This window comes from Mauremys reevesii, linkage group 26 (genome assembly GCF_016161935.1).
Source record: "Mauremys reevesii isolate NIE-2019 linkage group 26, ASM1616193v1, whole genome shotgun sequence".
In the NCBI taxonomy this organism is placed as follows: domain Eukaryota; kingdom Metazoa; phylum Chordata; order Testudines; family Geoemydidae; genus Mauremys; species Mauremys reevesii.
Genome location: NC_052648.1, coordinates 5850617 through 5919149, shown reverse-complemented (window position 1 = coordinate 5919149; position 68533 = coordinate 5850617). Strand labels below are relative to the sequence as shown.

General features: G+C 49.5%; 5 protein-coding genes and 1 long non-coding RNA gene across 12 annotated transcripts in view; 5 read left to right on the top strand and 1 right to left on the bottom strand.

The window, feature by feature from the left end:
* The window catches only part of LOC120391694 (hippocampus abundant transcript 1 protein-like), a 22152-nt gene extending 5980 nt beyond the window's left edge, over nt 1–16172 (top strand). For all 4 annotated transcript variants that reach the window (XM_039515664.1, XM_039515663.1, XM_039515662.1 and 1 more), the window contains exons 2-12: nt 3031–3126; nt 4610–4672; nt 6506–6633; nt 7192–7306; nt 7916–8134; nt 8872–8985; nt 9609–9680; nt 9952–10064; nt 10431–10528; nt 11325–11488; nt 11583–16172. In XM_039515664.1, coding sequence (XP_039371598.1) covers nt 3118–3126; nt 4610–4672; nt 6506–6633; nt 7192–7306; nt 7916–8134; nt 8872–8985; nt 9609–9680; nt 9952–10064; nt 10431–10528; nt 11325–11488; nt 11583–11792 — 1305 coding nt within the window. In that variant the 5' untranslated portion in view covers nt 3031–3117 and the 3' untranslated portion in view covers nt 11793–16172. The remainder of the gene's footprint in view (nt 1–3030; nt 3127–4609; nt 4673–6505; nt 6634–7191; nt 7307–7915; nt 8135–8871; nt 8986–9608; nt 9681–9951; nt 10065–10430; nt 10529–11324; nt 11489–11582) is intronic.
* Nucleotides 16173–20484: 4312 nt separating this feature from the next.
* Nucleotides 20485–33930, top strand: LOC120391588. Its single transcript, XR_005591391.1, has 3 exons — nt 20485–21139; nt 33092–33146; nt 33273–33930. It is a non-coding gene; the product is annotated as an uncharacterized LOC120391588 (long non-coding RNA).
* Nucleotides 33931–33932: 2 nt separating this feature from the next.
* MADCAM1 (mucosal vascular addressin cell adhesion molecule 1) lies at nt 33933–41262 on the top strand. Of its 2 annotated transcripts, XM_039515374.1 has the most exons (6): nt 33947–34124; nt 36975–37229; nt 38364–38681; nt 39452–39805; nt 39839–40243; nt 40878–41262. In XM_039515374.1, exons 1-6 carry the CDS (start codon nt 34073–34075, stop codon nt 41018–41020), a joined length of 1527 nt encoding a protein of 508 aa, XP_039371308.1. In that variant the 5' UTR covers nt 33947–34072; the 3' UTR covers nt 41021–41262. The 2 variants fall into 2 exon arrangements, with proteins under 2 accessions (XP_039371307.1, XP_039371308.1); XM_039515373.1 differs by having other exon boundaries at nt 33933–34124; nt 39452–40243.
* Nucleotides 41263–44623: 3361 nt separating this feature from the next.
* LOC120391587 (zinc finger protein 79-like) lies at nt 44624–48574 on the bottom strand. 2 transcript variants are annotated; one of them, XM_039515378.1, is made up of 2 exons: nt 48366–48574; nt 44624–47128 (listed from the first exon to the last, which is right to left on the bottom strand). In XM_039515378.1, exon 2 carries the CDS (start codon nt 47109–47111, stop codon nt 46434–46436), a length of 678 nt encoding a protein of 225 aa, XP_039371312.1. In that variant the 5' UTR covers nt 47112–47128; nt 48366–48574; the 3' UTR covers nt 44624–46433. The 2 variants fall into 2 exon arrangements, with proteins under 2 accessions (XP_039371312.1, XP_039371313.1); XM_039515379.1 differs by lacking the exon at nt 48366–48574 and adding an exon at nt 47706–47761.
* Nucleotides 48575–48834: 260 nt separating this feature from the next.
* TPGS1 (tubulin polyglutamylase complex subunit 1) lies at nt 48835–51816 on the top strand. Of its 2 annotated transcripts, none has more exons than XM_039515377.1 (2): nt 48835–49203; nt 50224–51816. In XM_039515377.1, exons 1-2 carry the CDS (start codon nt 48908–48910, stop codon nt 50753–50755), a joined length of 828 nt encoding a protein of 275 aa, XP_039371311.1. In that variant the 5' UTR covers nt 48835–48907; the 3' UTR covers nt 50756–51816. The 2 variants fall into 2 exon arrangements, with proteins under 2 accessions (XP_039371311.1, XP_039371309.1); XM_039515375.1 differs by having other exon boundaries at nt 48841–49233.
* A 1476-nt stretch (nt 51817–53292) lies between these two features.
* Nucleotides 53293–63837, top strand: CDC34 (cell division cycle 34, ubiqiutin conjugating enzyme). The gene is made up of 5 exons (XM_039515951.1): nt 53293–53659; nt 59874–59960; nt 61182–61279; nt 61790–61924; nt 62906–63837. Exons 1-5 carry the CDS (start codon nt 53483–53485, stop codon nt 63114–63116), a joined length of 708 nt encoding a protein of 235 aa, XP_039371885.1. The 5' UTR covers nt 53293–53482; the 3' UTR covers nt 63117–63837.
* The last annotated feature ends 4696 nt before the right edge of the window (nt 63838–68533 follow it).

The following is a 68533-nucleotide window of genomic DNA, read 5'->3' as shown; positions in this document are numbered from 1 at the left end:
AAGAGTTCTGAAAGAACTCAAATGTGAAATTGCGGAACTACTAACTATGGTTTGTAACCTGTCCTTTAAATCAGCTTCTGTATCCAATGACTGGAAGATGGCTAATGTAATGCCAGTATTTAAAAAGGGCTCTAGAGGTGATCATGACAATTATAGATCGGTAAGTCTAACGTCAGTACTGGGCAAATTAGTTGAAACAATAGTAAAGAATAAAATTGTCAGACACATAGAAGAACATAAATTGTTGGGCAAAAGTCAACATGGTTTCTGTAAAGGGAAATCATGTCTTACTAATCAATTAGAGTTCTTTGAAGGGGTCAACAAACATGTGGACAAGGGGATCCAGTGGACATAGTGTACTTAGATTTCCAGAAAGCCTTTGACAAGGTCCCTCACCAAAGGCTCTTACGTAAATTAAGTTGTCATGGGATAAGAGGGAAGAGCCTTTCATGGATTGAGAACTGGTTAAAAGACAGGGAACAAAGGGTAGGAATAATTGGTAAATTTTCGGAATGGAGAGGGGTAACAAGTAGTGTTCCCCAAGGGTCAGTCCTAGGACCAGTCCTATTCAACTTATTCATAAATGATCTGGAGAAAGGGGTAAAAAGTGAGGTGGCAAAGTTTGCAGATGATACTAACCTGCTCAAGATAATTAAAACCAAAGCAGACTGTGAAGATCTTCAAAAAGATCTCACAAAACTAAGTGATTGGGCAACAAAATGACAAATGAAATTTAGTGTGGATAAATGTAAAGTAATGCACATTGGAAAAAATAACCCCAACTATACACACAATATGATCGGGGGGCTAATTTAGCTACAAGTAATCAGGAAAAAGATCTTGGAATCATCGTGGATAGTTCTCTGAAGATGTCCACACAATGTGCAGAGGCAATCAAAAAAGCAAGCAGGAAGTTAGGAATCATTAAAAAAGGGATAGAGAATAAGAAGGAGAATATCTTATTGCCCTTATATAAATCCATGGAACACCCACATCTGGAATACTGCGTACAGATGTGGTCTCCTCATATCAAAAAAAGATATCCTGGCATTAGAAAAGGTTCAGAGAAGGGCAACTAAAATGATTAGGGCTTTGGAACGGGTCCCATCTGAGGAGAGATTAAAGAGGCGAAGATTTTCAGCTTGGAAAAGAGGAGACTAAGGGGGGTATGATAGAGGTATATAAAATCATGAGTGATGTGGAGAAAGTGGATAAGGAAAAGTTATTTACTTGTTCCCATAAGGACTAGGGGCCACCAAATGAAATTAAAGGGCAGCAGGTTTAAAACAAATAAAAGGAAGTTCTTCATATAGTGCACAATCAACTCATGGAACTCCTTGCCTGAGGAGGCTGTGAAGGCTAGGACTATAACAAGGTTTAAAAGAGAACTGGATAAGTTCATGGAGGTTAAGTCCATTAATGGCTGTTAGCCAGGATGGGTAAGGATGTTGTCCCTAGCCTCTGTTTGTCAGGGGGTGGTGATGGACAGCAAGAGAGAGATCACTTGATCATTACCTGTTAGGTTCATGCCCTCTGGGGCACCTGGCATTGGCCACTGTAGGTATCCAGGATACTGGGCTGGATGGACCTTTGGTCTGACCCACTACAGCCATTCTTATGTTCATACTGTATTATAAACTGGGCCCTACGAAAATTCTTGTTGCTAGTTCTGCTGTGATCCAGGCTGCTTAAATAGTTCTGTACTCTCAGAAGGGGCTTACCTGTTGCCCAGAGTTCATAACCTCTGCTGCTCTGTCGAGGCAGCATATACTCTTTCTAACATGAGTTGGGAGAATACATGTATTTTTGTTTTGTCCAAGTGACAAAAAGATCTAACTGCAGAGTTTTGGTTGAAAGGGTGTAACAGAAAGATGTGATAACTTCTTTCTGTGAGAAGTATCTCTCTTCCTACCAAGACAGTGTAATGGGATGGGGGAATTAAATATCCATGCAACTTGCACTTTTCTCCAGCATTGCTGGCATAATGCCACCATCACATTTTGTAGCAACAGAGAAAGGGTTTGTCCAGTTGTTTGTGTAGAATAAAAATAACTTCATTTAATGACCATATTTCCCTTGGGTGTTCCCTGTTTTGAAGGTGTTTTTGTCTTTGAATCAGATTTACAACCTGTTTAAAGGAAGCATCTTTAATAGAAACTGTTAATACAACCAGGGTCTCAGAATCTACTTGTCTTCTCTTGCTCTGTTAACAGTTACTCTAATCTGTAGCTCCCCTAGAATAATTCTGCTAATATTTGAGGTAACAGCAGGCTATAAATTCCAGCATACCTTTCACACTGTGCCACAAATAAACACAATGGGAAGCCCATTCATCTACTCTAAAAAAAAAAAAAAAAAAAAAAAAAAAATACAAGAGGGCTGAGGTTTTCCACAGCTGACAGAAAATTCTGACATTCAGTTTCCATTGAAATTCCTGGGAGTTGTCTTAATTCCTTAATTGGCTTTGAAAATTTTAAACAGCTTGGTTGAACAACAGATGTACTTTATAATGTATCAGCACTGGTCTTGGTGCTATCTGTGCTTTCTGGTGTGTTAAAGTCATGTCGGCCAGTTGCACTAAAATCCCCTCTTGTGAAAGGCACACTATGCTTCTGAATGTTTGATCTGTGCGATTCCCTGAGGCAGCTGAGTTCAATCCTGTTTGCTTTCTCCCTTGTGACTCCTGTTCCCCGTAAGCCTGTGACCTTGCAGGTACACCTACACAGCAAAGGAAAACCTGGGCCAGTAACTGAGATTTAGCACCTGGGGAAATGTTTTTTCTGTAGCTAACTCCTCTATCAGCATTTGCAGGGAAATTCAATTGCCTCCCTTCCGTTGTCCCCCAGGAGCTAAGGGGAAGACTTTCAAAGGCACAAAGGGCAATTAGCTGCCCCGTTCCCATTGGAAGTCAGTGGGAGTTGAGCACCTACCTGTCCTTTATTCCTTTGAAATTCTCCCCCTATATGGCTATGAATTTGTGCCCCAAGCCACTTTTCAGATTTCAGGGCATTAACATGTTTTTTCTTTCAGCGACAGGGTATTGGAGAGCCCAGTGTGTACCATGCGGTGGTGGTGATTTTCCTGGAATTTTTTGCCTGGGGGTTACTCACCACCCCTATGTTAACGGTGAGTAACTGACTCTTGCTGAGGGTAGCATGGTGGAAATGCTGAGGTTGAGGATTTCAGTGAAGATCTGGGTACAGTTTGAGTTTGAAGCACAAGAGGCAAAACCTAGGATACTGTACCTTATATCTGTAGAACTCATTCCAAAAAGTACTTTACAGATAGGAATTGCTGCAGCCATCTCTGGAGTGGAACATGGCAATTGTTTAAAAGCACATAAGAACTCTGCTTACTAATTTAGGACAGAGAATGAAGAATACGTTATTTGAAATGGAATAGGGGATTTAGTGAAGCAGGACTTAAGAACCCAAACTTGAATTTGGCCAGAATTTTTCATTTAAAGCTCGGGTACTGGTGAAAAGTGCCAGGGGAGATCTTTAATGATTGAGGAAGGCCGTGATGTTTTAGAACTCCTCCAATGACTGTATCTTTCATACAGGGGCTGGGACGTTGCTTTAGTACTGATATAGAGGTAAGGTTGTCTCTGTCTGAATTACCAGCAGCACTCCCTGCACTGTCAAGTCCTGTCCAATTACTGACCACACCCAAGAGCTCAGCTGGGGGTGACAGACTGTCATGAAAAATTGTTTGCAGCGTTGTTGTAGCCATGTTGGTCCCAGGCTATTAAAGAGATAAGGTGGATGAGGTAATAAAATGTTTTATTGGACCAACATCTGTTAGTGAAAGAGACAAGCTTTTGAGCTTACATAGAGTTGTTCTTCATATCTGCGCTAGATGACCTGTGATGACCAATATAGGCCACAAAGGAAATGCCACAATAAAACCAAGAACAAAAGATTAGTTTTATCAAAAGAACTAGAATTCCCAACTCAGATATTTGTCTTGAGTTAAGTGACTGGAAACTTCCAAGTTGGCAGCTTCAGGAGGGATTCTCAGCTTTCAGAACTTGTTTTCGGCAGCTGGTATGACAAGTCACATTAGCGTTTAATGTACCATGAAGATCTGTGAGCTGATTTCTGGGATCTAGGTAATTTCCATACAAAGAAGGACTTGTTCAGAAAGGCCCTTAGAAGTACATATACTAGTATAAAATATAAGGCAAGGAGATAGGGGGTACAAAAACAAGAAGAGTGATCAGGAAACACTGAGTTAAATGAAGCAGAAATAGGGATTAGGCAGATGGGGCAGAGATGGAGAAATGTTTGTCTGTCTGAAATGGCTTCATAGTGTTAGAGAAACTTGGACACGAGCTCACCCCTATCCAGCTCCAATACAGTAACACGTCTCCCTGTGACATACCTGGGAGAAGTGGCTGCCTATGGCACTGATGAGGAAACAAAAGGGCTCCATATATTTTGTTAGCAGAGCATGTGTATGGTGATTATGGCATGGGAATATGAGTGTCAGTGCTGTGGGCAAACATGGACTGCAGGCTTATTTAGTCTCTCGTTTGATGTGATCCTCCTGGCCTTTAACAGCAGAACTTAGTGGAGGATCTGTAAAATTGTTGACTTGGTCTCCACAGGTGTTACACCGGACTTTTCCTCAGCACACATTCTTGATGAATGGCCTGATCCATGGGGTCAAGGTAAGGAATTCTTTCCTTCCTTATTAAAGAACCAATGCTGTAGAAACACAATGGGCCAGACCACCTTACCATCTGGGCTTTGTTCCAATCTGAGAACCGGGTCAGTAGCAATGGAAAGTCATTATAATCAGAGTGCTGTTTGGTGTGATTAGTCTAGTCTATAGTGGGTAAGTGGCCACTTTATTGGCAAGCACAGCAGAAGGACAGTTCCGTTTTCATGCACGGTTGATTCTGTGTGCGCTAACCCATTTAGGTATTTTCTTTCAGAATAGCACTGACAACTTGCTGGATAGCCCAAGAAGTCTGAACCCCATGCCATAGGCGCCGACTCCGTGGGTGCTCCCAGCAGCGGCTCCAGGCACCAGCGCACCAAGCACATGCCTGGGGTGGCAAGCGGGTTGCCTTCAGTGGCGTGCTTGCGGGAGGTCCACCAGTCCTGCGGATTTTGTGTCGGGTTCGCCGAATCCACAGGACCAGCAGACCTCCCGCAGGCATGCTGCCGAATCTGCGGGGCCAGCGGACTTCCCGCAGGCGCGCCGCCGAAGGCAGCCTGCCTGCTGTGCTTGGGGCAGTAAAAAAGCTAGAGCCGCCCCTGGGTGCTCCAGTCAAGGAGCACCTGTGGAAAAATTAGTGGATGCTTAGCACCCTCCAGTAGCCAGCTCACCACCTCCTTGCTCCCCCGCTGCCCCAGTGCCTCCCATCCGCTGGCAGCCCTACTGATCAACTCCTCCCCCTCCTTCCCAGTGCCTCCCACCTGCTGCGTTCCGCGGCATGCAGGAGGCACTAGGGGGAAGGAGCTGGGAACTGGGCGGGAAGAGGCGAGGTGGGGGTGGAGTGAGGGTGGAAAGAGGTGGATGGGGGTTTTGGGAGAAGGGGATGGGGCCTCGGGGAGAGCATGGGGTTGAGCACTCCCAGGGCCCAGAGGATGCTAGCGCCTGTGCCTCATGCTGTGCTGACAGCTAAGAACACTCCAAAACAGCATGAGAACAGCCTAGCGACCAGATTCTACATAATAAGATAACAAAAAAGTTGGTACTGTTATAGCTCTCGAGTAAATGAAATTAAAAACAATGTAACCGTGATCTAGAAACTCTGCCATCCCACAGTAGATTGGTGATTACAAAGCCACGTAGCAACTGGTGAAATGGTTTTAGAATAGTCCAACACCTGTGGAGGAATTACAGAAGATGGCAAGAACTAAAACAAAATAATTTTCTAATTTGCTTGGTAACATGGCAAAATTGGTCATGGGGATGGGCATCAGTATTAGCAGGAGCACCCCAGTTAAAGGAGCATGACTATCATTGAAGGATGATTTTTCTCAGGTGTGGGGCCGCTCAGAGAATCTCATATATATCTTAAGGCACTCATTCCCCCATTTTGTCACGGGTGTGAAAGATTTGTAGATATGGAGAACTTTTACAGAGGCTGAATGGATTTGCCTCTCTTCACATCCAACAGGTCTCAGTCTAGAGCCAGAGCTTTCCCTGAACTGCAATAAATATTGACATTTTGGAGCTTTGCCAACATCTTCAGGCAGTGGCAACTCCCTGCTGCACAAATAGGCATGGGAAGACCACAGCTGCAGACTCTGAGTACTTAGAGAGAAGGAAAATAATTTCTGAGCATTTAGCAGTTTTTCCAGTATAGCGATTTCAGCTATCTAATGAGTGGTCATGTTTTGGTAACCTTGCCACCTCCTAGAAATCCGGCACAGTAGATTGCCAGCTCCTGTTTGTATTGGTGACATTACAGCTCTTACTCTCCTATTGCTAGCCAGAGAAAGGGGCTGTGGGATTTGTACCTGGTGTGAACCCCTTTCTCTTTACTTAGGGCCTGCTGTCCTTTCTAAGTGCCCCACTGATTGGTGCTCTCTCTGATGTCTGGGGCAGGAAATCCTTCCTTCTCCTCACTGTGTTCTTCACATGTGCACCAATACCTCTCATGAAGATCAGCCCATGGTGAGTCTATGCTTGGAATGGAGATGATGTGAGGGTGCGGTGATATGGGAGGGATCCATCCAGAAGATGAGTTAGAGTGTCAAAGAGGAATTTGGAGGTGTAGTCACTTGAGATGGTGGAGTTAGGAGGATCTGGAGGTGCAGTGACTGTGGAGGAGATTGGAAGTGCTTGTATGATGAAGAGAAGGAGCCTGAAGAGGCAGCCTTTCCTTGACCCAGAGCTTATTCCTTCACACACCATTGGATTCCAACTCCAGTCCGAAAGAAATGCCTTCTCCTAGTGTTTGCTTTCCACTACTAAAAGCTGCATCGGTATTGCATCGCATTAATGTTCCCTTCCTGTGTGGGATGCTACCAGACATGGGTCTGGACTGGGTTTTTAAGCCATGAAATGTTAACCGGAATGGAAGCCCAATGGCATTTCTGAGCACTTCAGGATGAAGAGAAATGAATTGAAGCAGGGGTGTGGCGAAGAGACTGTAGTTCAGCAGCATTAGGCTCTTGTGGTTTTTTTTAATGTGGTTTCCTCTAACTCTGCCCCGGGGAACATCTCTTTCAGGTGGTATTTTGCTGTCATTTCCATGTCTGGAGTCTTTGCTGTCACCTTCTCTGTGATTTTTGCCTATGTTGCTGATATCACACAGGAACATGAACGCAGTACAGCTTATGGCTTGGTAAGGATCATTAGTTGATTCCCCGAAGACATACTCCAGTGCTCCAGAATTCAGAGAGTTGGAAAGGTGGGGTGCGGGACCATCTTAAGAGTGGCCTCCCCATGGGTATTGCACACAGGACTTCTGCATTCCTCTCAATCCACTGTGTCCATTGCTGGTTCCATTCCTGACTCCAAATGGAGCAACGTGTTTAGAAACTAACCGCAGAGCTTGGTGCTGTGAAATCTGGAATCCAGCTGTATTGTCACTTACAGTCCTTTCTCCAGCCTGTGGCACTACACCATGCTGGCTTCCATGCAAACACAAATAGAACAGTGGCTGTGCACCTGTGGCTTCTGCTGAACTATTCTTGCATGGTATTATAAAAGGATTTCTGAAAACACCCTAAGTATTGGTTGAGAGGCCTCTGGTTATCACCCATTGTCATGACCTAGCCTCAACTCCACCGGGGGGAAATACCATATTTCTGTATTCCACAATTCTGGAAAACCTGCCCCTATAGTTTGGCTACTCCTATAGGTGATGGAGCTGATGGCCTTGGATGACTCTGGGAAAGAGGGTAGGCTCTGGCCAAAAGATACTACTGCTAACATTTGTATTATGCTGCAGGTGTCAGCCACTTTTGCAGCCAGCCTGGTCACAAGTCCGGCAATTGGCGCGTACCTGTCCCAAGCATATGGTGATACACTGGTGGTGGTGCTGGCTTCAGGAGTTGCTCTACTGGATATTGGCTTCATTCTGCTGGCTGTGCCAGAATCTCTGCCGGAGGAGATGCGCCCTGTGTCCTGGGGAGCTCCCATCTCTTGGGAACAGGCAGATCCATTTGCTGTAAGTAGTTTGCTACTAGCAATTTTTCACTGCAATTTAACTTCTAGATCTATTTCCCCAAGTTCCGTGTTGGTTCTTCTAACAGGAGAGTGAAGATAAAAAGGGAATCATTTTGCGAGAGGCAAAGGATGTGAATTTAGACGTGATTGTATCAGGTGCAAGGATGATGATGTCTGGCTGTATCTTTATTCAGTGCTGGGTAATGGGTTCCGAGTGTATATGGCTACGTAGTGTCTAAAAACAGCTTCCAGTGTCCCTGAAGAAATTTCATCATCTTTTGGTGGCAATAACTGATGGTGTGAGTGCAACTCCTATTGCTTTGCATTTGCACTCTGTGTAGCCATGCGAAAGACCTAGCATGTTGCTGCTTCTGTTAGCCTGGGGGAGTGCTGGTTGGATCCCTGAAAAAGGTTACCTTGCTCATTTGCTTCTCACCTTCGTCTCACTTAGGAGTCACTGCCCATATTAATGTTCCAAGGAGAGCCAGAGTTACAGAAATCTAGCTGGATTCTCCGCAGTGCTCTGCATTAGCGGGGTGAAGTTTCCCACAGCTGGGAAGCTCTTCAAGGCAGAAACAATTTGGTGCCAGGCTGACGGATCTGTCATACAGATATGTCCCACTGATGTGCAGAAATTCTGTTGCAGAACAAGCCCTTCCAGGGTGCCCAGTGTACTAAGTAACCCTTTGTATTGGGTTCATATCAGAGGGAGCCTAATGGTCCTGTTTGTTTCTCCAGTCTCTCCGCAAAGTGGGCCAGGATTCTACTGTGCTTCTCATCTGCATTACTGTCTTTCTCTCCTACCTTCCTGAAGCCGGCCAGTACTCCAGCTTCTTTTTGTACCTACGACAGGTCAGTCATTGGAGTTAGATTAAGATACAGGTTTGGAAATCAAAGGTTTGTAGTGTGTGTTGTAGTCTCATGAATTTGTTTTATTTCCTTCCTGACTATGCAGTATGGGGCAGCAGCTTCTGTCCAGTGATCATGGGCTGGGGGAATTTGCAGCTTGGCTGCACACCACCAGCCTTGGTTTGCCGCTGCTGACCAAAAGCTCTTTGGTAATGAGAGTGAAACAGTACCAGTAACCTGCTTCCTCTCTGTTAGAAAATGTAGGATCCCCATGAATGCTGGTTAACTGTGCAGCCCTTATGTGCCTTGCAAATGCAGTCCCCAGACCAATCACTAGCCACCTGCCCTGGACTCTGTGCTTACCCCACCGTGTCACCTTCTTCAGGCACTTGGGACAGCGTATCCATTCGCTTAGTTACTACTTTAGCCCATGGAAACCTCTTCCATCTGGGGAGGCTTTAATGTTCACATTCCCATGAGGTGGTGGAGGGTGAAGTTGTGTAATGCTCAAGCTACCGATATGTAGTATCAGTAAGCACTAGAGATGGCTCTCATGGCGTGGCTTTTCTCAGGTACAACACAAAGCCCTTTGCCTGAAATAGTGTCCCCGTCTCGTGTCTTTGCAGGTCATTGGATTTTCCTCAGAGACTGTGGCAGCCTTTATTGGTGTGGTTGGAATCCTCTCCATATTGGCTCAGGTGAGAACCCATTCTCTGGGTACTACTTTCAGACCCCTTGGTTATGAGATTACACAAAAATTATGACCTTGAGGATTGGATTGGCAGCTGTCAGAATCCTTTTGTGAAGCCGTATCAATGTGTGTTACTAGCTGCAGGACAGCCTCGGGGCCTGACAAATCCGGCAGTGAGGAGTGTTGCCTCCTCTTTCTTCATCACTTTCTTGTCCAGTGTAGTTGCCTCCTTTCTCCCCACTGTAGTTTGATAACATTATCTCATTTTCTCTTTCCAGACAGTAGTGTTGGGGATTCTCATGCGTTCAATAGGAAACAAAAATACCATCCTCTTGGGCTTAGGCTTCCAGATTCTACAGCTTGCCTGGTACGGCTTTGGATCACAGCCTTGGTAAGAGTGAGTCAGCATTATTAAATAAACAATTGGCACATTTCTCATCCCTCCCCTCTTTAGGCAGCTGTTTGTGCCCAGTGCAGTTGTGCAATGTTCTCCATTTGGCCACCAGAGGGAGAGATTTGTCTGCTCTTCCAGCCTTAGTTTGCAGTACTCTTTCTGTATGGAAAGCTCTCCTCCTCCTCCTTTCTGCTTAATGCAGTGGTTTCAACCTGTGGTCCCCAGACCCCTGGGGGTCTGCAAACTAGCCTAAAATTTCCAAAAGGTTTTGCACCTCCATTCGAAATTTTTTTTTAGAGATCTGCAAATGAAAAAAGGTTGAAAACCGCTAGTTTAATGGGCTGGTTTCTCTTTCTCTTGTAGGATGATGTGGGCAGCAGGAGCTGTGGCTGCCATGTCCAGTATCACTTTCCCAGCCATCAGTGCCATGGTGTCCAGGAACGCAGATCCCGACCAGCAGGGTACATCACACTTGATGAGTTTCTCTAATGTTTGGATTAAAATTCATCCAGCAGTTATCCTGACAAGTTTTCTACTTCTTTTACATCGGTGGGGAGAGAGCCCTACCAATACTGTAGGGAGGATAGGTATCTCTTTAACCCTTTGAAATCCAGTGAACATCTGGACATACCCTGTGCAGCATCTCTGTATGGCTTCAAAGCTGTATGCCAGCCACCCTCCATGTTAATTCTCTGGTGTGTACAGCATGAGTACTCTTAATGGGCACCTATACTCTCACAAGAATATAGGATTAAGAATATAGTTTATTAGGTGTACTAGTTTCTAGGAACTAGTTCACACCATCAGCCTATCAAGACTGGTATCTGCCTTTAACAATACTTGACGCTTGAGGAAGGGTCTCATAAAACACCCCATAATGTTTATGTGCAACGTTGAACAGCTACTTGTTTGAGGCAGGGAGGACGTTCCTACTTGACCATCCACCTACCTTGAGTTTGTGCCCTGAATCCTGAGGTCAGATTGCCTCTAATTCAACCTCCTATGTTCATCTCTGAGTTGCAGCATGACTTGCCTGTGTCCATGCTCTGGGAAATGGCACGCTCACTGTTAGTGAGTTTGTAGGGAGGTACAGCTACATAGGAACTGAGATCTGTCTTCAGGACAATCACCGGTTTACGTGTGTTCTGGATGTGGACTTAATCCTGTTCTTATGCAACACAGATGTCTTGCCTATAAAGAGATGCCCTTTAGAAGGCTGGAGGCTTATGTCTTCCCTGTCTTCACTTTTTCTCTCAGGTGTGGTTCAGGGGATGATCACTGGAATTCGGGGGCTCTGTAATGGGCTGGGGCCAGCTCTCTATGGCTTTGTCTTCTACTTGTTCCATGTGGAATTGAATGAAATGGCTGAAGTGGAAACCCTGGGTAAGGCCACGAAGGTCATGGTCAACCCTACTGATGAGGTATCCTATCCAGTTTCATCACTTGCTTTGTCTGTCTGTCTTCCCACTTCACTGCGACTTACAGCATTAATCGTTCCTGTACTTTGCTTTACAGAGTAGCATTATCCCGGGGCCACCTTTCCTCTTCGGAGCATGCTCGGTCCTACTGTCGCTCCTAGTGGCCTTGTTCATTCCGGAACACAATCTTGCATTGAGATCGGGCAGCCATAAGAAACACAGCAATGGAGCCCAGACCCATACCCACAGCCCACAGGCTGGAGGATCAGATGGCAAGGAGCCCCTGCTGGAGGACAGTAGTGTATGAGGGGAGAACTTGAATCTCTTGCTTTTCAACTCCAAGCCAAGGATGGACTGTACCAACTGGAGTTGGGGTGAGAGTGGGGGGAGGTAATGGACTGTACCACTAACAGCTAATGAGGGAGGGAAAAACTGTCCTTCAAAGCCAAATACACCCAGCTGGTGCAAAAAATGAGATTGTACCATCTGGTGCTGAAGGAAGAGGTTCGACTGCACCATGTGAAGGGATAGTTCTTAAGGAAAACCTGCTTTTGTATGTGAATGGTGACCTTCACAGTGTCGCCTGCCATATATTCACCTTGCCAATGAAAAAGCCAGAATTCTATCCCTGCTCTTTAATATAAACTAAATGATCTGACAGCAAGAGAAAACCAAGGCATCAGTTACTTGTCCTTTCCCCCAATATAATCAGTACTAGCCTCTGGCCCATCTCTGTTTGATGGGCTAACCTACTTCAGGCTGAGGACTGCGGGAGCATAGAAGTCACAGTCCAAGCCTGTATACTCCGCTCATGCTGAAAGTACAAGATGGTCTGATACACTAAATACAGAACAATGTATGTGTAGAATAGACCAGTCAGTCTCCAGCTGAGTAGATCCTTACTACTTGAGGATCTGATGAATTTGCCTATTCCAGCCCATGTGATAAATTCAGACCAAAACCAATTATATTTCAATAATTGTTCTGGAAGAGGTGACGAAAGGTAGGAAGTAAAGGTTCAGCTGTCACTGCCCTTAGCTCACATGGGAGTGAGTGACTGGGTGATAAAAAGGCAGTTGTGAATTACGAATTCCTTGTTTTGGAACAACTACACTCTTACTTAAATGTAGTGTTTGTCTGCACTTCCCTCTTCTAGAAGCCATTTGAGAGGCTCAAAAAATCTTTCATGGAACTGGAACATTAGAAAACATGCTTCTCAGAGAGAGTTCGAAGAAATGGCTTGATCCATGTTATGCACTTTTATAGGGCGTATTTCTTCCCCAAAACTGCTGCTATCTGATATAGGAAGCTCTCTGGGAGTTACAGCTCAGATGGTGCTGCAGCCATTCTGCTCAGTCCACAAGCCTGAAAGGCTGCAGCACAAAATTTGCATTATAACTGAATATATAGATTTGAATTCCACGTGGCATTTCTGAACCTCCTGCAGGGCATAGCCATCTTGCTGAAAAATGTCTTGGTGACCTCAGCTGTTGGGTTGAGCTCAGCTTAGAATTAGAGCAGGAGAGTCAAGCAAAGGCTCAAAACCGGATGTGGGAAAAGTTAAGAGAAATGTGCATGTTTGGTGTGTCAGGGATGCTTAGCTATTTACAGATACATAAAGGGGCATTCAGAGAGGAAAGAAATCAATTATTCTTATCTGTCTGTGAAATCAGAATCAGAAGTAATGGGCTTGAGCAGTTATATTTTCCCTGTAAGTCAAATATTAGGAGAAACTGTAAGCCAGTTGACACACACACAGTAGAACTAGTTAAGGGAGCTGTGGATTCATCCACTGGAAATAGTCAAGGCTTTGACTAGAGCAGATGTGATGCAGTAGGTCTCTTGTTCTTGGGAAAGTCTTCTGTCTTGTGGTTTGGGTCAGTTTCCTGCTGGCACAGATTTGTGGTAGGTATCTTAACCTCTCAATTCATTGGGAACAGGAAATCACAGCTAACCTGACTAAGCACAGCTGCAGAGATCAGCTCCTACAATGTTGGTGTCACAAATGCCCACTTGCAGCAAGGCTCAGAAATGCCATTGACTTCTAAATGAATTTTAGAGCTGGCGAGAGATGCCAAATGGAGAGCCCTGGCGACTGAAGTCCCCCATACCACACAACGGGTACGGTACAGGGACCAGCACTGCAAGCTTCCCCATTCTGCCCTGCTAGTATACCTCAACCTGTCCTGAGTGGCTGCTTCGGGGGTTGTGGGGAGTTCCAGCTCCAGGGCTCATTCAGTTTATGGCCTCTTGTGAGGCTACCCGTGTGGGACCAGTTAATGTCTATGGTGTCAGCAGTTTCTGTGCTGTGGACAGCCGTCCAGTAGGAAGTGGACTGAGAGATACAAAATGAATTTCATGTAGGCTGTTGAATAGCTGTTGGGTATTAACAGTTCACTGTTCCCCTAGACAGGGGTTGAGCTTCTGGCCTAGTACCCATTCACCCAGTCCCCTGAGTCAGCCAGTTATAAGAAACGGTAATATTAATTCAAACAAATATAATTCACAATTTAGAAACAATCTTCATCACCAAAGGCGCCAGTCCTGTAGTTGGATCCATCCTTTTATGCTTCTGCAAAGGCCAGAGAGCTTCAGGGGAACAGTATGTGAGTGCAAGAATTTGCCTTCATGGATCCAATTGCAGGGTTAGGGAATAAGCTAGCAGAAAGCTTCACTGAACACAATAGCTCCAGTTTTCTCAAGGCTTGTCCTTGAGCATTATCAGGAACATCTGGTATTGTCCATGCACAACAAAACCAGATCCTAAAGGAAATCACCACGTTTAAATTCCTTTTCCCCCGTCCAAAAATCCTTGCTCTGTAGAATAGTACAGCTATAGGGTTGTTTTTGGTTTATTTGTTTTTAAAAAGCCATTTTGTGAATAGAACAAAGTAAAACTGCCAATTCATACTCTTACATTTTGTATTAAAATTGGCTGATGTGCTTTTCTCCCTCCCCCCCCCCCAAATTAAATGAAAGTAATAAATACAATTATCCTGGTCACACTGAGGCAATCAGAACTGCAAGGTAAAATATAACTGATAAATCACCACAAAATAGACTGTAAACTTAATATATAATATATTATAAATTATATATATTTTTAAAAAAAATCCTTCCCTTTATTTAATAGCTTATTAAAACTGACATGTTCTGAATCTGATTTCCTTTTCACCGTTGATGCTGCCTGTGGCTTTTTTTTTGGTCCTTCACTCTGCTTGGATAGGGAAACTAGTCTGGTTAGTTTCACTTGGTCCTTAGTAGCACATTGTTGTGATGTTTTGAGTTTCCAGCAGTGCAGCAAAGCACTTAATTTCCTCCAAAAACTCTTTTGACAAACTCAATACAACAATTTTTCTAATAGATTGTGTAACATCACATAATCCTAAACCTTGGGTCCAAATGACATGTTACTCTAAGTAAAATAACTAAACTATATTTCTTGTCTGTTTACAAGCAAATCCTTGAAGAAACTAGTTTCTAAGGCTTGATCTACACTTGAAAGCCTTACCAGTGTAATTGTTGCCATGAAGGGCGTGACACTTTTTAGGTATGCAGTTGTACCAGTAAAAGCCCTAGTGTGGATGCAGCTATACTAGTATTAAAGTGCTGTACCTGTATAATTATTTCCCTTTTTGTACAGGAAAGACAACTTTAATGTAGTTAAATCAAGTCTTGTCTATATTAGAAAATTGTACTAAGTGGCAATACTGCTGAATTATTCACTCTGGAAGCTTGAATGCAACTTAATGGCAGGGATGTTTGCATTCCATGGGAGAGTCCACTAATTATCTATAGTGAAACAGACAGAGGAATTTGTTTGCAAATCCTTGAAATTACACCTACCTTCTCAGGAAACTGGGGAGGGTCTTCTAGCCCCACCCACAGACTTGTTCCCCCTGTACATGAAGGGGTATGATCCACAATTCTGCCTTTTGACTCAGAAGTATTTGGCCAGGCTGTAAAGGAGCTAGAATTACAGGACCTGAATGAAGAATGTTGTTGTTCTGAAGGGCCGATAATTCTGTAGCACTCCCCGTAGAAACTGGAAAAATCTGTACAGAACATTCAACTAGTGTTGATTTTTGTTACTTTGTATGAAAAGCTGCATATTTTTTAAAGTACCTTTTTTAAAAACCCCTGCAGCATGATGCCAGACACTGGCTGGCCAACATCAATATTATTTCCCAAGTTTGTTGTCATAAAACACAGATGAGTAACAGCGATGAAACTCAATTGTGGCTGAAAGCCTTTCACTTCAGTGCTCCCTGCTGGTTGAGGTAAAGTTGGCCTTTCCTCTCTAGCTCCAGCACTGATGCAGGAGTTCAAGTTTAAAAACTGATCTTGTTGGATTAAAAATGCATTAAAACCAGTACTTTCTCACTCTGCGTTAGTTTTGCAAATTAGAAACAATTCCGTGAAAAATTCCTGTTTCGTTCGGTCTTTCTCTGCACCTGGGTGGCTGCAAGTGATCATTGAGCAGTGCAGGCATGTGGAAAGGCTGCAAGTTTTAATGAAGAATGGCAGCATTTCCCCTCTTTTTTTAAATTAATGGGAGTTTGCTCTTTGTGATGTTGATTTGTGTTCTTCGCTTATGATGAAATGTATTTCATTTATTTCAATTGTGTTTAGAACTGACTAATCTCTCCCACTGATGGGTTATTTATTAAACTGCTACTTCCTTGTTGCAGTACAATCTTCTTTGCGATCTCACTCTTCTCCTAAACCATGTGAAACGAGAGGGCCTTTAAAAATCTGTGCCTGTGATGCTTGAAGTGACTCTTTGCAAGAGTCCTAAACTACTCTCGATCCTTGGGTGAGGTGTGCTCTAAGGATTGAGTCTCCTTACATCTGGTCTTCAGATGTCTTTTCTCCCAGCTCTTACTGAAGGCTGATTTACACACAAACTTTCACCCATTGAACTCTGAGCTTCCTAAAACTGATTTTAGTTATTTCACAGCAAGTTTGTGTAGATACTTATTTTAGATGTGTGGCTGGTCAGCTTTGATCCTGAAATAAGTGTCCAGGTAGACTTGAGTCATTAACTAAAACTGTATTCATACCTTTTGCATAAATCAGCCCTGAGCTGCTGTCCTCTTGAGTGAATGGTGCTCCCTGCCTTTCTTCTACCCACTTCCTACCTCACCAGGACTGTTGTGAGGCTTAAATAAAAATTGAAAAGTGCTTGTGCTATCCTTGGATGGAAGGTTCCACCTTAGTGCAGAAGTACTGTTAATCACTAGGATTCACACTACAAGAAACCACTCTGGGTGTGATACAGCAACAGTAGCCCAGCTGCTGTGTGTAGCGTGACCCAGTGAATGCGGTGCTGTGATGGTCAAATGCCCTACCCTGACTAGCATGACTTGTGGATTGTCTTGGATTTGTGTTCAATAAGGAGTCTCACATGCTTACCAGGACTCATTGGCAGTCAGATATGATCTGTATACAAGCATCTATCATTCCTGCTTTTGCACACACTAGATCCACTTCCCACGAGCTTGTTTCTGTGACCAGGTGGTCAACACACATGCCGTAACCAGCTTTTCAAACTCCCATATTCTGTTTGTTTCCAGCCAGGTGTAATTTAGATCCTCTCCCTTCAAAGAATTATTTTTCCAGAATAGTTGATGCTGGTGCTAAAGCAAACAATACAATCCATGAGAAATAGAAACAGATGCTCTTATGTGGAATCTGTGAGTTATGACTGGTGCCCTCTACTGGGCTGGAGAGGCAGGTCACATTTTACTGGATGCACAGCTATTTGTACCAATCGTCTGGAATTACTTTGCAGTACCCACAGAGTGAGAACCAGACGCTCCATGTGAATCTGATTGGACTGGGGAAACCCCACTTCACACAAATGGCAGTCCAGAGAGTTTGGACTGGGATTTTCAAAAGACCATGAGGTATTTGGGTACCTAAATCCCTTCAACTTCATGGGAGTTTGGCACCTAACTTCCTTATTTTCCTATGAAAAACCTGACCTTAACTGAAAGGCTGCCACCCTTTTACCCTTTTTACTGAATATGGCATGTCGCCTTCCCTCTACCCATAATCGGTTTTCATATGGGTGGCTCAGTGGTGGGCTGATATGCTGCCAGATGGCTCCCTTTTGTGAGTAGATCCTTGCTCATTTCTGGACAGGAATGGCTTGTCTTTGCTAGAAAACTGCTTTGCGTTAGAGCCCTTCCGTAAGGAGTTGTGTTAACATGACTTGGTGCTCACTGCAAAATCCCAGTCAATAAGATGGGTTAATATAACCCCTCAAGGGAGAGTTCTAACTCCGTAGTGAAGACGAGACCCAAGGGCTGATAGCTTGGCAGAGGCAATGTGCTGAGAGACACAGGGCCTTCTTTTGTCTAGCCTCTTATTTGGCTGACATAAGAGCTACAAGGATGGATGCTGGAGGGGCGGGTTGGTTGTTCTGCTCCAGAGCTTAAGGGAGGGAATGGTTACAGAAGTTAAAAGGGAATGGGAATGTAACCACTTGTGAATGTTGGGGAGGTGAACTTTGTTTCCTCAGGAGGAAACACCTTTCCACCCCCAAATCAAACCTTACTAAGAAAAGCTGGGAGTGGTTTCACATCCAGCAGCCTCATTGTTCTGAATCAGGGTTGTTAATGTTCCAAACTCGCTTACTACAACTTCAGCCCTTGTCCTTCCTTCCAGAGGGGATTTACCTAGACCCTATCTCATGTTTCAGAGCAAGTCTTTTCATAGCTGTGCTATTCCTCAGCGACGTAGAATTAAAGGAGAAACCAAACCCTTAAATGACCACCGTTACAAGGGCAGTTCTGTGCTGCTTTTGAGAAAGCAGATTCGGTAACATACTAGCTCCTCTGAAAACCCTTATCTGGCAGAATGTGAGGTGCAGCTGAGGGAGCAGTACCAGGCTCTTATGGCAGGAACAGACACATTCTATCCTGGCAGGAAAGCAGGGGGGGCCCAGCTCTACACTGAGAACACAAGACCAGCATTGAAGTTGTTTTGCTGCTACCAATAAGTGTGTGTGAAATCCCAGGCTGTCTGGGAGATTTAAACTGAAAACAGCCGTTCGCCTCCCCCCCTACAGCTGTGCGAATAGTTCCCCAAGCAATTGGAAACACAGGTTTGGATGCTCAGCCCAAGTTGATCTGTTGGGATAAGCTGGACCAGTAGGTGGCTTCCACTGAAACAGATACCATGTGGCCACTTCCACTGTCGTCTTTCCAAGTCTTAGGTTGCTGGGGGAAACAAAAAGCAAAATGGTGGTGGGCACGTTGGGGGCAATAAACACAGTATGACTTGAATCCAAAGAAAGGGATGTGAGAACCTCAACAAAACTGCATCCACTGGCATATGAGCAACCTCAGCCCCGTTTTGGTTTCCAGTCAAAGGATCTTGAGATGCTGCTCCCCACAACTTGTACCCAGTCCGGCTCTGGGCTGCGTGGGAATCCTGAACACCCCTTTCTATTCTGCTGCTAAGCCCTTTTCCATGCAAACCTTCACAAAGAGACTGACGGCCGCTGAGGCAGTAACAGTCCTGCCAGCGTTCCAGACCCCAGTGGCTTCTGAGCATTCCAGGCTGCAATCCAACCTTCTCTTTGCTGTGTGGATTTGCCTGTTTTCCTGTCTGAATTGTCTTGAGTTTTCTTTCCAGCAAGAGCCCTTCTGCTCTGGACTGCTGGGAAGAAAAGTGTTGTCGGTTTCGAAGAAAACAAGCTTTGAATAGAACTTTTTTTTTTTAATCGCCCACTTCCTTGGTTCTAACCCAAAGAGTCTCTTGCTCCTTGGAGGTTGTATCGGTAGCGCCTGACCCTCTTTCCTGACCCAGTCACCCTCCTTGTAAGCTCCCTCTTTCTCCTCTCTGCCCTCTTCTGCCCCCCTGATACCCACACTCTGTCCTCTGTGGCATGGAGATATCTAATCCAGGGGAGAGTGGCAATTAATTTGCAAGAGCACAAGCAACTCTGCTTGCTTCTGTGTGACTCTCCGCATGTAGCTCAACAGCTGACTCTCTCCATAATTGCATAATCTCTCTGCAGGGGGGAGCTTTGGGAAGGAGCATCCAAAGGGTGACCCAGGGCTCCTGCGCTGGAAGAGATGTGACAAAATTGAGGCTCGTGTGCAGCAGACCCGGGGTGGGAGGGTGTAAGTTTAAGACTTCGTCATCTGGACAAGCAGCATAGAGGCAACGGTTCAACAGCAGCGCTAAGATACCAGAGTGGAGAAAGGGACCGATACAAGCAGCGGGGTTAAATGACCTCACCCCCCACCCTCCATGGTGAGCATGGAAGGGGGACAGGGAGGTCGGGCTACAGCGCACAAATCCGTGTCAAGTGGGGGCCTCTTAATGGCTCTGCCACTGACTCGCTCTGTGAGCTTGGACAAGTCACTTAATCTCTTTGCAGCTTCTCCTGCCTTGTTCTAGAGGCAGGGATTCCAGCCCATAATCCTGGAGTTGGCAATTCCCTAGTTCCTTCTGGTAATTCCAGCTCCATCTAACTTCCCCTCCCTGCCCTTGAAGGGAATCTAGAACAGAGTTTCACATACCAGGTTTCCTGGCGTCAGTTATCTTTCATTTCTACTACAATGTAAATCCCAGATCAGAGAGAAGATACCATTAAACATCTGAGCTTCTGCTTGTCATTAATCTTCCCTGAAGTGATGATTAGAAGTTAAAAATATCATCTCTGTGTTAGGGGTTTTTTTTCATCTTGCTTTACTTTGATTTGCGCTCAAGCTGATGTTTCAGCTAATTGGAGTTTCAGGTTTAGTTGGCTGGGTTTCTCTGGAGTTTTGCGACTCCGCATACAGAGCACAGGCCAGCTGGGGCACTGAGCTGCACTCTGACAGACCGTTGTTTCTCCTGCTCTTGTGGCTGGTAATCAAGAATGCCCTGGAGTGAGTTGCCGCTTGAGCATCCTCTGTTGTGAATTCCATCTGTGCATGAAACCTGAAGCCATAGATGAGAAGAATGAAAATGCCCAGTGTGCTTCTTGCTGTTAAATTTGCTCTCTCTAACCAAGACTCGCAGCTGTTCAAACAAGGTACTTACTTAGAGTTTAGTAGCACCAAGAGTGCTCAGTGAGGTTCAGGGCCACACTGTGCTACAAACACAGAGGAAGAGGTAGCCCATCCCCTGAACCATGTGCAGTTAAGATGACACGCGTAGGAAGGGTTGTAGAAAGGAGAGATTGAAATGTATGTGCCCATGCTATGTACGCTGATTGAGATCCCCAGTTATCCATCTGCCTGGCCGTAATTGGCTGATTTCTTACAGGTGTCCAGTAGCAGTGAGACTTTGGGAGTGGTTTGAAGATGGCAGTTCAGGAAGAGTTTCTCTCACCCAAGGGGCAGCATGGATGACGTGAAGAAAGCTGATAAACTAGTGAACTATGCTGGTGTCACCTAAGCACAAGGGATGGCGGAGGGGGTGACCTGATGACTGGAGGAGCAGAGGTATGAAGGGCCTTGGAGATGAGGGCAAGCGGCTTGGATATGAAGAAGAGCCGGTGGAAGCATTCAAAGGGGGCCAGCGAGACTGCCACAGCACTCTATGGACGGTGATCTTAGCATATGTTTTGCATAGACTGGAGAAGGGTGAAGTGGATGTCAGGCTAACGAAGAGGTGCTTACGGTAACAGGCAAGAGACAATATGGGGCTTGGGTGAGTTTTTTGGCCATCTAGACTGAAAATTAAAACCGGGTCTCGGGAATGTGACGGAAGGAAAGGCAGCGACAAAGTTGAGATGTGCTGAGCAAGAGAGAGAGCAGTCGGAAATGACCTTGAGATTACAGGCATGAGTTTCCTCTTAAAGAGAGATTCTCATCCATGACCAGAGCTGTGGAGGAAATGCCCTAGGTGGCCGCGATAGGCATTCCAAAGCGCCGGGTATTTTCCGGTGTGAGAGAGGCTAGGAGGAGGCTGTGGACAGACTTGGACACTTTGTGGTTAACAAAACAAATAGGAATCTCCCAGAAGTAACAGTGGGGAGTCAGGAAATGGATTTGCTAACACAGGATGGAAGGGAACCAGAAAAAACCCAAAAGCCATAAATCATTCAGACTTTGGCTGTTCTCACACAATCCAGTTCCAGGATGTTTACGTAGGACTTCCTTTGCCATCAGGAGAAAGTAAACTGTCAAAGATCCATTAATTATCCAGTCATTCGGGGAAAAGAATACGCCATGTACCAGCAGCCCCCTGCATCAAGTGCTCTGCTGGGAAGTCACTGGCTCTATACAGACCTCTCCAGTCTCTGTAAGAACATCCAGGGGCCAAGAGTTTTCCTCCTCTGTAGAGCGTTGTGATGGGAAACTGGAGAGGCCTCCATGGAGAGCCAAACGAGCTGGTGCCTGTTGCTTCCTGGAGCTGCTCCACTTCCCAGGTAGCCCAGCTCCCACAGTGGGTGAAGCAGACCCACCTGAGTTGGATGTAGGCAGCAATGATCCCCGCCCCCCGGGGTCTCACTGGGGAGGCAGATCGTTGAGGTAGAAGCAGTCACAAGACCACCAGCATAGGCTAGGAACCATCTCTGTGGCACGTGGGAGAGAGAGGATGTCAGGAGAAATTCTTCAGAACGTTACTGACACCATTGCAAGAGACACCCACCTCTTCACCCCTCGCACATTACCGCCCTTCACAGAAAGTGCCATCTGCTAACCCCTCCTTTGTCCATGAGCAGCTACTGTCCTGTGTATCAACACTGTTTCCTTACCCAAGGGGATCTGGCATCCTGTTACGGGTCGCCTTCCCTTCCTGCCTTAACGATGTATCTTTGCAGCCTCAGCACTTCTGGAGAGTTGCATCCTCGCCTGACAAGACCAGTTCTTCCTGTAAGGCCCATGGCCGCCACTTAGCCTCTGCAATGGGGAGGTCACCTCCAGGTTCCTTAACTCCTGCTCCTTTTGTTGCTCCTTTCTATAGCCAGACTCTTGGAGGTACAGGAACTGAGCGTTCAGGGGAGAAACTCTCATTGGTTTGCTTGTGAGATGCATTGACAGTTGTTTCAGCTGGTACCTCTCACTTTCATTCAGTCCTGGGCTTTCCCTTTATTGCTCCACCAAAGCCCCCTCCTTGCCCTCGCCAGGGTGGGATGCAACCGTCATATTCGGCAGGGGCCAGGAGACTGTCTCGATGTTGGGGGTATGTCTTTCCTCTCGCAGCTCACCAGGAAAGTCAGGCCCTAGATCAGTGGTTCCCAACCTATTTACCATTGTGGGCTGCCTATGCGTCTCTCTGTGTTTTGTGGGCCACATCCACACGTGTATGCAGTGCCTGTATGGCCCTGAAGATGTCACATGGGCCACAGCTGTGTGCTGACGGGGCCATAAGTGGGCGGCACGTTGAGAACCACTGCCCTAAATGGAACCACTTCCTGGGCTGGAATGGAGTCTTGTTACTTTGGGGTATGCTCATGTATTAGGGTTACCCTTCCGGGGGGGGGGGGAGGAGGAGGGTCTGTACTTCTATCAATGTACTGCTGGTGTCACTTGTGTTCTCATATGGAGCTCTACTTCTCCCTGCTGCAAGTTCATAGAATCATAGAATCTCAGGGTTGGAAGGGACCTCAGGAGGCCATCTGGTCCAACCCCCTGCTCAAAGCAGGACCAAACCCAACTAAATCATCCCAGCCAGGGCTTTGTCAAGCCTGACCTTAAAAACTTCTAAGGAAGGAGATTCCACCACCTCCCTAGGTAACCCATTCCAGTGCTTCACCACCCTCCTTGTGGAAAAGTTTTTCCTAATATCCAATCTCGACCTCCGCCACTGCAACTTGAGACCATTGCTCCTTGTTCTGTCATCTGCTACCACTGAGAACAGTCTAGATCCATCCTATTTGGAACCCCCCTTCAAGTAGTTGAAAGCAGCTATCAAATCCCCCCTCGTTCTTCTCTTCCGCAGACTAAACAATCCCAATTCCCTCAACTTCTCCTCATAAGTCTTGTGCTCCAGCCCAAATAGTTCCCTCCCAGTAGAGCTTTCCATGTTCCCCAGGGCTGGGTTCTTCCAGATGCAGAATCAGCTGAACACACATACACGTTAACCAAGTGCGTCTGAGAGGAGCAGGTTACTCAGCACTTCCAGGCTGCCACCCTCATCTGTCCCAGGTTCAGCACGTCCCTACCCCCATTTCACATTACAATTGTGCTGGTAGTAACGCACTTGATGAGCAAACCCCACCCGATTTTGGGGCTCTGCAGGGATCTTTAACTTGGGTACAAGGAGAGTTGCTGCAGAGCGAATGGGGAAGCCAAGAAAACACCCACCCAGGGGGTGGGAGAGAGAAGCAACCAGCTTAACCATGAAAGTTATTTATTGCCAGGTAATAACCATACCAGGGAGCCGAGCCCAACCAACCATTTGTTATGTTAAATCAAACTTAAATTTGATAAAAGTCAGGTTTAGAAAAGCATAATTGATCCCACCAGTCAGGGTCAGAAGGCTACACCGAGAGCGGGGTTCTCTCTGTGAAGCGTGAATCGATTGGGGGTCCCAGGTGTTGGTGGTAGCTGAGGGTCCGGAGTGCTGGAGACAAGCAGAGCCCCTAACACAATCAGGAGAAGATGAAGTCCCAATGGAACAGATGCAGATGTTGGATACACTCGGAGCATTGGTGGGGGTTTTGTAGGGAAACAATAATGGTTCAAGGGAGAATACTAGATTTATTTATGGGTAAACCGATGACTCAAGGGAGTATCCCAAAGTTGTTTTGTTCAGGCTAGACAATAGGAACTGATCATTCCTGGCTATGGGTGGTGCTCCTTCCAGGGAGCTCACAATGCAATTAGGGAACTTCAGTATTTTGGATCCCGATAACCGATTTATTACTAGAATCGGTCTGATAACTGCTGAGCTGGGTGTGGGCACGCGGGTTCATTGACATCTGGAGCAGAGATCCCCCATCATGCCCTGCTTTTCTGGTCGGTGCGGTTCTTGCCTTGGTATCTGTTCTCCATTCTGTGTGCTAATGGAGATGCCTCCCTGTGCCATCTTCGATGCAAATGAGGTTAGGGGAGTTTCCTTAATCCTGTCACCCTTGTCCCAGGGATTTAGGTGTCTCTCCCACGGCCTTTTCATTGCTTTTTGTACGTCTGTCTTCTGATCGGTTTTGGCTCAAGCAGAGGCTGGGGGACGGGGGGGAGGTCTTTTGTGAGTCAGGCTGGATACTGTGCCCTGGTTCCCCAAGAACACAGGTAACAGTCTCCCTGTTCATTCTGATCTGTATGCAGTGGTGGTGGAGCCGCGTTGGTCTCAGAATATTAGCAAGACAAGCTGGGTGAGGTAATACATTCTGTGAGTGAAAAAGACAAGTTTTCAGGGGTGCACAGAGCTCTTTTTCAGAAGCTTGGAGTGAGCTCAAAAGCTTGTCTCACCAACAGAAGTGGGTCCAATAAAAGATATTACCTCCCCTGCCTTGTCATTTTGATCTGTGTCAATTAAGTCCAACTCTGGTCTGGAATGTACCCACCTCTGCTTGACATGAGCTGTAGGCTTCCCTTTGCTGTTCCTTTCCTTGGAGAAATTCACTAAAGGATCCTGGTCTTTTCTGCTAAACGGGTACCAGGAACTTCCCCATCATCCTCGTAATTCTTCAGCATCAGGAAGAGGATCCTTTTTGGGGGGTGATAATGGGGGTGATCATCTCCCTCCTGGGACTGTTGTAGGCACATAGGTGTACCCTATGAATCCCGCTGTAGTTACTGGCTGTAACTACAATTGTTACCAGGTCGGACAAACTCACTACACCTAACATGCTGTTTATAATGTTTATCCAAAGAGTGTCCTGTGAGGTATCATATGAAAGTTGGTGACCTCTTGTCACTGATATTCTTGGGTGATGTATGCATGGTTAGCGTCTAAAGAGAGGCGTGCTGAAAATGTTCCTGAAATATGTTTAGACCAAGTAATCTATATAGGTTTCTTCTAGACAAAGCAGTGTATATTGGCTGGTCTGCAGGGGTCAAGCTTTGTAAACCAGAGACTGTGGATCATACATGGGCACCTGTGATAAACAGCTCGATCACTCTAACGGACAAAGGGCGAAACAGCCTGGGTTGATTACAGACAAAAGACAGTGAAAGTACATTTGCATATAAGGTAAACAGCGATCAGGAAGAAGAGCCCAGGATGGTAGACAACAAACAGCAGGGTCAGATTCTGAGCCCCCAGGGCGTCATCCTGACTCTGGGGACAAAACAATGAGTTTGGGGAAATACAAGGAGAAGCAAAACGCCATTTTGGCATCCATCACTCAGGGGACAAAAGAACCTGTGGGGCTGGAGATGTAAGTGAGAAAGCTGTGTAGGCGAGAGCTAAGCTGTCGCAGCTAGAAATTGCAGTTGCGCTGGTTTAATTTGTAACCATTTTCTGTTATCCCTGCATAGCATCGCTTAAATCTGTTTTTATTGGCAGATTTATTCTTGTTTTATTATAAATTCCTCTCAGTGCTGCTCTACTAAAGGCAGGTGGGTGTCCTCAGTTGAACCAACAGGCTGGTTCTGTCTCTTTGGAGACCACGAAGTTGGTAATTTCAGAACGGGTCCAGTGCTAGGGGCTGAGGGCTGCAGGGGAATCCTCTTCCAGGGGCTTGTGACCGAATGCTACCTGCAAGGCAAGGGTTAGAGAGGCAGAGTCGCAAGGCATTTGCTGGTCAGGCTGACCGAATAGCGTGGCAGGGAGCTGGCTCGTTCAAGCTCCAGCAAAGCTCCCTCTGGCGGAGGAGTAACACAATGGCTTATGGTTCTGGGTGCCCCGACAGTGTCACAACAGGTGCCAAGGCCTGGAACCTCTCACTCAGTTTAGCTTCCTCCTCTGCCTAGCTGCGATGGTCATTTAGGATTTTGGGGTGGGTTCCGTGAGCTTTGGGTAATCTTGTAACCTGGTCCGTGCATGAGTGTGCATGCAGTGGGATAAAAGTGAGCTTTGATCAGTGTGCCTTGCTCCCCGCAAGCCTTCAGGTCATATCTGTAAGTTGCTCTGAAGGGGCGATAGACATGAGCGCGCTGTTGTTGCCGGGAAGCACCTCTGGCTCCGTTTTTGATCTCTTGCCCATGTGCTCTGCAACATTCTTTGCTTCCCACCTTTCCTCCTTCCTGGAAGCACTTTGTGATAAAGCTGCATTGTGCCGCCGCTGATCAAAGCCAGATCCATTGGGCTGCCTCTCCCAGGCAGAGGACACTCAGGGTGGGGTCCGTAAACCGCCTCACGCCATCTAAACAGAACTGGGTTTGTCGTGAGATTGAAGGCCATTGTCTAAAGGAGACGATTTTCCTCCAGAGATGATTGCGGCTTTGGTAAATGCTTCCACAGGCTTCTTTTGAAGTTCCTGTGCTGTAAATGGCGCCAAGTTCCTGTCGGATTATGGAAGGAGGGTAGAATTTCAGTCACGGTCCAGGGGTCAGCAAGGAGGCAGGAGTGGGGAATACCGGGCGGCCCCTGACAGCCAGTTAGGATCTGACAGGAGTGATCTGGGGAAAGTGCTCTCAGCCCCCAGTGGCCATAGTTGGGAATTGCACTTTTATCACACTAGATAACTATTTATCTCACCTGCACAGGGTCTTCATCTGCCTAGTCTCACATCTGTCCTGTATTTATCTTCCCACCAACCCTAGGGGGTTGGGGATTTTACAGAGGGGGAATTGAGGCACAGAGAGAGGAGTTAACTCACCCAGCAAGACTGTGGCAGAGAAGGTCTCCCGAAGCCTGTGCTAATGCCCAACCCACGGAACACCCTTCCAATGAACGTGAGCTTGGACAGCGCAAATTGTAGAGCTAAGGGATTGCTGGTGAGCTGAACCCCCCCGCAGGGCCCTGCAATCTCTGTCAGGGAACTAGATTTGAGGAGCTGGATGTTTAGTGGACCCAGATCCCATTCAGCCTTATCTGGCCACGAGCAACTCCTTGAAGAAACCTCATGTACCAAGAGTGATGGAGCAAAGGGTGCTCTCCCTTGATTCCCCATCTCTGCATGAAGATCGAAGGGGAAAGAAATGGAGGATCTTGCGATGGGGGGTCTACTATAAACCACCACATCAGGAGGGTGGAGGTGGATGAGGCATTTCTGGAACAAATAACAAATATGCCAAAACCTGGTAGTAACGTGGGACATTAACCACAACAGCTGTCTGGGTGGTTAATGTCCCATGTAGAGCAAAACACAAAATCTCCAATAACTTCTTGTTTCAGAAGGTGGAGGAAGGAACTGGGGGACAGCAATTTTAAACTTGATTCTCATGGAGGAATTTTCTAATCTGAAGGTCAGAAGCAATTTGGGTGAATGTGACCATGAAATGATAGATTACTCAATTGTAAGGAGAGGAAGGAGTGAGAGCGGCAGAATAAAAACAATGGACTTCAGAAAAGCAGACTTTAATAAAAGCAGAACTGGTACATTTTCTTCCCCTGGGCTCTACCTAAGGGATAACGGAGGTCAGGAGAGCTGGCAGTTTCTCAAAGAGACAGTATTAAAAGTGCAACAGCAACCTATCCCGATGCAAAGGAAAGATAAGAATAGTAAAAGACTAATCGGGCTCCATCAGGAGCTCTTTAATAACCTGCAGATCAAAAAGGAATCCTACAAAAAGTGGAAATATGGATGAATTGCTAAGGAGGAATACAGAACAGTAGCACAAGCATGTAGGAACGAAATCAGAACGGCTAAGGTACAAAATGTGTTACCTTTTGTGGCCCTTGCTAGGTGTAACAAGAAGAGGATCTTTAAATACATTAGGTGCACAAGAAAGACAAAGGAAAGTGTAGGTCCTCTGCTTAGCAAGGAAGGAGACCTAATAATGGATAACATCAAGAATGCTGAGATATTTAATGCCTATTTTGCTTCAGTTTTCACTACGAAGAGAATTGGCGACCAGATACTTAACACGACTAGTATTAACAACAAGGGGAAAGGACCACAAGCCAAAATGGAGAAAGAACATTTTAAATAATATTTAGATAAGTTAGAAGGATTCAAGTTAGCCGGGCCTGATGAAATTCACCCTATGGTACTTAAGGAATTAGGTGAAGCAATGTCTGAACCATTCGCGATTATCTTTGGAGGATGGGTTCGGTTCCAGAGAACTGGAGGAAAAACAGGCATAGTCACTGTCTATAAAAAGGAGAACAAAGAGGGCTCGGGGAATTATAGGCGAGTCAGCCTAACGTAAATACCTGGAAATATACTGGAACAAATTATTAAACAATTAATTTGTAAGCACCTAGAGGACAATAGGGTTACAAGGAATAGCCAACATAGATTTGTCAAGAACAAATCATCCCAAACCAACCTAATTTCCTTTTTTAACAAGGCTACTGGCTTAGTGGATGGGGCGGGGGGGGGATGGGGCAGGGACTGTAGACGTGATATAACCTTATTTTAATAAGGCTTTTGACACAGTCCCACATGACATTCTCATAAGCGAACTAGGGTCTAGATGAAATTCCTATAAGGCGGGTGCAAAACTGGTTGAAAGACTATTCAAAGAGGAGTTCTCAATGGTTCACTGTCAAACTGAGGGGAATGTTTCTATTCGGATCCTGCAAGGATCTGTCCTTGGTCTGGTACTATTCAATAGTTCAGGAATCAGCAACCTTTGGCCCACAGCCCGCCAGGGAAAGCCGCTGGCAGGCCGGGACGGTTTGTTTACCTGCCATGTCTGCAGGTTTGGCCAATCGCAGCTCCCACTGGCCACGGTTTGCCGTGCCAGGTCAATGGGGGCTGCGGGAAGGGGCAGCCAGCACATCCCTCAGCCCAGCACAAACCAGTTTGCCAGCGGCTTTCCCTGGCGGGCCGTGTGCCAAAGGTTGCTGATCCCTGCAAGAGTTTCATAAATGACTTGGATAATGGAGTGGAGATTGTGCTGATAAAATTTGGAGATGGCACCAAGCAGGAAGGGCTCACTAGCACTTTGGAGGACAGGATTCGAATTCAAAAGTCTTGACAAATTGGAGAATTGGTCTGAAATCAACAAGGTGAAATTCAATAAGGACAAGCGGAAAGTATTTCACTTAGGAAGGCAAAATCAGCTGCACAGCTACAAAAAGGAGATGTGCCTGCTCTTACTGCCTAGCAAGTTAAAGTACTGCAGAAAAGGATCTGGCATTATAGTGGATCACAAATTGAATATCATCTACAATGTGATGCAGTTGTGAAAAAGACTCATATTCTGGGGTGCATTAACCCTGTCTGTAAGGCCCTAGAGGTATAGCGAGGGGGTGTGGCCTCCCTCTGAGGTGGATGGGGAGGAAACCTAACCCATCTCTGGGTGGGCAGAGCCGGGCAAGCCACACCTGCCATGCCAGAAGCACGCACCCCACACATACATCACACGGTGATTTTGGGGCTAGCGTTTTACCAGTTTGTATTTGATGCCTTACGTGACACCTTTTAGATACGGATTATGGCAACAGGGTGTTAGGTGTAATGAGCATGTCAGGCCGGACAAGTTGCTGACACAGCACAGTGAATCCTCAGTGGGCCTCTGTCTCACAGTCCCACTTTACTTAGCGTTGGTGAGACCTCAGCTGGGGCACCGTGTCTGATTCTGAGGGCCACGCATTCGGACAGACTGGAGGGAGTCCACAGGAGAGTAACAAAAATGATCAATGTTTTCCAAAGCCTGACCTATGAGGCATGTTTAGTCTTGAGGAAAAAAAGACTGAGGTGGGAACCAGATAAGTTTTCAGATGTGCTAAGGACTGTTGCAAGGAGGACGAGGCTCAGTTCTCCACGTCCACTGAAAGTAGGGCAAGAAGCAATGGGCTTAATCTACAGTAAGGGAGAGATGGGTTAGATATTAGGGAAAAACTTTCTAACTATAAGGACAGTTAAGCTCTGGAACAGGTGTTCAAGGGAGGTTGTGGAATCCCCGTCATTGGAGGTGATTAAGAACAGGTTGGACAAACCTGTCAGGGATGGTTCTAGGGTTACCTGGTCCTGCCTCAGCACAGGGCGCTGGACTAGATTACCTCCCGAGGTCCCTTCCAGCCCTGCATTTCTATGTTCCGGGCAATGCTTTTCCCTCCACTCTGAACTGGCTGGGACATCTACTCAAGAAGATCTCTTCCTGTCACTGGTGCTACAGACACCACCTCTGGCAGCCCTCTTGTGAATAATAGGAGCTGTTGCACCTGGAGATGGGAGTGCAATGAGTTAGCATGTGTCTATGCTGTGCCACCTCCTGTGCTGTGCTCTTGTAAGGGCTCCCCAGAACAGTGGGGCCAGGGTAGGTGAATTCTTCCAGGGGAGCACACCCAGAAATGTCTGGGTACTTGAGGTAGTTTTCATGATTGTGCGGGGGGGGGTGTCCTTCCCGGCAAAGTGGTACGGAGTCCTACACCGACAGTGCCCACACCGCACTTGCGAAGTGTCAATGCCCACAAGCAATGAGGCCCTTAGTTAAAAGGCAGCCCTGACTCAGGATGAAGAGCGCTCTGCTGCATTGCTCTCATTTCCTGGCTGTAAATGAAGACTTTGTTGACAGGATTATGTTATTGCTGGCTGCAAATATTAAAAAATCATGAGTCTGGAACAAAAAAAATCACGACTAGCGTAAAAAATAAATGTTAGGGTATTTTCACGTGCCCTCTAGTTTCTGAGCCTTTAGGTCATGCTCAGGTCACATCTTCAAGCTTTTGTCCACAACCCTGAGATCTAGAAACTCAACTATTTTTTTATGATGGTTCAGATCCTATTGTGATTCCAGGAATTGGGGCTCCACGTAAAAAGCCAAATAGTGCAAGACTTGTGATTAAACCCATGAGAGTTGGCAACCCTGGGCCAATAGATTGGCTGAAAACAACTTCCACTTCAGAAGGTCTGGGGGACCTTTAAGGTGCATCGGAATCTTGTGACCCCATCCCTGCTCCCAGTTCTGGGCCCATTTAAAACTAAAATGAGCAAAGCTAGTGGAAGATTGCGCCTTACTTTCTATCATGTGTTGGCCAGTGGGGTGGACTTGATGGGACCTACCAGACCTTTGGGCTCTTGTTTCCAGCCTAAGAGGAAGAGCTCTTTCTGAATCTGGCCTGTCGGCCCCTGTGCCCCCAATCTTTCTCTGACGGAGCGAATCTTCAAGTTCGCTTCCCGATTTCCGCCTCTGTTGGACGGTACAGCCTCCCTACGAATAATAATCCTTCCTGTGTGCTTAGAGTTCCTCTGTAGGTCACAAAGACCCATTAGTTATTTGATGGATGGGGAAACACAGGCATGGGAAAGCGATTGGCCTACGCTCACACAGCAAGAGCTGGGAATGGAACTCAGGTGTCCTAGCTCCTACCCTTGTGCCCTCACTGCAGGACCAGCCACCATAAGAACTGTTATTTAATTCAACTCACTGCTATTCTGTGCTAGTAGCTTCTCGGTCAGGATTTAGATGGACGCAAGGAGCAGAAGGGGCTGGCTTGCATTGGGGGTGTGTGACGGTTTGAAGGTGCCGAGAGCAGCTCCAGAATTTAAGGCTGCATCAAACAGGAACCTTATCTCTGACCCTCACTTTTGTTTATATATAAAATTACCGCATTGAGGGGCCTTAGGCCGTCTCAAAACCTGCTCTGTGAAACTGACAAGGAAACATTTGCTGGGAACCAGGAGATTATTTGGAAGACTTTGCAGATCACATTCTTCCCAGTGTCTGGGACAAGCTGGTACAAGTTAACTGTGGAGAACATAGGGAGGGTAGCTGTGTAAACTCCCACTGACTGAACTGCTCGTTGCCTTCCAGCTTTAACCCTTGCTGTGCCACAGGACTCAAACCCCATCTTGTTACTGGCAGATGCTTTCTGAGTGCCACTTAAAATGCATGCTCCCTTCTTGTCAAGAGTTACAACATGGCCTTGGACTTCTTCCCAGGCATATCTGGCTCTCCTTCCCTTCCTGGCCAATACCCGTTCTCTGAAGCCCCCCCGATTTCACTCGTTTCACCTAGCTGAGAAATTCTGTCCCCAGTGAAAGCCATGGCAAAACCCCTATTGACTTCAGTGGGGGCAGGATTCCCTCTCTGAGCTCTCCCTTCCATCTCTTTACTGGGGGGATAGGATTGGCTGGGGGAGATTCTGGGTCTCCCTTCCTTATGTTGCTGAGAATTAATTGGAAACCTGAAAAGCAGCCAGTCTGTTTCCTGCTGTCCCCTGGCGCTCCTGGAACAATGGGGGTGCAGCATGTCTGACTGCTTTGCTTCTGAGTCCTTGGAGAATCTCTCCCCAGACACATCACCTGGGCTGATAATGCCCCATGTTCAATAGCTCAGAACTGGGAGCAACCGTGGACATGGCTTCCAGATACTGAGACAAAGGGGTTTCGTCCCCCAGGGTCTTGGGTTGAATTCCTACATCCTGCCTCCCCAAACACTCCCTGCAGAAGGAGCTTATGGGTGACCCACTCTCCCCTATTTTAAGGGATCTCCCCTTATTCCACTGATTTGTAATGAGCTGGACGTGTTCTCTACTATCTGTTTTATGCAGCACTGATGTATTCTTCCCCAGAGGTAACTGCATTTCAGGGCTGGGCAAAGCAATTCCTGGGTGTACAGTCTAACCCGTTTATGAGCGCCCGTAGCTCTTTGGGTGGCTGGGTTTCTATAAATGTCTGATTATTATTATTTATTAATTTATTTATTATAGGTACACCTCAGCGTCTGTGAAGTCATGAGGATCCCAGTGCTCCTGTGAAATTGAGGTAGGTGGGGGAAAGGGGACCGCTCTTCGGACACACAAGCATGTCAGATCAGAGAGTTTATTAATAATTCTGAGGGCTTTTCATCTATGGATCACAAAGGGCTTTACCATTGTCCCCATTTTACAGATGGAGAAACTGAGGCACGGTGAGGGGACGTGACTCACCCACGGTCACTGGCAAAGCAGATCATAGGCCCTAGGTCTCCTGACTCCCAGTGCAGTGCCCAGTCCACTGCATGGCCAGGATTTTCATCCCCTCAGTGTATGCCCATGTCTCTGTATGCAGGGGTGTAAATGGCTGTGTGGCAGGAGGGGGTGGAAGAGAGCATATAGGACGGTGTGTTAGGGAGTGGGGTGAAACATGTCTAGGCATCTACTCGGTGTATCGAATGGGGAGGGGAGTGTAACAGTTGTTCTGTAGAGTGGGAGGGGTGGGTGGCACATATGGGGTTCAGTGGCAAGTTTTGTATAGAGATGTTGATAGGGTCTGGGTGCTCATTTGGGAGAGACGAGGCATGTTCCCATGTCCTGTAATTCACCCATCCAACCCAGGCAGGTTCGCATTTGTTTCCCTGTAAGAGGCGGTTGTGATTTGGGGGTGTCTATGCAGAACAGAATCCTTAGCCTGTGGAGCCAGGTAGTCTGGGGTTAAAGCCACTTTTACCACAAGGCTAAAATTCCCCGCTGGAAATTCCCCGCTGACCAGCAGGGTCAAGAGCCTATTATCCGGGCCTGTGCTTACTATCAGGGGGCGGTTCCTATTTAAGTCTTTAAAGAGGTGCCTGAGGATGGGACTTCTAGGCAGAAAGAGATCGGCCCCAGGCAGAGTCCATCCAGCTGGCTGGTGGGAAAGAAACAGCTGCCTGCAGATCCCTGTCACAGAGAAGAGATTAGCTGGAGTGAAAACATTTCCCTGGAGCCACAGCAATGGAGCCAATTCTTCTCCTCCTGCTCCTCAGCCTGGGCTGGACTTGCAGCGGTAAGTTCCCTGGAGACCACAGCAGATCAGAGGTTCTCTCTGGGCTGGAGGGATTGGGGGTTCCCTGCCTTCGCGAAGGGCTGAGCTGTTCTTTTTAGCTATTTCTCCATGCTGGTCCTGGGTGCTGCTCTGAAGTTTTCCCTCTTCGCGGTACGCTACACAACTGCTTTGCCGATGGCATCCCCTGCAGCTCTGCTGCCTGGTGCGTCGGTGTGAGCAGCTGCGGCTCTGTCCAGATGTGATCTGTGTCGAGGGCTCCCAGCGATGCTCTGTGCCCAGTTTGGATTGGCTGTGCTAGCCTCGGGGTGCTCAGGAGGGGACTGTTAGCAGAGCTGTCTCCATCCTTGGGTACACATGGGTCTGTGTTTTGTTCTGTGGTTATACAGTGCCTGGCACAGTGGGGTCCTGGTTTGTGACCGGGATCCTGGGCACTCCGGTAATATAACCAAGTATCCCACTTTCTTTCTGACACCCCCTCTCCGCGAACCTCCACTGCATGTGGATCTTTGAGCTTGGAGGAAAATAAATCAGTGACTTAAACATTGTTAAAACTGGTTCCGAAAGGGAGGGAAAAAACACATCACTTTGTCCCCCGGACGTTGGCTCCATCTTGAATGAAATGAATAGGGTTATAGAACGGTGACACAGCTGAATCTCAGAGAACATTTATTTTAGCTCTTAGAACAATACCAATCGCTCAGAGCCTAATTTTTACATCCGCGGATGTATATTGGCCCATAGACTGGTCTACGCAGCATCAATGGCATGAGACGTGAGCATGCTGGGCTGCCAAGTGCTCTCGAAAAGAAACACTCTCGTAATAGTGCCAACGGCTACAACAGCATCACTGCCACATTCGGGGCTAGTGCTGGCGTACTTTTAGACAGACGCAATGAGCTGGCTCTATTGCACGGCTTTACTTTGGAGACAATCCTTCATACCAACAGCATCCCAGAGTGCTGTAGCGCAGGGGTGCTCATATTTTCATAGGGTGGACCACATAATAGACCGCTGGTCTCATGGACCCTCTTCCTTCCCATGTGCCATTGCCCGCCCCGCCCCTCCCATTCACGATCACCTGTGGTCCTGCCTCCCCCCTGTTCTTCTTCATCTAGTTGGCACAGGGACACTGCACAATTACCTGCATGGAAAATGAATGTTGGGAAAGCATTTAGGAGCTGACTTGGGGTGCTGAGTACCCACCCCCTGCAACTGAAGTTGTGGGAGCTGCTGGCGCTCAGCACCTTCCATCATCATGCCCTTGGGGGTATTTTAGCTGACTTGCGATGCCATCTAGCAGCTGGAAATCAGACCCACCTAACTAGCAGCAAGTGCTCCACAGACACCCAGTCCTACATGGAAAGCAATTTGGGAACTGCCTTTGCAGAGAGTTAGTTAAAGCCGGATGCTCAGTGGCTGTAAATCGCAGTCGCTCCGTTGGCTTCAAGGAGTTGGGTCCATGTTCTCCAGCTCAGGGGCTGACCCAGATGGTACAAGAGTTGACAGCCTGCTGGGAAAAATGGGAAACTATTTTGTTTGGTTCCCTGGGCCACTCCAGTGAGTCATTAAAAAGCAGCTGCTGCCCTCTGGGTCGTCGCGCAGACACTCCAGATCTTTGGGTCGTTTTCAGAACAGCCGAGGTTTGTCCTTTGTCAAAATTTCCACGCTGTTTGCTGTGTACCCCCAGAGGTGGCTGCATTTCTGCAGTGTTGTTGGCGGGGCACCTTGACATGAAAGTCTCTAGTGAGACGTACAGATTCAATCCAAGTCACTCGTGCAAGCTTCTGTTTCTGTAGGTTGACCTCTGCATTCTCTCCTTTAACATTGGCAGTGGTTTTGTAACAAAAAACATTTTAAATGCATGTGTCGTTTTCTTGCTTGGGCAAACCAAAGCTAAAATATTCTGGATTGGATTAAAATCAAGTATTTAGTGCTTTGTCTTTAAACACAGTAACCAGAGTGTGGGATTTGTATGGCTCACGTCTGATTGGCAGCCTGGCTCCCAGGAGAGCAGCAGCAGCAGCAGCAGCAGGGGGTTAACCAGTGGAGGATGACGTGTGTTCGGGCTTATTTTTTGAATAACCACTTGTAAAATCTTTGTGGGAAGTAGAGACTTGGATGAAGTTAAACCCAGGCTGTGTTACAGGGAGAATCTCATCCCGTGGAAACATCTGCAGTGAAATAACATTCCTTCCACTGTAGCGGCATCTTTCCTCCCTGAGGGATCCTGTGGATTAGCACTGAAATGCTGCCACCTCTGAGGTGGAAGAAACCTGCCACTGCATTGCATGAGAGTTGTGGGGAGCGGGAATCAGAGCCAACAACCCAGCAACAAACACTTGCTCTTCTGGAAAGTCTGAGGGAATGTTTGAATGTAGTTTTGTTTTTGAGGTCATGACTCAAAGAGGGGAAGTTTGAGGGGAAGTGGAGAGAGAGGGAGAAATCCTGCCTCTTTTTGCCATGATCTTCAAATTACCCTTAACTTCACCAGGGCCAGAATTTCATCTATGTTGCATCTGCAGTGTTACTGACCCCTCTCAGTTTATTGCAAGTCATGTGATTGGTGGTTTTTTTTAAAAAGCCCCAGCTCCAGGAGTCCTGTGATTATGGGAGTATCTCAGCTTTAAAAACAAAACAAAAGCAGTTGCTATCCCTCTTGATTGTGCAGGTGACCTGAGTGCACCCTAGTGGCTCAGAAACCAGAGCACTGAACCCAAATCTCCCCATGTCTGTGCTGCCCTTTCCATTGGGAACAGCTGCCTGAGCTAACGCTGGGTATTTACTGCTCTTCTCTGAATGACCCTTGTTTTCTCCACTTGCTTCTTTCCCCCTTCCCTCCACTCCACCCAGGCCGGCTGACGGTGCTGCCCCAGGAGCCGCTCGTCCAGATTGGAGGTACCATTCAGTTGAACTGCTCCTTGGACTGTCCGGATGGGAAGCCCCAGTGGAAAGGGCTGGACACCAACCTGGGGAACATCATCTCCACCCCCACCTATAGCCTCCTGCTCATCACCAATGCCGCTGTAGCCATGGAGGGCACGAAGGTCTGCGTGGGGAACTGCCAAGGGAAGTCCCACCAGGAGACGACCAGCCTGCAAGTGTACTGTAAGTGCCCTGGGTCGATGTAGTTACCCCCCAGCTGCGTGACGGGCTAGACTCCAAACACAGACAGTCAGATTGAAACCTAGAGGTTTTACCGTCACATTGGCCTGGTGTTTTTCTGACCCAGGCAAACAGGAACCAGCCAAGCTGACCCTGCACAAAAAGTGCTGCCAAATCACAAAGACTTCAGAATGAAAGAAAATCACTTCCCAGCTCATCCCTTTCCGTTAGCGTTGCCTCCGGAGCCACTCGCAACAAACCTCAGATAAGGGGCACTTGACTGTGTCCATTTGGGGGGCCTGATCCTATATCAGCTGCAATCTCCCACCCTCCCCGCTTCACAGAACCCAGCTAACCTTGGAACTGCCCAATGGTCATCTCAGCTGGTATCCTGACACTGACCATAGAGGAAGGTATCAAGCCTTCGTGTGCCATCCTGTACCTTAGGATTCTTCCTGGCCCAGCTGATGATCAGTTTATGTCCAGAAGCATGAGGATTGATCACTAAAATGCAGCCCCTTCTGGGGTGCAGGATGGCCACAAACCAGGGCAAGAGAGCAATTGAGATCAGGAGGCCTGGTTCTCAGAGGTGAGGGGCACCTGTAGCACCACTGGAAGCAATGGGAGCGGCTGGTACCCAGCCCCTCTGAACATCAGGCCCTGGGGTTTAAGGGCTGACTTGCAAGGCTCTCTCCAATGCCTGGACCCCCCCAGCAGACATGGCCATGGTAAGCCAGCCAGGAATGTAGTTTTGTGGCTTCTAGAGTGGATCAGAAATTGGCCGCTGTTCCCAGGCCTGATCTCAGTGATGAATCCTTAGGGGAAGAGGGCAGGAACTGATTGCATCCCACTGACTCCCCTCTGCATGGAGGCTCTGCAGATGCCACAACTGACAGGACGTGCACTTCACACCTGAAGTCCGCGGGTGGGAGCCTCAGAAGGGGCAAGTGACTTACAAGCACAAATCCTGCAGATTTTCAAAGGGACTTTGTGCATCTAACTCACATAGGTGCTTTTGAAAATCCCACCTAATGTCTCCATTGGCCACTCCCGGCCCTGATCCCCTGGGCACCCTGTCCCATGGTAGGTGATGTAGCGAGGAAGCCTGCCGTTCCTCATGTGCCATTCTTTTCTCAGCTCTTCCAGACACCTTGCAGCTGGAAACCCAGCCAAAGGAGCTGGTGGCTGGTCAGCCAGCCCATCTCCACTGCTCTATTGGCAAGGTGTACCCACCTGGCTCCTTGACCCTGAGCTGGTATCGGGGGGACCAGAGACTGGAGAGCCCAGACCCTGAAGAAGCGGCTGATGACGAGGAGCTGTTCAGTTATGACTCTGAGCTGGAGGTCCCAGGGGAGAAGGTGACGGAGGGCCTGGAGTTCAGGTGTGAGGTGGAGCTGCTGCTGCCCTCAGACAGGAGTTTCCACCGGGCCACAGCGGTGACTGTGAGCACAAAAGGTAAGTCTTGGAGAGCTGAGCTAGGAATCTTAGCACGGTGGGTGTGCAAGTTCTCCTGCCAAAGCCATTTCCCCATGTCGCTTGCAATACTTGTCTGCCGGGGGTGAAAACATCTCCTGCTTCCAGGCTGCTAATATGAACTCGGTGTGGTCTGTAATTCCCTATGCAGCATGGGAACCAGGGTAACATCAAGCTGAATGGGCCTCAATCCACCCACCTGAGGACCTTTTGCTAAACCCTTCCAGCTCTCCAGGAGAGATGCAGCTTCCTCTCAGCTCCTGGCACCTCCCCTCTACCCCACCAGATCTCCTTGATTCATTCTGTTATCCTACTCCATGCGTCCTTCCTCCTAGCCCCAGATACTCTTCTCCTGAGTCCTCTTGCTAGCCCATGCTGTGAAGTTAGGGATCAAGGGAAGGCCCCGTGGGTGCTAGTCCTCTTCCCTGTCTAGGGCCCTAATCCCAAGGATCCTGCCTCAGCCCACACACAACTAGCGTGAAAGGTGCCTGTGCAGGGGCTGTTGCATATATGAAGGGGAGAGCAAAGCAGGGGCTAGGGCGTGAGGTTTCTGACACAGCCATATCTCTGGAGCTGGGTTCAGAGGGGTGGAGGGAGCCAGCACCCACTTCAATCCCCTCCCAGGGGATGGAGGATCATTCGGTGTCAGCGGGCCACCTACCTGGCTTGCATGGTCCCAGTTCCTTAAGGACAAGGGCATGGAGTACGAGTAGCCAAGTGTCAAGAGACTAATCAAAATCTTCTGTTTACAGCTGTAGCAGAGCAGCCCACAACTGGGTCAGTCACTGGCCGAGAGAATCCCAGAACTGAGTCTCCGGCTACTACAGAGAAGCCCCCTGCTACTGACTGCAGCCCCACAACTGGGCTTGGGGCTACTACAGAGAGCCCCACCGCAGAACTGACTTCTGCAGAGAGCCCCACCACAGAGTTCATTGCCACATCTCACAAGCCCAGTGCCAAAGCCACCTCTGTCCCCTGGCTGGTGACCACAGAGACCCTCGCCACCGAGTCCAGGGCTGCCTCACAGCACCCCAGTGCAGGCACAGCCACAACTGACTGGAGCCCCAGCAGCGGCTTGAGTTCTGCTACAGAGAACCCCACCACAGGGGACGTGGCTTGCACAGAGAACCCCACCACAGGGGACGTGGCTTGCACAGAGAACCCCACCACAGGGGACGTGGCTCGCACAGACAACCCCACCACAGGGGACGTGGCTCGCACAGAGAACCCTCTCACCAAGAAAGCCACTAGTGTCCAGATCCCCAGAACAGAGTCTGTCTGCAACCTGCAGATCAGGCCTGTCCCTTCTAAAGGGACCACCGGGGAAGCCCTGAAGATCATATGCGAGGCAGAGTGCGGTGAGGATATTACCATCAGGTGGCTGAAAACCCCTGTGGAGCTCTCTCAGTACCAGGAGGAGGCGTCCAAGGGCAAATCCATCCTGACAGTTGACCGTGTAGATCTCGACCACCAAGGGATCTATGAGTGCGTCCTGCTGAGCAGGAGACTCCAGGTGGCAAGCCTCCACATCGCTGTGTCTGCTGGTGAGTGGCTGCCAAGGGCTTTGCATTCAGGAGTGGTGGGTCCCTGTGGGGAGGTGCGAGCCAGCCCAGGGAGGAGAGGGCGTCCCAGTGATCGTGTTTGTTTCCTTCCCCGATCTGTACTCCCCCAGGTAACAACAGAACAGAACCTACAGCTTATGGCCAGCATAACCCTCCGCCCAAACCAGTGGGATGGGGAGAGGCAGAGTGCCTGTGTTCAAGGGCCAAGCATCACGCGTGGGTCTTAGCCACACACTGCTTGGTGGTTGAACGCTACAGTGAATAATGGCTGGGGAAAGTTGCTGGGTTGACAGCCCTGAAATTCCATCCACAGGCACCAGTACAACACGGGCAGCGGCAGTGCAAGCTTCCCTGCCCACGTGCCTTAACCCGGGGCTGGAGGGATCAATCTCTAGGCAGGAGCCTGTTGTTAGCCTGTACAGCCCATTAAATCCTCTCTGCCGAGGCTGCTGGGGGGCCGTGTGATGTGAAGATGCAGCTGTTGGTGGCCAGCTGGTGTCAAAGGACACCTAAGACATACCGGGACCCAGGCAGGGATGTTTAGACTTGTTGATTGTTGAGACCGAGCCCTGCTAAGGGCTCAACCACAGCAAGTGACAATTTCTCTTCTTTGCAGCTACCTTCAGCACCGACTCGGCCATCGCGGTCGGGACGGCAAGCTCCCTCCTGGGCCTGATCGTCACAGCGTTTGCGTCACATCGCCTGTGGCGACGACTCCACCCACCGGGCGTGACGAGCCCTAAGGGGAACAGCGTTTAGGTGCCTGTGGCTCCGTCGGGACTTGTTTTGAACATTCATCCTCTTTCCACTGACGAGCTTGCCCGTTGTTATGGAAAGCTTGGTATCAGAGCCAGCCGGGCCCCCTGGACTGCACCTGGCCAGAGAAGGGAGTGGAGGAGCTGCCTGATGCTTGGGCTGCTGCTGGGAGAGCTGGGTAAATGGCCAAGCTGGAAGCTGCCCAGCAGAGCTGAGCAGACCTTTGGGGTGACCAGTCTCTTTCCTTTCCTCCACTTCACTCCTTGGCATCATGGTTTCCGCTGGTTTCAAGTGCAATGGGAGCATTTTGCTCCAAAGTCCAGGCAAGTGCTGAGACTTGGCTCCTACAGACACACCTGTGGGACTCCGACAAGAGCTTCCCCAAGGAGATGAACAGGTCACAGGTGCCAGGGTACAGCAGTTTCTAAAACAGACCAATGGATTTTCCCTTCACAGTATATTGAAAACTCTCTCCTTGCTTGAGGCTTCTGGCTGAGGAGATGCCAGTGATATTTCCTGTTTGATTGGTTTGAAATCCCTGATCCTTTCTGGATTTGCCACATTTGTTTTCGCGGTGGCGTCTTATTTCAAAACTCTCTGGGGTCAGTTGTTCCTGTTTTTGTTCCCAAGTATGTTGGGTATTTCCGGTGGGGGTGGGAAAGAGAAGATGGGGAGGGGGGCAGGGGGTGGAATTCCAGGTGCACTGAAGGTTGGCTAGGGAGGGACAAGGTGAGACTATGCTCAGCCATAGCCCCTTGGAACTGAGTGGAGACTTTAATCAAATGCACCACAGTGACGAACTATCCGTGAGAGGCTCTGTACTGGTCATACAGCTCCATCTCCAGGCCCTGGGTTTCTCTGCGCTGCTCTGAGACAGGGCTGCAACCCCTTCTGGAGAGGGCTGTGGGGCAGCTGCCTGGTTTCCTTCCACGCCGAGACCGTACATGCACCAGCCCCGTCTCAAGGCTGGGATGGAAACTGAACTCAGTTCACCTCTGTATTTAAAATATCCTAAGAAACCTCTCCCAAGTGCTGTAATCTGTCAAAACAGCTGCTTGTAAATAACTGTCCTGAATGTTGAGAACGCAGTAGACCTGCGGTGTATATTGAGTTTCTGGAATAGAGTGAGAACTGCTGCTCTAATAAAGATCTGGTTTGACATATTCCCGGTAGTGGTTTCCTTGGCGTCTCTGTACCCTGGCTCTACGGTTTGCCGGCAGCAGCAGGGCCACGTGTATGCTTGTATTCCACACAGAAGGCAGATGGGGGCAGGGAGGGCACCTAGCTTCTCGCAAAATAGCCCCATTGAGTATATTCCTGTGGGCATTTTGACTTCAGCCAGGTATAATAGGTGCCATCAGAATTTGCGAGAGGCACTGAATTGCAACTTGCTGATTAGATGCTGACAGTAGGGCTCTAAAACAGAATACCGGGTTCTCGTGGCTGAAGCAGAGGCATGCCTCCCTTGATCCTACAGAGAGATGGGAATCCCAGAAATACCTTACCGAGAAAAACCAGCTCTCCCCACGTCCAAAAACCAGACCGACGCCACCTGTGCTCCACACACTCCCGGCCTCACCCCTCAGCCGTTGGTCTCAATTCCTTATGACACAGCAGCACGTCCCTACACTAGTTCACATGTAACCATCTCAGCAAGGAAATCCCCACAGCTGGCATCTGGGCTGCCATTTATGGCCCCTGGGGAAACTTCCCAGAGCAAACGCTGCTGTTCTGAACTTGGGATCCTGCTTCCTGAGCTCAAGCCTGGTCAGGGCAGGGAAGCGATGCCACCTTCAGCAAGGGCAGAGATAAAGGAGCAATCAGAAACCAGCCCATCTAGTCCTAATCAGTCAATAGGTGCTTTAGCAAAGCACCCCACTCCCCTGCCTGGCAGGGTGGAACAGCCCTGGGCCTAGTAGGGTCAGTACTGCCACATTTATACACCCGCAGGCGGCCTAGCGTTTGTGCTCAGCCGGGGAAGGCTGTGGCCGAGGCAGCTGCCAAGCGAGGAGGTGAGTCTGGCCTTGTTCCTGCAGGGAAAGCTGTGTTGTATGAAACCCAGTAGGTCACCTTGGGGAAGCAGGGAGAGCACAGAAAGCCCAGCGGGGGCATGGGCCAGGGCAGAGCTGGTCGTTTCTCCTTGCAGCTGCAGCACTCAGAGCTGTTGTTCTCCAGCTACCTGCCACACAGCTGGCGGCTGGGGCCAGGACTGCAGGAAGGGGCTACAGAGGGAGCCAGAACAGAGAGCTCCCAGCGCGTGCATACACACACCAGGAGCTAGCTGCAGGTTGGGGACACTGGAGAAAGGGACAAGATCCCTTTGCAAAGAACTTGGCTACAGCCCATCTCAGTGAAAGTTCCCTGTAGGGTAGGAAAAGTGACAGCTTGGGCCTTGCGTGTCTGGAATTAAGCACTCAATTCCTGCCTCTGTTCCTTGTGCAGAGAACTCCTCTCTGCACCTAGTGCTCAGAAAACTCTCATTGCTCTGCAGCAACTTCTCTGTGTGTGTCGGAAGTCAGATGTCCCAGCGAGGGCGGGTGGAGTCTCCTTCCACTCTCTGACCTCCCCGCTCCACTGAACAAATACCAGACTCAGCACTGCTCAGGAACCCACCACCTGCAGCAACCACACACCCGCATTTAAAGAAAAGAAGACCTTCTGCATATCCAGCTGAAAGGGGGCATTAATGCAGCAGAATAGTTATCCCCGTTGGAATGAAAGCTAGAATACTGGGGTTAACAAAGGCCTCACAGCTTGTGTACTCAGCAACCAGAGTGGGTGCAGTTAAAAAAAAAAAAAATCCCTAGCGATCTGTAGTCCCTCTGATTGTGAGCTGTAGCAGCACAGTGCACTCCAATGCTGCAGTGAGGAACGGGCGGGGAAGAGTGGTCTTGCCTCCTAAAATCAGCACCAGTTCCTGCATGTTACCTAAAGGTCTCTCCTCCAAACACTGACCTGGCCCAGGCCTGTGTTGCATGAGAGCAGATGAAGTCCTACCTAAGGTGGAAAGACTGCAGGCTGCTGCCATGTTCCCAGTTATTAACAGCCAAGGTTTGTTGCTTGGAGTTCAGAATGCACAAGCAAAAAAACCCAAACTTTATTTAAAAACGAAACACAAAGCCCTGAACGTACTCAAAGGGCCCCTGCAGAAAATGCTGTTTTAAAGCCGCAACGAAGGGTAGCCTCATGTTCGGTAACAGGCTTCTTGTTAAAGCACAGCCTGCCTACTGCAGGCACATCTCATGGGCCACTGCCACTTACCCATTCCGCTGTCACAGAGCAGATCCAAGGGCAACACCATCCAGTTGCCAGCTGCTCCATTTAAGTTTTCTTTAGGGATGAGGAGCCTTTTGATCCCTGCCCGCTGGGAGGGAGACTTATCAGAGATGTTTGCTGTGCTGCTGTTTCAAGTGAACAGTGCTGGACAATGAAACCTTTATTCAGAGAACAGGTAGCAGAAAAGCTTCCCAGCCTCCCAACTCCACCCTCGAGACCCACTTCTCCCAGGCAGAGGGCAGCTCACTCAACCCCTGGCACGTTGTGGGGCAGTCTCTGTGAGATCCATTTGGAACAGGACTAGGACTATTGCACCAGTGCCCTGAGCAGCTGAGCAGAAAGGCCAGGGTTCTGTGGATCCTGGCTGTGGCTGAAATGGCCCCTGCCTTCTGGGAACCCACTGCCAGACTGAAGCCTGTTTAAACCAAAGCTACAAACTTCAGGGTTTAAAGAGGTAACACCCCACATTTCTGCCACGATTAATGGAGGGATGGCTACACCACTGGAAGGGCAATCCAGTTGTGGCGTATGCCGCTCCTATGGGGGAATTTCCTTCCCTGACCTCAGCCCCTTTGTCTCTGCACTGATGCAATTTGGTTCAGACCAGTGCATTTGGTTCCAGAAGAGTGGACCATTTCCCTCCCTGGTAAAGTCCTAACTCTGGTGTCCAAATGAACATCTGTGCTTACAAGTCAGGCCCCTGTGCTAGCACAGAGGGGCTGCGTTGTAGCTGACCTCAGACCCTCGCATTGCTCTAGCTTTGGGTAGGAAATCAAGCAATCCTTTGTCTTCCTTTGATGCTTTTGTTTAAAACCCCCTTGAGTGGCTCTTACGTCCCTGATGATTTGCAGGCAGAATGAGTTATGCTGGCCCAGTTCTGTAGAACTACTGTTACGAGCTTGTTTATTAGTGACCAGAGGAAAATACTCAAAGACTTTCAAGTTAAACCCTGTCATTGGGCTGGAGCCCGTCCCTCCTTGGGAGCTGTGCGTATTGGGGGAAAAGAGGGACAATCTCCAGCGGTTCACATACACGTCTCCCCTCTCAAGTTTGCTCCCCAGCCCTTCTTCTGCCAGGAAGTAGAGGTCCAGCACCCGTGCCCTGGAGCATAAAGCATTAGATCAAAGATTCTTGGAGGTGGGGACCTTCTTTGCTTGCAAGGTCTGTCCATCACTGCAGAACACAGTGAAGTGGATGAGCTTAACTGAGCTACAGTGGCAATCAGATTACAGTGAAAGCCTCTAAGGGACATGGTACAGAATTCCCCCCAGAAGACGCTACTGCCACATTGAGGTAGGTGCATGATAAAAAACATGACATCGACAGGCTCATGATTTAAAGCAGCTGCAGGCAGTGTTTACGGGAACTGAGTGGCCATAGGAACACTTTTTCCATCAAACAGACTATGCAGCTGCTTCCTGGAAACCATTCTGTTTGGGATCTGTCTTAAGAGTGCATGGAACAATGATAATACGGATGCATCCAGTCATAAACAAGCCACCCCCAGAAGGTGGAATGCCAGCCCTTTTTCCCTTCACCCAAACCTCAGATGCACTAGACATATTCCTACAGCATTGAAACCAAGATGAGGGGGTTGGGGGGGGCTAAACAGAGGCAGCAGAAGCAAAGACACCCGCTGCAGTTTGTAGTGTATGAAAGACCAACTGCATCCGTGGGACAGATGGCAGCATCGCTTAGTGGCGCTCTGCTCAGATCTGAGCTTGGAACACAGAAGATCTGTCCTGGATTAAATTGGCAAGTGTCACCATCCTGAAGGATGTTAAAGCGGGATCACAAGGGAACCTTTGGTTAGACTGTAAACCAGAGTCCAGCCATCTCATAGCAGCTCCTGCACCAGTACTGCTGCACCGATATCATCTGTGCACAGCCACTGCCCGCAGCTTCCCATTCAATGGGAAGCATTATAACTGGCATGGTGCTTGAGCTGCTCCAAACCCCAGTCTCCTTATCACATGTACTCAAGGTTCTGCTTCCCTTCCTTAAGGCCCAGCTTCTGCACTGGGTTTCAGCACATTTCCAGCCTCCGGCAGAGTATGGGCAGACTCCGAGACTGGGGCAGCCTAAGCAAGTTAGACTGATCAGAGCTGCATGGCAGCAGGACCCGGGAACCTGCCCGCTCCTAGCCATGTACCGTGCGCTGGTGCTTCAGTAGGTTGGATTTGTGGTTAAAGGACTTGGAGCAGCATTTGCAGCTGAACTGCTTCTTGTTCTGGTGAGTTCTCTTGTGCTGCAGGAAGGTGGAGAAGTGGGTGAAGCTCTTGGGGCAGTGCTCGCACTTGAAAGGCTTCTCGCCTGTGTGGATGCGCTGATGCTCCTTGACTGAGGCTTCCCATTTGAACCTCTTGCTGCACTGGGAGCACTTGAAAGGCTTCTCCTCGGTGTGGATGCGGAGATGCTTGATGAGACAGGACGTGCGCTTGAAGCGCTTGGAGCACACGTCGCACTTGAAGGGCGCCTCGTCCGAATGGACCTTGCTGTGCTTGGCCAGGTCCCCAGCCAGCTTGAAGTGCTTGCCACAGACATCGCAGCAGTGGGGCCGACTGTCCGAGTGGACCAGGCGGTGCTTAATGAGGTCAGCGCAGCGGATGAAGTTCTTCTGGCAGGTCTCACAGTGGTAGGGCCGCTCGCCTGTATGGATGCGCTGGTGCTCCTGGAAGTTGGAGAGGTGCTTGATGTCCTTCTTGCAGATGTCACAGCGGTAGAACTCCAGGGGAACAGCCGCACGGCTGAGGAGCCGCTGTGATCGCTTCCGCTTTCTCCTGACTGGGGACTTTCGAGGGCTTTTCCCTGCTTCCATGAGGTTGGCGATCACACCTGGCAAAGCAAGGATTTATATAACACTGTATGCGCTTGCTCTGCACTTTACAAAGCATGAAAGAAGGCAAGGTTCCCACCTGGAGCACCTTCCAGTCTAACACCGGCAACTATAGGGCCTCATTTCAGGCTGTTAGAAACTGCAGAGATCAGTGCTAGAGATTGAAAGACAGAAGCAGCTTTGAAGGAGGGCACAGGAATAGTGAGTTGGTCCAAAGGCAGGAGACATAATGAAAGAAGGGGAGGGTGGGATTAAAAAAGGAATAGCTGGGAAAGAGGATGCAGAAAACAGGGAGGAGGAAGTGTGAGCACATGCTTTATTATTAACCACACCCTGTCCTTTCTCTAGTACACCTTCCCTCTCACGACACCAGTTAGATGGGTCAGATTTCCTCTCTTGCCCCATGGGTATAATGGGGTAGAGAAGTGCCAGTCATACAGTAACAGAGCTGGAAAAACAACCCAGGACTCCTGCTTCCATCACTTGCTCTACCCACTAGCCACAGCCTGTGACGAAATGGGAATGTTCTGAATACTGTGTGGGTGCCTCAGTTTCCCCTATGCCTTTCATAAGTATCTAGGTGTCGGGATAATTGTTGCAGAGCCCTAGGCTGGTGTGATGCTGTCTGCACCGAGAATGGCCGACACCCTGTCTCCTGATGGCTTTGGCCCCTCCTCTGCAAGGTGCTGACTGAAGGCTCTGGAGAACAAAGAGATCAGGTGGCCTCCTGGCCCGGGAAAGAGACAAAGGCAAGGGGAGGGGCTGGAGGGAGTCTCAGTTTGGAGCCGGCTGGGGAAATGGAGGGAGGCCCAGCACCGGGGATCTGGGCTCCCCACCCCCAAGATGTACTGACTGAGGGATCCTGTTGTCTGTACCTACGAGCTCTGCTTTGACCGTGTTCCCGTCGCCTAATAAACCTGCTGTGTCATGAGCGTCGCGGTGAATCGCAGGAAGTGGCTCCCCCACACTCCGGGACACGGCCCACCCGGTGGAAGGGCTTCTGCTAGGAGGGCCACATGGCAGGGGCGGGCGGGCAGGAGTAACCCGCACCCTCCCCTTAAAGTCCCCCCCCCCCCCCCATGCAATGATTAGAGGGGCCCAGGTCCCGCCGAAGGGGGTTGAACCCAGGCCTGTTGCACACGCTCCCCAAACGGGGGGGGGACCCTAGAACCTCCTGCCCCCGCCCAGAGCACGGGGGGGGGTCTCCTCCCACCCCCCCTACAGGACCCGCGTTACCTGCAGCCGCCAGGCCTGGAGCAGGAAGGGCACTAAGAAGCTCCTCCCTTTACCTAGAGCTCAGCTACGCTCCTCGGCACACCCCCACCCCACTTCCTTAGTGAGGGAAGAGGTCAAAGGGCACCGGATATAGAAACCCAGGTCAGAGGTCAGCGTCCTTAGGTACCGGTTGCTAGGCGTGGGGCAGTTGCCCACACGAACTATGGTAGCCGAGGTGCTTCCGGTGTGTGGCCGGATGTAGTCCCAGGGACATAGGGACTGAAGGTACCAGGACTAAGATGGAGGCGACCACGCTTCATTGCCCACAGTCAAGATGGCAGCCCCCAGCGCTTTCTCTGATTGGCTTAGAATTGAGCAAGATGGCGGCCACCAGCTTCCCTCGCCGGCTGATTGGCTGCCTGGAGCAAGATGGCGACCAACGGTCTTCTTCACCCACTGATTGGCTGACAGCGAGTAATATGGCGGACAGACGGTTCCTTACTAAGTGATTGGTAGCCCTCAGTCAAGATGGCGGCAGAGTAGCCTCACTGCCCACAATCAAGATGGCGTCCTGCGAGAAGCGGCGCTCAGCTCCGGCCCCGGCGACTGGGAGCGGGCTCGTGGAGCCGGTTCGGGTGGGAGTTGGAGGTCGGGAGCCGGAGAGCGAGGCCGAGTTCCTGCTCCAATCCGGGGTGACGTCCATGGTGCGGGAGGCGCTGCTGAAGGTGCTGGAGGCGCGGCCCGAGGAGCCCGTCTCCTTCCTGGCCAGTTACTTCGAAAAGCTGCTGCTGAGTGGCCCCCAGGGCGGTGCTGCCGGGGACCGGCACGGGCAGCATCAGCGCCTCGGCCGGGCCCTGTGGTACGTGCGCCTAGCCCACCATTCACACAGGTGCGGAGCGTGAGCTGGGTGACGGGGGTGCGACGCGAGACTACAACTCCCGGCCTGCCTCACGCTAGGCCCGATAGAACGTTCTCTGGCCCGGCGAGTAGAGCATTCTGGGAGTTGTAGTCTTCGTGAGGCTGCCGCGTGGACGGGTGAGGGATACATGATGGGACTTGTAGTCTTCGTGGCTGTATTAATACTGGGCTTTTCCTGCTCTCTTGTTAGGTAAGGGGGTCTGCACATGCCAGGGGAGGTAGTCCCTACAGTCTGCTGAGAGAGCAGGGCCATGGGGGTTTGCAAGGTTGTTAGCTTGCTCATTGTTGACTGTTCTGTCCTTGGTGCCACAGCCTTGCACAGCAGGTGCAGGGCAGGGGACTGTTGCTCTGCAAGTCAGATGTGAGGGGAAAGTACCCCCAGGGCCGGCTTTAGGCTGATTCCCCTGATTCCCTGGAATTGGGCCCCGTGCCAAAGGGGGCCCCGCTCCTGGGGTCTTTGGTGGCATTTAGGCAGCAGGGGGTCCACTCCAGGAGTCTTCGGCGGCATTTTGGTGGGGGGGTGTCCTTCGGAGCCACGTAATACCAAGAGCGGACCCCCCACTGCTGAAATGCCACCAAAGCCCCGGACCGCTGCCAAGTATTCGAATCAGGCCCTGCGGGTCATAAAGCTGGCCCTGACTACCCCTGGGCCCAGATAAGCTTAAGTGCTATTCATCTCATCCACTCTGAGGAGTAAGCGAATCCGTGTGCCCTGCTTTGCTGTCCAGAACACTGGATTAAAGAGGATGGAGTGTTGGCAGATAATGGGTGTGGGGCTCAGTGTTATTCAGTATAATTCATCTTGCATGGCAGGAGAATGTGTCCAGAACTGTAGGTGGACTGGACTGTTGCAAGCTTCACCCAGTTGTGTTTTGGTTGCAGTTCCTTTAGCTATGGATCTGTAACTTGGAACTTCCTCCTCCCCTGTGGGCTAACATTATTTGATTGTGTGTCATGGCAGGACTGCCTTTAACAACAATGTCAGCATGGCTTACGAGTGCCTGAGTGCCAGAGGCAGGAGGAAGAAGCCAGGAGTCAATGGGAGAATCTACAGTGAGTTGCTCAAAAAGATCTGCCAAGATGGGGAAGCCCCTGAAGAGGTTGTTTCTTCTTTGCTGAGGAAGATCCAGTGCCGGGACCATGAGGCAGTGCCTTTTGATGTCTTCCGCTATGGGGTGCTCAGCTGCTTCGTGCTTCTTGAGTTTGTGGCCAAGGCTGATACTTTGTATGATGTACTTGATGATGGCTCTGGCATGGCGGATAAAAGGGTTTGCCAGGCAGTCCTGGGCACTCTGGAAGACGCTCTCGGAGCCAGCGACTTCTCTGTTCCCATCCGTTACTTGGAGGCCGGCTCCAAGCTGGGACCAGACTGTTTGGCTTTGGCCATGGACAAAGCATTGCTAGAGAGGAAGATTTGCTCCTCCATGAACAGGGAAGAGTTTCTAAAGAAAGCCACAGCCCTATTCATTGCAAAAGTAAAACCCATTGACTGATGCTCTCCAGTGGGGACAACACTCCCTGTGTTAGGGCTTCAAATGGAGCAGATTATTCTGGGGAAACATCAAATCCTAGGACTTCAGGTGGCCACAGGGGGAGGAAGGTGGGTCTGCCAGTTCCTGTCCTTGCCTGAAGAGCTCTGGATCTACTTGACTAGAGAATGCTTGTCTTAAATTTCCTATTCACCTCCTAACTCCATCCTGAACACCTTAAATTCCAGCCACCTGTAGCATTTCATCTGCTGGCTTATATATCCACAACTAAGAACCTCCCTTTTAAAAATGTTTTATTTCCAATAGCTATTGTAAACCTCTGCTTATAGCTTGGGGAACATCCAGGGAAACCCAGGAATTCCAGGGCAGTGCTAGAAACTAAAAATGAGCCATTGTGGCCTGAGCACAGGACTTGGAGTTAGGGACTTCTGAGCTGTGGTCCTGCTCTGCCACTGATATATTTTGTAACTTTGGGCAAGTCACTTAGGTTCTGTTTTTCCTGTCTATAAAATGGGGGTAAGACCTTCTTCAGAGGGTTGTGCTGAGGCATAACAGGTAAATGCAGCACTTGGAGGATTTAAAGTGCTATTTAAGTGTTATTAATTAAGTGATGTCATTTTGTTAAATAGGTAAGATGATGAATATCTGGCAAGAAATGAGATTTCATCAAAAGCAGAGGCTAGTTCTGTGTTGGCCAGTGGCTGAATTTCAAATCCCTACATTAGCATTAAACTATGCTGAGTGTTTCAGCATATTGCAATTTACTAAACTGCATCCTGTAATCTGGACCCTCAAAAGCAGAGATCATACGTGACTGGTAATCTATAAAGCAAAACTGTGGTATATTAAAGATTTGCTAGTAAGTTTGGAATTTAAACACCTGATAATGAAGCAAAAACAGGATAAATTCTAATTCCCTTCTGGGCTAATACACCTTGCTATGTTTACTTCAACTGGCGATGCTGGTTGGACCATACCTTATTTATTTATGAGTTTAGATCTATGATTATTCATGCAATGCAATGATTTGTTTATTAGAGGACATTAAACTGTTTAAACTTTTAGTTTGGCTGTAAACATCTTTCTTAATTGCATGGTAGCCTTTACTGTCAGCAACGCTGCATTTTATAGCATGCTTTCTGTGAGGATTTCAAAGCACCGGCAGCCCCCTGTGACTTTAAGAAACGTCCCCATTTTGTAGAAAGGGGCAGCAGGGGAAGAAATAGAGGAGGAGATTTTGAAAAGAGGCCTCTAATTTTGCGTGCTCAGTGTTTAGCATCTAGGGCTCAGCGGGGCTGGAACACTTTTTATAGTGGGGGGCTGAGAGCCATTGAACCAAACCGTAAAGCCTGTATATAATGGAAACCACTTCAAGCCAGGGGGTAAGGAAGTACCCCCAGCAGCCTTGGTTCCAGTACCTATGCTAGGGCTTCATTTTTTTTTTTTTCCCAGAGATGCTAAGCACCCACAACTCTAACAGGAGCTCTGCCAATCAGGTCCCTGAGGTTAGAATTTGGTCACCCAAAATTGGAGGCCACCTTTCTTGACCTGCCTTAGAGAGTGAGGCAGAGCAGGGAATGCAACCTGGGGTCCTGGCTCGTGGTTCTGTGCTCTAAGCAGCAAATTCATAGATTCTAAGGTGAGAGAAAGGACCATTGTGATCATCTAGTCTGTCCTCCTGTATAACAAATCACAGGGCAACTGAGGTCATTCCCAACTTATTTACAGCAGCCAATGCTGATGTTAGTTTCGTTGCGTTCCCTTCTGGGCAAGGAGGTTGAGAGGTTTCAAGAACACTTCCTTTGTAGGCTATTCTGATGAAAGCAGACTCAGTGGCTGTGTAGGGCCCCTTTCCTTTGTTCTCTGCTGCCCAGCTGTGGATGTAGGGTGACCAGACAGCAAATGAGAAAAATCGGGACGGGGGTGGGGGGGTAATAGGAGCCTATATAAGAAAAAGACCTATAAAATCGGGACATTTGGTCACCCTATGTGGCTGTAACAGGAGTAAATTTGCAGTCTTGTTGTTGCTGTGGAGCATGTGATGTATGTAATATTATCCAGTTAAAAGCCCAACACACCCCAATGCCAGATTATACTCGGAAATACACCGTGATTCTTTCCTAGAACACGTGCAGTGCTAATGTGTTTTGCCAAGCTGTTCAGCCCTGTCGCATTCTCAGCAACGCCAATTGCTTCAGTGTTTCCTGTTTACGCATCAGAGGTACCCTACTTTCCGGTTGAAACAGAACCCCAGCCCACTCCTACCTCAGAGCCTGACCATCTCAATACCCCCCAGGTTCCCCCTGCTCCTGTCCCCTTCTCCCTGCCCCCCTCCCGGGCCCAAATCCCCCCACTACCCCTCCCTACGCCTCTCTCCCTAGTGGCCTCTCTCCCCTAGGGGGCGGTATCCCCTCCTCTACCCCCGCCCTCCGTGAAGTCACAAATCCCCGCCTCCCTCGCAAAAGCTGCTGGGAGCCGGAGTCCCTCCGCGTCCGGCCCCGCCCCCGCGCCCAGGGCCTGAGCCTCCCATAGGTTGGCGGGAGCGCGGTGGGCGGGGTCGCTTCCCCCCACCCCACTCAGTGAACTACAGGTCCCGTCGTGCCCCGCGCGCGCGAGAGGCTCCGTTCGGCAGCCGCAGGAGGAAGCGGTTCGTAAGGCGCCATCCCGCTCGCCCGGCCGCCGCGCTCAGGCGAGTCCCCGGCTTCTCCGCGGCCTACCTCGGTTGTCGGCATGGCCCGGCCGCTGGTGCCCAGCTCGCAGAAGGCGCTGCTGCTGGAGCTGAAGGGGCTGCAGGAGGAGCCCGTGGAGGGGTTCCGGGTCACCCTGGTGGACGAGGGCGACCTGTACAACTGGGAGGTGGCGATCTTCGGGCCCCCCAACACCCACTACGAGGGCGGGTACTTCAAGGTGAGGGGGGCGCCTGGCCTGTGGGGGGGGTCCCGTGGCGAGGGGCTTGGCCTGGGGGGGCGGTGGGGGACCTTGCCCAGAGGGATTGGGGGCCGGTTGGGTGGGTGTCCCGTGGTGAGGGCTTTGTCTGTGGGGGTCCAGTGGGGATTGGGGCTCGACCGGTGGGAATTCGGCGGTCCCGTGGCGAGGGGCCTGGCCTGTGGGGGGGTCCCGTGGTGAGGGGGCTGGGAGGCATTGCCCAGGGGGATCTGGGTGGGGGGGGTCGTCCCGTGGGGTTTGGGGCAGGTCCCGTGGGGCTGGAGGGGGCCGTGGAGAATAGCCCCGGTGAGCAGTGACTAAGAGGGTTCCTGTTCTCTGCCCCTTAGTGGGGTGACATCAAAGGATGTCAGAGAAGCTTGAGGGGGCTTTTCTAATGAGAGCGATGCTGGAGGCAGGGTGTGTCTGCTTCCTTTGGGTGGGGTATTGAGGTGGCTGTTCGTAGGGGAGCTTGCCCTTCAAGGCGAGGGACTTGCCCTGGGAGCTGGAGGGGGTTGAGGGATCCAGTTTGGGTGGGGATTGCTTTTCCTGGTAATTTCTCCCCTGGGAGGGGGCTTAATTCCCAGTAGTTTTGGGGACCTGCTCCCCACCTGGTCCATGGGTAGAGGAGAGGCCATTAGAGGAAACCCTTTTTATATCCCCTAGGAGCTGCTCCCCCTCTGCCTGGCATTTGGAGGGCTGCTGCTGTCCTGTAAGGGGGGGTGAGGGTCTCCCAGCGTTGTCACAGCCCCTCATACCCTACTCCAAGATGGAGACAAAGGACTCAGGCCCTGTGTATGGAGAAGAGTAGATCAGGCCTAGTGAGCTGTTCCTTGGTGATAGAGTGTAGGTCCTTCTTTTGGGGAAGGGGGTGGAGGGTATTGTTTTAACGAAGGCCCCTGGAGATATGGTGGGGGGTGTCTGTGTGTGTGTATGTTGGGTGACATATAGAGGAGGTGTGTATGTAAATGTTGAGTCTGTGCAATCCGGGAAGTTGCTCAGTCTCCTTCCTTCCCCTTCTTCTCAACCCTGGGGATGACTGAGTGGAAATGAGCCCAGGGAGTGAGTCAGCTGGGCCCAAGAACCTGAGAGGTGCCTCTTCCCTGTGCCTGGGCAGGCAAATCTGCCACTGTAATACCCGGTTTGCCATCTAAACTGTAGATGAGTCTCCTGCCTGACCCCATCTTTCAGGCTGGGCTGGGAGTTGTCTGTCCCTAACTGGGCTCTCTGTGAGGCTCTGATGGCTCCCCTTGGAATCCTTGAATTCTTACACATACCCCCTCAACAGCTCTTGCCTTCCCCTTTATACCTGTCGTCTTAGCCAATACATTGATCCATGGACAATAGACTGGGCTCCCTGCGTGGGGGGGTGGGGAGGGGGCGGACTTCTCCTTGAACTTGTGTTAATGTCAGCATGCACAGTTCATAGCAAAGCACTGTTGTTTTCAAGGATTCCCTTCTTGGGAACTCTCTGCCTCTGGAAGGTTTTGTTCTGATCCTCACTAGCACAACAAAGGGGATTATTCCAAGAACTTCTGCTGTTTCTGACCAGAGCTCACTGCATGGCCTTGTCCGTGTGGGGAGGGGAAGACGGGGGAACCTGAACAATATGAAGCTATGCAAAAAATCTTGTTTCTAAGTCTTATTTTCACCCCTCTTTCTGTGTCCCGGAGAACAGGATAGTCAAACAAAGGACTGATTGAAGGCAAGATGGTAACATATTTAAAGAGACAGTAGACCCAGTAATAATCCCCCTTCCTCCTCACAGTTGTGCAGAGTTCTTTGACCCAAAACCTAACTTGTAACTGAGGATTGAGTTTAGCAGGGAAAAGTGATGGGGAGTGGAGGAGGAAGCCATTTCAACTGTGGATCAAATTCATGCCCATTTGGGGGAGGGTGGGACCGCGAAGGCTGTCTGAATCCAGTGTGACAAAGCAGATGTCTCTGCATTTTACACTAATCTATTATTGTCTGTTACCCAATGGCCCAGTAAGGCAGCATCCTGTGTTGTTCAGGTTGTAATTACAAAAGCATCCTAATCTTTGTCTGTGATTACCTTCCTGAATGGGGCCTGTGTCGGGATGATGGGTCTGGGACCACAGAGGTGGGGTGAGATGAGACTATGCTGTCCAGTGAAGCAGGATTATTTTACTGAGCCAGAAGCATTTTTAGTTGGCACTGTTCCTTAACAGGCTTTACCTTTCAACTCTCATGTACAGGACCCCAGGGACTCTGCTGTAAAGCACTTCAGAAAGTTACAACACATTTTAAACCTTAATCTTGCCATTTCATCTGTCAGTGGTTGTGCTGTCCTTTCAGAGAGCTGAATGCTCTGTTGCTGTGTGCAGCCTACTGCTGGCACTCCTCTACCTGTCTCTGGAAATCCCCACAGGGATGGTGCATCACCCCTAGGCTACACAGCGACATTGCTGAAGCGGCACGTCTTTTTGTATGGCTCTAATGTACATGGAAAGTCTGTGTGCCGGCAGACTGGAGACCTGGCTCTACAGGGAAGGGTACAGCACTTGGCAGGGATGTTGCTGGCTTCCCACACACCACCCAGCATGTGATTTCATCTCTGACTCAGAAGGCTGAGTGAAAGTCTGTCTCCATGGCCCACTTTAATCCTTGGCTTCCCTGTTGCTACTGCCTGCAAGAGGACCCCATTGTGATGGCTCAGTTTGCTAGAGAACTGGACTGATGTGCAAAATTCATAGGGGTTTATTTTTAGCATCTAAAGTATGCACCCCTGCCAGTTTTTGCCTGGTCTTTCTCAACGGGGACCAGCTATTCTTAGGGATTAAATCAACTTGCATTAATCACAAAGCTCCAATTCCTCACAAGAGCTGAAGATCTGCAAGTAGCGTACAGACAGCTAAGCCAGACTGGAGGAAGGTACTATTCCCATTCTGCAGATCAGGGGACTGAGACACAGAAGTTGAGCAAGCTGCTTAAAGACCCATAGGAAGTCTGACAGTTAATGCTTAACCTCAGCTCTTCTAGCTGCAGCTTTGACCAACAGACTGAACAGATTTCTGGGTCTCAAAACCAGCTTCGGTGTTAGGTGGTGGTTTTGTGCAGACATGCTCTGGCTGCTCTCTTGGCTTCAGTGCTTTGAGCTATTTTTGTCTGAGCACTAACACAGTGGGAGTAAGGCTGTTTTCTTTGTTTCATGTTAATAAATTGGACTGGGAGCAGGAGCCTTCATTTCAGAATGTCCTCGGAGATTGAGCTGAGTGTGCTCAGGTGTAAAGCAGTGTCTGAGACCAGCATCATGTTTCACATATCGACTGTCTCTCTGCAATTCCCTTTTTGGGGAATGGGGGCAGGGGGAGATGGCAAGTGCAAGGAACATGGAATAACAGTCTGTAACCACTAACACAGCCCACCCTCTCCCCCCCAGCTGCTTTCGCACTTCCATTCTCCCTGTTAGAGGAATGTTAATGGGCCACTTCACTTTGAGTGGTCCCTTATGCTAAACTATCTGTTCCATCTTTTATTTAGCTGTGACAGGCTGCATAAGTTTCCCAGACCTGAAGCAAAGCTCTGTTGAAGCTCAAAGCTTCTCTCTCTTACAACAGAAGTTGGTCCAATAAAAGATACCACCTGGGACTGACACAGCAACACTACAGGAACAGCATGTCTGTCCCAGGATGGGCCAGTATTCATGGGATTAAATCAGGCTAAGATCTTATTTCATGGCAGCTCCTAACCTGTCTGGCTCCTTGGCTTCTGCATTGATCCTCCAAGGCTGCTGCTGAATAAACTGCTGATCCTTTTCAACAAAACTCCTCACCACCCCGTAACACTGTCAGCTCTTTCCTTTATGCTGTTACTGGCATTTGGGAAGGAATGTGGCTGGAGACCATGACTGGGATCAGGATTCCTCAGTTATATGCCTGACTCTGTCACTTGCCCACTAACTTGGCAAGTTATTTAACCTGTCAGTGCCTTGATTGTTCCATCTGTAAAATGGTGAAACTTACCTGCCTGACATGAGGCTTAATCTTTGTAAAAAGCTTTTAAGGTCCTGACATGAAATTGCTCTAGAAGAGCAAAGTGCTTGATTGAGGAATGTTTCTTGAAGTTCTGTAAAGAGTAAACAAAACTCTTGTAGCTATAGCAGTTGAAAGTTTTAGACAGAGTCTAGGTTTATGGCAGGGGTAGACAACCTATGGCACCTGTGTCAAAGGCAGCACGCGAGCTGATTTTCAGTGGCACTCACACTGCCCGGGTCCTGGCCACCGGTCCGGGGGGCTCTGCATTTTAATTTAATTTTAAATGAAGCTTCTTAAAACATTTTAAAAACCTTGTTTACTTTACATACACCAATAGTTTAGTTCTATATTATAGACTTATAGAAAGAGACCTTCTAAAAACATTAAAATGTATTATTGGCACGCGAAACCTTAAATTAGAGTGAATAAATGAAGACAGCACAGCACTTCTGAAAGGTTACCGACGCCTGGGCTATGGTGTTCCTTTAAATGTTATCCAGTCCTGACTAGATCTGTGTCCAGGCCCCAAACTGAATTTATCTTTTGAAACAAAACAACTTGTTAAACCCAGACTGCTGTGTTCCTGTCAACTAAGAAAAAGCCCTGCTTATTTTTGTTATGCTGGCTCTGCTGACCTCTTGTTTGTTTGTCTTGAGTGCTGATCTGGTTTCACTTCAGAGTGTGGAACAAGAAGACCCAGAGCTGCAAATTCTCATCCAAACTTCAACAGGGTTTTTGAGGGGCTGCCTTGATCTAGGATGGTGGAGTCCATCTTTCTAGATACGGGGGAGAGGCTCTACTTCCTGTCTCTAAAGGAATTAACCCTGAAGAACTTGTTAGGCAGAAAGCCTGAAGTTCTTGCCTTAAGAGCTATTATTATATCACAGGAACAAAGTTTGCCACACTCTGTCTCTCTGGTAAACATAGTGACTGCCAGCAAACCTGACCTAGTTACTAGACTGCATGGCTGTCTGAAGATGCCCCTCCATAGATCTGAGGAGAAAAGAATTTGATCCACAGGCAGTGCCCTAATGCCTGTATGGCAAGAGTACTGTCCGGAGGGTAATTTTCTGGTACCATCTTGGTATTTCCTCCTGTTGCCTCAAGAGTCTTGTGGTTTGGTTTGTTTTCTCCCATACCTGGCTGGCCTCTTGAGCAGTGACTCATCCCTCACCTGGGAGGAAACAGTACACGTTGGAGGGAATCATCTGCGCTGGGGAATTGGTAGAGACCTGGTACTCTGCTGGGTCTCCTGAAGGGGGGGAGGCTTGGTGATGGGATGGGGAATACAAGGAAGCAGATTTGATAAGAAGGCGAGACTGCCATGGTCTCTTGAAAGTCACCTCCAAAAAGTGCCATAAATCCACCCTGGGAGGTCGCCCTGTCCACCGCTCTGAATCTTTGCCAAAGCTCAGACCACCAGTATTTTTGTCAATATCTTCCTGGAAGTCTGACACTATAGTGATGCCTCTTTCATCAGCAGGTATTGCTGAGTAGCAAGGCACTCCCCTTCCTAAGGGATGGGATTACATGGCTTCCATCCAGCAATGCAAAGCTGTTCCACTAGAGCTGCAGGGCTTGACCTCCACTTCTCCAAGGGGAGGGATTTCAGGGGGCTGTTAACACCCGAGACAGTTGCAAGTGCCTAAAATCCTTCTGAGCTGGTTTATATCCGAACTTCCATAGCTCTGTCTACCTAGATCTGAAAGTGCTTATTATGAGCCGTGGTCATATCCTTCCAATTACACACCCCGTCTCCAGGGAAGCTATCATCCTCTCTTCACAGGTAGGGAAAGAGGCACAGGGTTAGTGACTTGTCCCAGGTCCCAGTCTATGACTCAGCTGTGAATAGTACTCTGATTTTCTGTGCCTGTGCTCTAACCACTCAATCAGGCGTCCCCCCCCACTCAGCAGTAGTAAAGAGAAGCTGGGAGCTTTGGACTTAGCTACTGCATGGGAAGTGGTACTGGTGCTCCCTCTGGATGAAGCTTGATGGTCACTTCTTGGTGGAGGTGCAGGGGAAGGCGTCTGTCTCCTGTCCGTGTGCAGAGTGCCAGGGGGGGCGTACATGGGCTGCATGCCCGCACAACTCATCTGATTTTTTGTACAGTCTTGGCTGGGGCTCCACAGCTCCCCCCGAAGCATCAGCATGGCCATGACACCCCACCACTGCCACTAACGATCTCTTTGTTTCTTCACAGGCTCGTCTCAGGTTTCCTATTGATTATCCCTATTCGCCCCCCGCCTTTAGGTTCCTGACCAAAATGTGGCACCCTAACATCTATGAGGTACGTCACTCGGACTGTCTTCTCATCTGCCCCCAGGACAGATTGGGTTTCTAGTCAATTGCTGCAGTAGCACCAAGCCCTCTGGATCGCACTGAAGTGTTGACCTCGGTGTCGAACACCAGCCTGTATTGACATGTCCTGTAGTGGAGGAGGGTTTTAAGCAAATACATTGGGGTTCTCCTGGAAGTGTCTTGTACCTTTTTCAGTTTGTGTTGGAAACACAGCAGCCAACCCAGGTTTGTCCTGGGCTCAGACAGTTCATCTCCTTTCTTGGAATCCGTTCCAGAGCTAGTCTGTCTGTCCAGTCTTGCAGTCTTCCGTGTTTACTGTATTTGCCCACAGCGCCTGGCTATTATGTGGTCATGCCCTGTAAGATCCATGGGGAGATACTGAGCGAGCAAGCGACTTGCAGGACTCTCAGTGCGTACCTGCTGTGGCTGGCTGCAGAAAGTATTTCGGGTACTCAGTGCCTTGTGTGTACTTGCGCCTCGTTCAGAGCACTGAGGGGATACGGCCCACGCAGGCATGGAGGGCGTCTCTCCAAGTGTCCCAGGACAGAGATCCGTGCTTTGTACAAATGACTCATCATTCCTAAGTCACTGACTGCCATCCATTACCTGTCCTGTAGTAACTATGGCAATCTCTAGTACTCTTAAGGGCTGGCAGGTGGGTAGTGGGTGTGATTTAGATCAGTGCTCTTCACTGCAGGGGTGATTGGAGTGAACCTCTCCCTAAAGAGACTCCCCAGAGCATCATATCTGTAGTGGCTCAGCCCATAGGCACATCTCAGTACCGTTCAGCTTGGGAAGGTTCTTTGCTGGATCTGTCATAGCAAGACACTTCACTCCCTGCTCTGTGAGGCCTTTCAGGCTAATTGAAATCTGCCTGAGCTGCTGGCTTAGTGGAGGCCAGGAGAGTCCCTATCCTGGGACTTGCTCCCCAAGATGTGGCTGAAGATAGGACAGCTAAACTGATCCTGGCTCTTCTCTGGGCATTGGCGACAGTGATTGGCTGTTTGTTACCAGTTACTTGTAAGCCACTTGGTGGTATTTTCCTCAGATCTGCCCTGGAAGCAAAAGCGGGGCGGGGGGGGGGGGGGGCAGGCACGAGCAAACAGGGCAACAGGCACTATAAATCAACCACCTTGTAGAGCGGTTTGGAGTGCCCGGGGTTGGGACATCAGCGCCTGTGTAAGCAGACTCTCTCTCTGTGTGCTTTCAGACTGGCGATGTCTGTATTTCAATTCTCCACCCTCCGGTGGATGACCCGCAGAGCGGGGAGCTGCCTTCCGAGCGATGGAACCCTACCCAGAATGTACGGTAAGGCCTCAAGGAGGGAGGGGAGGAACATACCGGATGCGAGATGCTTAGCAGATCTGATGCAGAGGGTGGAGGAGGTGCCCGAAGGAAACAGCTGCGAAAAGCCTTTCTAATCCTAGAGGTTGCAGGAAATACCTGGATTTATTTTCTTTTGAAATTCAAAGGCAAATCAGTTTCCTACAGGCTGGATGTCAGCACTTTTGAAAGGCAGTGTAAGCTGCAAAGGAATTCAGGTTCTTCATGCACCAGAGACCAGCTTGCCTTCTGGTTGGCATTCAGTGTCTCCTTCAGCTTAAGAAGGTCATGGCGTCTGACCTGCTCGTGGGAGTCAGGATGTGGTCACTGTTGTGACATGCAGTGTAAGTGGGTGCTGCTCTTGCAAACTGACCAGGTTCTATTAAACTCTTCGCCATGAGAAGATGCTGTGATTTCCAATCCCTCTTAGATCTGGGTGGTGCAGGTTGGCCGATCGCCTGTCTTGGCTCTTACCGCTCGTTAACTGTTTTTCAGGACTATCCTTCTGAGTGTGATCTCGCTGCTCAACGAGCCCAACACCTTCTCACCCGCAAATGTGGATGCCTCTGTGATGTACAGGAAGTGGAAGGACACCAAAGGGAAGGATCGGGAGTACACAGACATCATCAGGTGCGTGGCAAGCTGAACTCCGGCTTCGCAGAACTTGCATTTAAACAAGAGGGGAGGAGCTTCTTGTTTAGACTGCCTTGCTTGGGAGTGTTTATCTAAATGGTCCCGCATAGACTTTGGGGTGAACGCCTGTGAGGTGACTGACTGCAGGAGGGATTCTCGTTCCACTGTTGCTGTAGTCCTGTACTCCCCAGTTGGTTAACATCGTGAAAGCTCACTGCTACCAGGAAGGTCGGGGACTATAAGACGTGGATTTCTGCAGAGAACAAAGCACGCAGAGGTCTCAGTGCAGGTCCTACTCTATGGCAAAGGGCCTGGGCTGGGTGTGAAGTGGGGGTCTAGAGGGGAAAACTCTGCTGTGTTTGTCTGCAAACCTGGGTTCTAGGACCTGCTCTGCCCCTTGGACTTAGTGTGGGACCCGGAGTGAGTCTCTTACCCTTCCCTATACCTCAGGTTAAAATGGGAGGGGCGTTGAACGGAATTGGCCTCTGAAAGGGGCTAGGGAAGGCAGATTGAGCTGATAGTATTGCTTGCCAAACATAATTCTAGCACATATTCATGACTCTTTGTATGAACTGTGAACATACATCATGCAAGAATATTAATGATCAGTGAGCTGCTCGTTTTCCAATGATATCTTCTTACCAGCCACAGTTTAGATGCAGATTATGACAACAATGTGTTAGGCATAGTGAGTATTTCAGGCCTGACAAGAGCTGCTGACACAGAATAGTGAATGACCAGTGGGCCTCAGGCATGAGATGGGTGTGACAGAGGAGACCCTGGAGACCGACCTGCCTTTTATCCCTAGAGGTGTGGGCATGCATCAGTGCCCATTGGCAGGCCAGAACGAGAGACGCATGTCCAGCTCTGTGGAAGACTTCAGCCTTCAGGGCTGGCACCTCTCCTGGCCTTCAGACCTTGATTGAATAACTGCTCCGTGTCTCTGCCCTGTTCTCATCTGCTCCTTGCCCCTTTCAGGAAGCAAGTCCTGGGAACCAAGGTGGATGCTGAACGGGATGGCGTGAAGGTCCCCACCACGTTGGCAGAGTACTGTGTGAAGACCAAGACTCCAGCCCCGGATGAAGGCTCAGACCTTTTCTACGACGACTACTACGAGGATGATGAGATGGAGGAGGAGGCAGACAGTTGCTATGGCGATGAGGATGATTCTGGCAACGAGGAATCCTGACGCCCTTCTGGCAATCGCAAAACTTATCATAAACTATTGAATTTTACCTCAACTAGGACACACAAACTGGCTTGAATTTAGGATCTGTCAGCCCTGAAATTAACTCTCTACCTCACAGGGAGACTGTTCTGCTGTAAAGGAAAAACCACAACTGTCTTTGTAAAAACCCTGTTTTATAAACTTCCATGAGGGTGGGGGGTGAATACATGGAGCGTTTACAAATCCACCTTGAGCTGGGAACCTAGCAAGCCTGGTTACACTAAGGAGACAGTGACAGACAACCTGGCAAATCATGTGTGACGCTTGGGGATGTGTGTCTTTGTCTTAAATCCTGCACAGGAGAAATGGTTTCTGGGAGGTTGCAGCGTTGGTGAAAGGTTGCGTGCAGGAGGTGGAGGGGTTGGGGGAACGTGTGTGCTTATGACTAGTTCACTGCAGTCTATGAACTGATCATAATGGTAACTGGTCCCTCCCCACCACTTTGTGTTTTAAAGTTTCAGCTTTTTCATCCTGGTGTGGCTCTGCAGAACCAGGCCAGGCCATCAGAGGGCAGCATGCTCAAAAGGCTGCCCAGCCAGCAGTCGAGCCATAGGGCCTAGAGAGTAAGTTAGTTACTTTCTGCCACTGTACATGGGAGTCTCTCTTTTGCAGTTGCCTGGCTTTGGGCAGTGGAGCCTAGCGTGACGCTAGCAGGGATGGGGAGAAGTGGAGAGTGTTCCTGGGCAGAACATCAGGGCTGCACTGACAAGCCGGGGGCGGGGGGAGTTTTTAGTTCTTAGCTGGGTGGTTAGGGGGGTTAATTTTCAATCTTTTGGCTTCTGTTTTTTGCAAAGTATTTAATAAAGTACTTTCAGGGACTAGCCGTGTGGCATGTGACCACTAGGGAGTGCTGCCTCAGCCTGGTGTGGTGCTCTGCCTCTGAGGGTTGAAGATTTGCCTGTGGGATTGAATATTTATCTCAAGTCTTCCAAGGCTACAACAGCAATTGAGGGGGTTTGGGGGGGGGGGGGGGAGAGATCTCTGCAGTACACCGTACAAGCTGCCCTGAATGAACTGGAAAAGGGTCTAACGAAGCAGGCCACTAAATAACATCTGCTCCATGTGTTGGGGGTGACAAGTGGGAGCCGTTGAATAGGTTCCTGCCGTCTGTTATGACTACATACCAGCTCTGTGAACACACAAGTGCTAAACTGTATCCCCCGCCACGGCCCCCTTTGAGGGCCAAGGATTGTGTAGCCAGGGACTTTGTCATCCCCGCAGCAGGATCTGGTCTGCCGGGCATTCAGGCTGGGATGTTGCAGTCTCTGACTGTCTACCCTACAGAACCTCTGCCACCCTAGCGATGTTGACACAGCTGTGACTGCAGGGCTGCCTGGTATGTTTTGCCAGGACTACATTCACTTCAGTCTCTCTCTTAGGTAGGGTGACCAGATAGCAACTGTGAAAAAAACGGACAGAGCGTGGGAGAGTAATAGGTGCCTAAATAAGAAAAAGTCTCCCAAAACAGGACTGTCCCTATAAAAATGGAATATCAGGTCACCCTACTCTTAGGTACTTACCTGGCGCCCAACACTAGTATCTGAGCACCTCAAAATCTTTCATTCCTCCTCACAACTTCCCTGTGAGGCAGGGCAGTGTGACTGTCTCCATTTTACAGACGGGGAAACTGAGGCCCAGAAGGGCCAAGTGACTCACCCACAGTCACCGGGCAGAGCAGGGAGTTGAAGCTGGGTCTCCCAAGTCCTCATCTAGTGCCCTAACCACTGGGCCATCCTTCCTCCATTTGACTTCCCCCTTCTGGGACCCCACACCCTACTTAACACAGATCAGCACAAGCCATGGTCTACATGATAGGCTTGAGAGGGCAGCTGCTGATGCTTGCAGCGAGGTCTCTGGGTCTTACCACTGTCCCTGCCCTGCTGTTCCTCTTTTAACTTCCCTTTTTTTGGTTTTAAGATCTTTGCTGTGTAGCTTTGGTGCTCTGCCGTGACTGTAATGATGGGTACTTGGCTGGAAAGCACAGGGCTGGGAGTTGAGTCACTGGGGTTCGATTACTGACTGCCAAGTTTCTGGGTGACTACACCCACTGCTTCCCTGGGTGTAAACAGGGATCAGAGCTGTTCCAGCATGGGCATGTGAGGCTTATTTGGAAAGCACTGAGTCACTTCTATAGCAGCTTCTCTCAAACGTGTGGTTGTATGATGGGCTTGTGGTGAATACACACCACTTGCCATGTGTCCAATACATCCTACATCATAACTAAGAACCCAGAAATCTTTCCCCACACATAGTTTTTACCACTTCACTCCTGCTATTAATTTTACATGCAAAGTGCTCTGATGGGCAGCAAGATGAAACCTGAAGGATACAGTGTAGGCTCTGTCTACATTGTGGAACTTAAAATGGGGCGTATTAGGGCTAGGCAGTGTGTGTATATATGTTTGTTCCTGCTCAGCCCTGTTTTCTGTATGGCTGGGTCAGATCTGCTGATTGCCGTGACCTAAACAAACGCCACCTCCTGTTAAGAAAGGCTCATCCTAGCTAGGAGTCCTGCAACCACTTGAACTAAGCTGTGCTTTCCTCAACTTCGCTTGGTTCCAATTCCATGAAATGTGTCTGTAGCTGAGTAATTCTAGCCAGCGGGACCAGGCATGTGCAGACGTATTTGCTGAGCAGGGCCGTAGGTTACAAATTCTTCAGTGCCGGGACTGTCTTCTGCTGGATGCTGAAAACAACTGAGCCCTGGCCTTGATTATGGAGCAAACTGGATTCTATAGTGTCCCCTGAGTCTGCAGCAAAACTGCCTCCTCTGGTCTGAATGCAGCCCTGTCAATGCCAGAGATGACAGGCAGGAAGATTTCAACATCTCTCAGCTCCCAGGCTGAGTTTGCAGCATGAGAAGTGTGTGGACATGAAGATGTAGGCGCTGGAATTGAGAATTAAATGCGAGTCCTGGCCTAACATTTGTGTTCAGAGTCATGTCTCTGACGGCAGAGGCACCAGCCATCCCTTCAACATGGGGCAGGCGTTCAGAATTCAAACCGGCCTGGGATCCGGTGCTGTCCTGCAGGTGGCAGGCGTTGCCAGTCTAGTATCTGAGCTGGTGAGACTCAAGGGTTGGAAGGAAGGTCAGCGTGGGCTGGGAGGCAGTTTCTTCCTCTCGGCTATTATGATCTATCTTGGTGTGTGGTCCAGAGTGCGTTGGCTGAACAAAAGGGTGACACCCCTTGGGGTAACGGCAGTGCTTGTTTTAGCAGTGAGCTGGCTCTAGAAATGGAGGGGGCCCTACTGCATTATCCCTTAGCGCAGGGGTGGGCAAACTACGGCCTGTGGGCCACATCTGGCCTGCCAGACCATTTAATCCGGCCCTCAGCTCCTGCCAGGGAGTGTGGTCGGGTTTGTCCTGCTCCGGTGCTCCAGCGCTCCAGCTGGGGAGCAGGGTCGGAGGCTTGCCCCGCTCCACGCAGCTCCCAGGAAGCAGCATGACCCCCCTCCGGCTCCTATGTAGTACGCGTAGGTGTGACCAGGTGGCTCTGCGTGCTGCCCTGCCCACAGACACCGCCCCCGCAGCACCTATTGGCTGGGGTTCCCGGCCAATAGGAGCTGCACAGGTGGTGCCTGCGGATGGGGCAGCGCGCAGAACCGCCTGGCCGTGCCTCGGCATCGGAGCTGGGACATAATCCAGGAGCTGCTTATGGTAAGTACCGCCCAGAGCCTGCACCCCTGAGCCCCCTCCCACCCTCTGAACCCATTGGTCCCAGGCTGGAGCACCCTTCTGCACCCCAAACCCCTCATCCCCGGCCCCATCCCAGAGCCCGCACCTCCAGCTGGAGCCCTCACACCCCTCCCCCATACCCCAACCCCCTGCCCCAGCCCTGACACCCCCACCCACTGAACCCCGGTCCCAGCCCCACCCCAGAGCCCACACCCCCAACCAGAGCCCTCACCCCCTCCTGCACCCATACCCCCAATTGTGTGAGTATTCATGGCCTGCCATACAATTTCCATACTCCAATGTGGCCCTCAGGCTAAAAAGTCCCCCCCCCCACCTTAGTGCCTTCCCCCTGAGGATCTCATAACACTTTACAAGCCCTACTGCATCCCTCCCAGCCTCACTCCCGGCTGGGGCAGTAGGTGCTGGTATCCCTCTCTCGGCGGGCTAAGCTAAGGCGCAGGGAGGGAAAGTAGCTTGCCCAGGTTATGCAGCAAGTCAGTAGCAGTGTCTGGTCTCCCGCGCTGCCCTCCTCAGTGGGCACTGTTATGGCTCCTGCCTCCTTCTCCCTCCAAGGCATAAAGGAGAACTCAAGGGCATGCATGTCTTGTCCTGCAGGGTAGAGTTTCATGTCTCTCAACAGGAACAGAAACCTGCCCAAGCACAGCCAGAAACTGCACAACAACGGTGCAGAACCTGTCTGCTCCTTGTCCTGGTGCTCGGCTAATCCATCCCCCGTAGCTCTGGCTAATGGGTCTACACTGATTTGTTTTCCTTCCAAGCTTGGTCCAATTGATTTTTGTCTCTAGTGCTCAGGTGTCTCTAGTGCTCAGGTGTTTATCCTGACCCATGCCTGCCTTGAGATGTGTGCAGGCTCTGCCCCGTTGAGCCACCGAACGTGGCCGGGGGGAGGCAGTGGGATTGCTTTAGAAGGCCCAGTACATGCATTCAACAGGCCATGCCACACTAAACAGAGAAGGTGGCTAAATGCTGGGAGGAAGGCAGGATTATCGCCATTTTCCAAATGGAGAAACTGAGGCACAGTGTGTGCTTTGCCACGGTTCACACAGGGAGCCTCTGGCAGAGTTGGGAATTGGACCTAGGTCTCCTGGCCATCAGTCCAGTGCCTTAACCACAAAACTCCCACCCTTCCTTTGCAAACTAGATGTCCTAACCGTGTGGTCTGTGTGTGTGTGACTGACACAATGGGGTCCTTAACCAGAAGTCTCTGGAGTTTCCCTTCTCTGGATCCTCTCACTGAAAACTCCCCTCCCCCTGTCCCAGACTCCATCCAGTCAGTAACCTGATGCTGGAACTAAAATGCCTCCTCCAAGTTAATCATGGAGAGGAACAGCCAGCAAGCTGTCGATGATGGGAAAACACAAGCAAACCCATCTATGGCCCTGCACAAAGGGGCCTGTTCATTGTCACTTGCTGCTGCATCAGTGGGGACAGTTCTGGCCTCTTGCCTGTTCTGCTAGGTCCGTCCCAACACGGAGTGGCCCTGAGGGGAGGCCAAAGAGGGGTGTGTGGCTTTGCTGAGAGAGAAATAGAAGGAACAAAGATCAAGGAGATGCTGCCACCCTGGACTCTTCTGGTGTTTTGAGCCAAGAGGGTTGCTGAGGCTGAGTGCCAGACCCTACAGTTCCTCTCATAAGGGCGGGGGGCTTGACTAGGACTCTACTCTACAACTGGGTCCTGCGTG

Bases quoted from the DNA above. Each gene is read 5' to 3' on its own strand.
- MADCAM1 (XM_039515373.1), top strand. From the start codon at position 34,073: ATGGAGCCAATTCTTCTCCTCCTGCTCCTCAGCCTGGGCTGGACTTGC. The intron at 38,682-39,451 runs GTAAGTCTTGGA...TTCTGTTTACAG, and splicing joins GGTGACTGTGAGCACAAAAG to CTGTAGCAGAGCAGCCCACA. The intron at 40,244-40,877 runs GTGAGTGGCTGC...TCTTCTTTGCAG, and splicing joins CCACATCGCTGTGTCTGCTG to CTACCTTCAGCACCGACTCG.
- LOC120391587 (XM_039515378.1), bottom strand. From the start codon at position 47,111: ATGGAAGCAGGGAAAAGCCCTCGAAAGTCCCCAGTCAGGAGAAAGCGG.
- TPGS1 (XM_039515375.1), top strand. From the start codon at position 48,908: ATGGCGTCCTGCGAGAAGCGGCGCTCAGCTCCGGCCCCGGCGACTGGG. The intron at 49,234-50,223 runs GTGCGGAGCGTG...GTGTCATGGCAG, and splicing joins CTAGCCCACCATTCACACAG to GACTGCCTTTAACAACAATG.
- CDC34 (XM_039515951.1), top strand. From the start codon at position 53,483: ATGGCCCGGCCGCTGGTGCCCAGCTCGCAGAAGGCGCTGCTGCTGGAG. The intron at 59,961-61,181 runs GTACGTCACTCG...GTGTGCTTTCAG, and splicing joins GGCACCCTAACATCTATGAG to ACTGGCGATGTCTGTATTTC. The intron at 61,925-62,905 runs GTGCGTGGCAAG...TGCCCCTTTCAG, and splicing joins GAGTACACAGACATCATCAG to GAAGCAAGTCCTGGGAACCA.